A 72,089-nucleotide genomic window follows, 5' to 3' on the forward strand; every position below is an offset into this window, starting at 1 on the left:
ATAAAAAAAGATATTGCAAAAAAAGAGTATGAAAAGTTTGTGAATGATTTCAATCTCCACATTACAACTAGCTTTGAAGAAACTATCACGTTATCAGATGTCGAGTTTTGATATAGAGAGGAATATCCAGTTATCTGAATGGGCTCTTAATATATTCTTTCCATTACCAATTCGAATATCTATATCTATATCTATCTATATATATGGTAAACTGAAGGTAAACTGAAAAATATGCCAATGTTATTTATTAATTCACTTGAAAGTAATTCCATTGCATGTTGAAAACATCATAGAATTTTTATAGAGAGTAATGACAATTTTCAAATCAAAAATGTGCATCCTACAGGGTACATGTGAAACTTACTAAATGTAGAATATAAATGTCTTAACACAATAACTAAGAAAATTCCAGGAAGGCTATGTTAACCAGTGTAATAAAAATACCAGTGTGATAAAAATATGTCAAATGGTATATAAAACCAGTATGTGGTGCCCCATGTTCTCCTTAATGTACACAGCTATGATTTAATAAAAAAAAAAGAATTGTTGGCATTGCAGTGTTTTTACATTATTAAAAATCTCTTAATAGAACAGAGTTGTATTCTTAAGTTGGCTCCTGCATTATATGTTTATCAATATGCTTCTGAGTTAAAATATAAAAATATAGCATTCCATATACATATGTATGTGTGAATACATATATAAGAGTATGTATACATAAGATATTTTTTTAGTGTGCATGAATGGAATGTGTGTATATATCTATTTCTATATCTATCTATATCTATCTATGTATCTGTCTATATCTCTATATCTGTATATAGATACATCTGTATCTATCTATCTATATCTATATCTAGATATCTATATCTAGATGGATATACACACATATACACACACTAAAAATATATATCTTACATATATACTCTTACGTATGTATTCACACATACATTTGTATATGGAAAGCCATATTTTTATATTTTAACTCAGCATATTGATAAACATATAATGCAGGAGCCAATTTAAAAATACAACTCTGTTCCATTAAGAGAGATTTTTAATACTGTAAAAACACTGCAATGCCAACAGTTCTCATTTTTGATTTGAAAATCATTACTCTGTATAAAAATTTTATGATGTTTTCAACATTCAATGGAATTAGTTTCAAGTGAATTAATAAATAACATTAGCATATTTTTCAGTTTACCTTCTAATACTATAAATATCAATAGATAAAGTATATAAACAAGTTCTCTGAGATGTCCCAAATATTTTAAAAATCAGAACTGTTACTGAGACCAAAATGGTTAAGGACCATTCCTCTAAGTAATAGCCAGATTGATGCTTTGAAAGGACCATATGCCTTCTCATTCTTAGAGTAATATCTAAACACTTTTTCCTGATTTACAAAGCATTATCTACTTAGACTGCTACAAAACTTACAATAAACTCTACTGATTAATAATTTTTTTCCTTTAATTATTACACTTGCACTTTGAGTTATTCCATTTGAGGGACTTCATGCAGACTGTTTACTACTTGGAATCTTATCCAATAACCTCATTTGGTTAGCTCTTTCTTGGGATGAAAATCTCAGCTTAGTGTTACGGTAATACAAAATCTAGCTGGGTACAGTGGCTGACCCCTGTTACCCTAGCACTTTGGAAGATCAATGCAGGAAGATTGCTTGAGCTCAGGTGGAGATCAGCCTGGGTAATAATAACACCCATTGTTAAAAAAGAATTAGCTGGGTGTGGTAGTACATGCCTATAGGCCTACCTACTCTGGGGCTGAGGCAGGAGGATTGTTTACGCCCAGGAATTGGAGGCAGTAGTAAGCTATGATGATGCCACTATGAAACTGTACTCTAGCCTGGGAAAAAGAGCAAGACTCAGTACCCCTTTCAAAAAAAAAAAGTGAAGAAAAGAAAAAAAAAATCTTCCCCTGACTCCTAAATAGAATGCTGCACTCACATTACTCTATATTGATTTATCCTTGTTTTATCCTTGGTTATACCTGTGCATAGCTATTAATAATCTGACATTTTCTTTATACATTATTTTAAAATTGTATACTATCTGTCTCTACCCTCTGGATTGTAAGCTATATTAGAGCAAGAATCTTGTCTATGTTGTTTATCACTCGGTCCGTAGGGTTTAGAATAGTCTTAGCTAATAGCAGGTATTTGATGTATTTTTGATAAATGAGTGTATGATGACTTACAGTATTGGCTGCATTCAGTTGGAAAACAGGAACAAATTGAGAACAGCACACAGGAGAAAAGAAACCTAATGTTCGGCTCTGGTAGGTTTAAAAGTGAAAATGAAGAGCAAAGTGGAGAACATAAAGATGAGGGAGCACAAGAAAGAGAAGTTTTGAAACAGTCTTTCGTTTGCAACTTAGAACCCAAACCCTGAGATACAGGGTAGCTGGAGGGATGTAAATAGCTTTGGGGCATCTAAAATTAGTAGGCTGTGAACGATTTTCACTTCTTTCTACTCCCTTTCTTTATTCCCCCATTTTTCTCTCTCTTTCTTTCTAGGTTTCTTAGAAAATTCTAATGCTTGACATGGTACTGAGTTTAAAATGGCAAAGAATTAACAGTAGCAATTTCTGAGAAAGGAGATTGGACCGAAGGAATTTTGAATCGTATTAGAGAGTATAAAGAAGAAACAAATGAGAATTTTGGGAACTTCATATGATACCCACAAGTGCTGAGACAATTAACAGGATGGAAGAAATTAACAAGATGAAAGAAAATGGAGTTGGGACAAAGGACCAGCACATAAGACGTTTCAGCACCATGGACAGTTAGAAGGTTTGTGATTATCAGTGTCAGGATGGCAACAAAATATCTGGTCCTGGGGCAGCGCCTGTGGCTCAGTGAGTAGGGTGCTGGCCCCGTATACCGAGGGTGATGGGTTCGAAACTGGCCCTGGCCAAACTGCAACAAAAAATAACTGGGGGTTGTGGTGGGCACCTGTAGTCCCAGCTACTTGGGAGGCTGAAGCAAGAGAATCCCAGGAGTTGGAGGTTGCTGTGAGCTGTGATGCCATGGCCCTGACAGGGTGAGACCCTGTCTCTAAAAATAATAATAATAAGTCCCACCCTGGTAGCAACTAAGCAGATGCCATGCTAGAGAGAAAGCTGAATTTAATAATTTGCTTAACGCTATGTTCACATAGTTTTGGGCTCTAGTAATCATTTTACTTTTCAAATTGTACCTTTAAAAAACTGTTTATTTAGAGTTTATTTTTGTGGTTTTTTTCCTTATGATGCTGGTCCAGTATATAGTCACTATAATGATAAAAATGAAGCAGAAGATAACTTTTTCATAATGTTTTATTGTGAAGGGAAGGATATATGCAGGTGAATATCAGGCAATATCAGGCAAGAAACATGGTTAACAGACAGATACACTCAAACTCTTTAAGGGTAAAAAATTTTTCTTCATCTAGTGGTTTTGTTTGTGAACAAAGACTCTTGGGGCTTTTGAAAAAGAAAAGTTTCCCAATTATTTTAGAGATTATTGGTAGAGGATGAAATGACCAATACAGTGTGGTACAAGGAATGTTAATGGTGGCATTTACGATAGGAGAGAAAGGCTATCCAAACTGTAGCCTCTGACATTATTGACCATTAATTTACAAAATGTTCACAGAAGTTGTGTTACATAAGTTGACAAGAATATCAGACTCAAGATTCCTTAAGCATGATGGTATGTTACAAAGGGCTGGGAAACTGTAAAATATTTGTTGAACTTTAAGGGAATAAAATTACGAAGAAATTGTAAAATACTTTTTCTGATTTTTAAATTTATTGATTTATTTTTATTCTTTAGGATTCATTGAGGGTACAAAGACTTTGGTTACACTGATTGCATTTGTTAGATATAGTCCCTCTTATAATTGTGTCCTGCCCCCAAGCGGTGTGCCGAACACAGTGACCCACCATCCCACTCCCTCCTCCTCTTTCCCCACTTCTCTATTCCTATATCCCACCCTTGTATTAACTCATCTAGTGCCTTCATATTAGAATTGAGTACATTGGATTCTTGCTTTTCCATTTTTGTGATGCTTTACTAAGAAGAATGTATTTTACCTCCATCCTGGTTCACACAAAAATGTAAAGTCTCCATCTTTTTAAAGGCTGAGTAGTATTCCATGGTATATGTATACCACACTTTGTTAATCTATTCCTGGGTTTGTGGGCATTTTGGCTGTTTTCATGTTTTGGTGATTATAAATTGAGCTGCAGTAAATAGCCTAGTGCAAATGTCCTTATGATGAAAGGATTTTTTTTTTTCTTCTGGGTAGATGCCTAGTAATGAGATGGTAGGATCAAATGGGATGTCTAATTTGAGTTCTTTGAGAATTCTCCATACTTACTTCCAAAAATGCTGTATTAGTTTGTACTCCCACCAGCAGTGTAAAAGTGTTCCCTTCTCTCCACATACATGCCAGCATCTGCAATTTTGAGAATTTGTGATGTGGACAATTTTCACTTGGATTACATGGTATCTCAGTGTTGTTTTGAATTGCATTTCTCTGATGATTAGGGATGATGAACATTTTTTCATATGTTTGTTAGCCATTTGTCTGTCTTCTTTAGAAAAGGTTCTATTCATGTCTCTTGCTCAGTGATATATGGTATCACTGGGTCTTTTTTTGTTAATTAATTAGAGTTCTCTGTAGATCCTAGTTATCAAGCTTTTGTCTGATTCATAATATGCAAATAAATTTTCCCATTCTGAAGATAGTCTGTTTGCTTTAGTTGCTATTTCCTTAGCTGTACAGAAGCTCAGAAGCTTTTTAGTATAATTAAGTCCTATTTCTTTCTTTATTTATTTTTTTGTCATCACAATTGCCACAGAAGTATTCTTTATAAAATCTTTCCCCATGCCAATATTTTCAAGTGTTTTCCTCACACTTTCTTTGAGAATTTTTATTGTTTCATGCCTTAAATGTAAAAGTTTTATCCATCTAGAATCAATTTTTGTGAGTGGTGAGACTTGTGGGTCCAGTTTTAGTCTTTTACATGTGGTTATCCAGTTCTCTCAACACCATGTATTGAATAGGTCTTCTTTCACTCACTGTATGTTCTTGTTTGATTTATCAAAGATCAGGTGGCTGTAAGATGCTCGTTTCATCTCATGGTATTCTATTCAGTTCCAAATGTCAATATGTCTATCTTTGTGCCAATACCATGCTGCTTTGATCACTACAGCCTGGTAGTATCAAAAAGTCTGGTAGGGTAATACACTGGCTTTTTATTTATTACTAAGTATTGCCTTAGTTATACTAAGGGTTTCTTTTGCTTCTGTACCAAATGAAGAATTATTTTTCCAAGTGTTGAAAGTATGATGATGTTATTTTAATGGGAATTGCTTTGAATCTGTAGATTGCTTTGGGAAGAGTAGACATTTTAACAGTGTGGATTCTTCCCAGCCAAGAGCATGATATGTTCTTCCATTTATTAATATCTTCTGTTATTTCTTTTCTTAGAGTTTTGTAATTTTCTTTGTAGAGGTCCTTCATCTCTTTTGTTATGTATATTCCTAGGTATTCCATTTTTTAAAAAAGCTACTGTGAAGGGAATTGTGCCCTTGATTAGGTTCTCATCTTGGCTGTTATTGTCATATACAAAGGCTATGGATTTGCAGACATTGATTTTGTATTCTGAGAAGTTGCTGTATTTTTTAATCCCTTCCAGGAGTCTTGTGGTTGAATCTTTGAGGTTCTCTAAATATAAAATCATATTGTTGGAAAAAAGTAAGAGTTTGACCTCTTCTGTCCCAATTTGGATGCCCTTTATTTCCTTCTCTTGCCTGATTGTATTGGATAGAACTTCTAGCACTATGCTGAGTAGTAGTGGCAATAGAGGACAACCTTTTCTGGTTCTACTTCTAAGTAGAAAAGCTTTCAGTTTCACTTCATTCAGTATAGTATTAGCTGTGGGTTTGACGTGGATGGCCTTATCAGATTAAGAAATTTGCCACCAATGCCTATATTCTTAAGTGTTCTAATTAGAAAAGGATGCTGAATTTCATAAAATGCTTTTTTTTTGCATCTACTCAGAGGATCATATTGTCTTTGTTTTTGCTTCTATTGATATGGTAAATTACATTTATGGACTTGTGTATGTTAAACCACCCTGGCACCCCTGGGATAAAACCTACTTGATCATGATGAATTATTTTTTTAATGTGTAGCTATAATCTATTGGCTAGAATTTTATTGAGAATTTTTGCATCTACATTCAGTAGTGAAATTGGTCTGAAATTCTCCTTTTTAATCATGTCTTTTCCTGGTTTTGGTATCAGGGTGATGTTTGCTTTGTAGAATGTGTTAAGGAAGATTCCTTCTCAATTGTTCAGAACAATTTCTGCAGCATAAGTATAAACTCTTCTTTGAAGGTTTGATAGAATTATGGTGTGAAGCCATCTAGAGTGGTGCTTTTTTTTGTTGTTTCTTTAATCTCAGTTCTTGAAATCAGTCTGTTCGAGAGACCTGTTTCTTCTTGGTTAAGTCTAGGGAAAGTGTATGATTTCAGCTATTGATCCATTTCCTCCACATTGGTAAATTTCTGGGCATAGAGTTTCTTGTAGTACTCAGAGATGATCTCTTGTATCTCTGTGGCATCTGTTGCTATTTCCCTTTTATCATCTCTGATTGAGGTTACAAGATATTTTACTTTTCTGTTTCTAGTTAATTTGGGCAAAGTTTTACTGTTTTTATTTATTATTTTGTAAAACCAACTTTTTATTTTATTACTTTTCTGAATGATTTTTGTGTTTTCAATTTCATTAATCTCTGATTTAATTTTGGCTATTTCTTTTCTTCTCCTGGGTGTAGGATTATATTGTTCTTCTATTTCCAATTCCAAAAGATGGTTCATGAGTTTGTTGATGCACTCTCTGTTTTTCGAACGTAGGCATCTAAGGCAATAAATTTCCCTCTTAAAAATGCTTTTGCTATATCCCACAATTTTTTGTAACTTGTGTCTTCATTGTTGTTATGTTTGAGGACTTTAACAATTACTTCTTTTATCTCTTCCTCAACCCAACTATCATTCAGCATAAGATTGTTTAATTTCCAAGTTTTTGTGTAGGGATGAATATTTTTGTTGGAGTTGAATTCCACCTTTATTGCCTTGTGGTCTAAGAATATACAAGGTATAATTTCTATTCTTTTAATTTTGCTGAGGTTGATTTGTATCCTAGGATGTGGTCTATCTGGGGTACATACCATGGGCTGATGAGAAAAATGTATATTCTTTAGCTTTGGGATGGTGTGTTCTTTATATGTCTATTAAACCCAGTTGCTCCAGGGGCACATTTTAAGTCCTTTCTATCTTTATTTAATTTATGTTTAGAGGATTTGTCCAGTTCTGTGAGAGGCGTGTTAAAGTACTAGACCATTATGGTGTTATGAGATATCGTATTATCATATTTGTCAGACTCATCAAAGTCTGTTTCACAGACTGAGTGCGGAGGCGGAGCATGATGGCGGACAGGACAGATGTGTAGCCCACCTCTCCCAAGCCACCAGGTGAGAGGAAAGGCAGTCTGGACCTTCCCTGTGTGTGGATTATTGGAGTGGACAGACAGCTGGAGAAGCCCAGCGAACTGGCAGTTTGCTATATATGAGGGTTAATTTAAAATCACACACTCTGTTGTAGAGAATCTTCCCTGCTCGGCCGTGCCGGCCAGCAGGCCCCTCCCCCACGGAGGTCAGCAGCTTGTAAATGCTGACAAAATCCAATTGACAAGTAATTAATCCTGAACTGAGGGAGGCATCCGAAAGGAGAGCCACTCAAAACCACAGGGAGCTGGGCAAACTGTTGGACAATTGAAGGGAAGGGATCCTGCCCGGGAAACAGACATTTTGAACTACCCAAAAGGGCAGGCACCTTTCCCCCAGGTGTTGGAGGGGGCTGGCGGTTCAGACTGTGCAGCGAACTGGCGGCCGCCCATCCAAAACTCTGATCCATAAAACTCAGAATAAATCCCACAAGTGCTCCAACCACGGAACGGCTTGAAGCCCAGGACCGGCTTTGGCTTCTGGGGCTGCGGAGCAACCGAAGCCGCGGGAACTAGCTACAGGAGACACCGCGGGAACTCAGCACCACTCCCCTTATGGCCGATTGCAGTCGCCAGTTTGCGGGGGAACCTGGGAGCAGAGTGGAGGAACTTAGGAAGCGTGGACCCCTGCACTGAGTGGGAGGGTCGGTCGCAAGTGCTGTCCGGAGGAGAACAGCCGAGGTTACACAATTCTTAGGCGACAAACTTTTACAGAAACTCCAAAATGGTGATCGGCCATGGAAGGTGGTTACCATGGTAACGGTATAAACTATAAACCAGGTATAAGTCTCAAAACCACTCACAGCGCCACCTGGTGTCCAGAAAGTATATTGCAGTATGAATATATTCCTACGAAAGTTGATCCCTACAGCAGACATATAGACATTTATAGGTATATTTCTACCACAAGAATATTTTTGCAGTTGGTGCCTTTTTTTTTTTTTTTTTTTTTTTGGTTTTCATGGGTTTTTTTTTGCTGTTGTTTTCTTTTTGTCTGATTTTTCCTCACCATTTTCTTAGAGGAGATTTTGATAATTTTTTATTATTACATTTTATATAGATACATTTTTTATTTCTATGTCTTCTAATTTTAATTTCTTCTTTCTTCTCACTTAACATTCCTTCTAACACCACTTTTTTCTCTTTTTTTTTCCTTTCTTTCAATTATTTTATGATTATCACTGTTTTTATTGCAGTTGTTCTTATATTGCTGTTGTCGTGGCTATTGCTTATATGTTTATGTGTTTCCGTCTATCTCTGTATCTATGGGCCCATGTGCCTGGTAACCTTTGTATCTGTTTATTTGTTCATTTGGACTCAATGAGCTTCGTGTTATGACCTGTAACCCTGAGCTCCTAACACCCCCCCTCCACTCTCACTCCATGATCTGGAGACCTGCCCCCTCAGGAGTCCAGATTCTTGGCTGAACTCTCAAGAGGTATAGACAGGACCTGGACTGTAGCTGGCCAGTGCTGACACTGTAGCAAAGGAGCAAGAAGACAACGGTCGGCTGAGAGGGAATTAGACTGGAGTGGTGGTGCCCCGAGGTGCAGAGCAACAGCCACCTTCAGCAATAACAAGGCCCACCCCCAGATATCCCATAGCCTCTCCTCCTGTCTTCCTGGGCAACCAGATGAGGCCGAGCATCTTCTCAGATGGCAACCACCATGGAATGGACCTGGGACTGAAACACAGGCCCCATGAGTAAAGGGTTTTCCTGAGACGGTACCGACCTGGGTGGAACACGGGGACTAGAAAACACACCCGCAGAGCCGGGAAACTCCTAGGGTGGGGCTGATCCAGAGAACTGCTCTACTGAGCCTAAGACGCACCTGGCCCTTAGGGGATCACCAGCCCATAGACAAAGGAGGCCAAGAGGCTACAGCCAACAACTGATCATGCTGCGAATACAAGCCCGCAGGACTAAAGACAGGGCCTGAGACACAGGTTCTGGGAACTCAAATCAGCCTCTCCTCTGCAGAGGAATCTGGCAAGGTCAGAAACAAACTCCCACAGGGTTGTTCCCTTCACCCAGTAACATAAACTAAGGGTCGGGCTGGAACTGAGTGAACACCTCCAGCCTCCATCAAGTGCCCGAGGTTGACAGGCCACACCACTCCCTACTGGATAAAGACAGAGAATAGTGGCCTAGTCGAGCAGACACAGACTACCCTGTAACTCAGGCAGGTGCAAATCCCTGGAGTATCTGCTTACTGCAGACAACTGACTGGGTCACAGCCCTGTGCGGCTAGCAGAGACTGGGTGTGACAGAGCTGCAAGGTGGGGAAGGAGGCATCATTCTTCCCAGACTGATCTATTTACTGGTGGCTCTTCCTGACTCCACGCAACACTGGAGCAAGCCTTTTAGAGCAGGCACCAGACCCCTGTGACCCAGTTCCCAGGGATTTCTTGAACTCTCCCACCCGAGGCAGCTGCTGACTGAGACAATTGACTTGGACTTTTTGAACTGAGTCACTCACCTGGGGACTATCCAGGTGGTGCCCTGGGTGTGTGGTTGTAGGAAGGTTTGATTTTCCTTTTCCATTTGTTGCCTGTGGTGGGTGGGGTGACTTAATTGCTGGTATTTCTCCACAGCTGAGACTTCAACCCAGAGTAACTGTTTCAGGAGGGTCACATAGAAACCAGCTGAAAACAAGTCAGAACCACTTAGCCCCTCTACACCAAACAGGGCCCCAGTTTCTCAGGCCACAGCACTGTACGGGTCCTCGTCAAAACACTAGAGGAAAATCAAAGGGAGTAAAACAATCATGGGGTGGAATCAGCGAAAAAACTCTGGTAACATGAATAACCAGAATAGATCAACCCCCCCAAGGAAAGATACGGCAGATGTAATTGAAGATCCCATTCACAAACAACTGGCTGAGATGTCAGAAATCGAATTCAGAATTTGGATGGCAAACAAGATTAACAAAATGGAATTAGGAATTCGTGGAGAAATTCAAAAGCTGTCTCAAGCATTTAATGAATTTAAAGACAAAACCACAAAAGACTTAGACACACTGAAATAAGAATTTGAAGCCCTCAAAGATATGAAAAATACAGTGGAATCCCTTAGTAACAGAATGGACCAAGCAGAAGAAACGATCTCCGACATCGAAGATAAAGCATTTGAATGCTCCCAAACTCTCAAAGAGGAAGAGAAATGGAGAGCAAAAATGGATCACTCACTCAGAGAGCTCTGGGATAACTCAAAGAAGGCAAATATCCGTCTCATAGGAATTCCTGAAACAGATGAAGTGGCCTCACTGGGCGCAGAGGCCCTTCTACATGAAATTATGAAAGAGAATTTTCCAAACATGCCTAGAGAACCTGAAATTCAGATAGCAGATAGCTTCAGAACCCCAGCACGACTCAACCCCAATAAGACATCCCCCAGGCATATCATAATTAACTTCACTAAAGTTAATATGAAGGAGAAAATTCTCAAAGCTGCCAGGAGAAAGAAATCTATTACCTTCAAAGGGAAGAACATTGGAATGACTGCAGATCTCTCTGCTGAAACTTTTCAAGCCAGAAGAGGGTGGTCAACAACGTTTAATCTCCTCAAGCAAAATAACTTTCAACCCCGGATCTTGTATCCAGCTAAACTGAGTTTCATTTACGACGGAGAAATTAAATACTTTAATGACATACATATGCTAAAGAAATTTGCCATAACTAAACCAGCTCTTCAGGATATTCTCAGACCTATCCTCCATAATAACCAACCCAATCCTCTACTACAAAAGTAAACTCACTCAGAAACTTCCGATCAAACTCTAACTTCCACAATGGCAAAAGGATTAAAAATGCCCACTGGACTTTCAAAAAACTCAATACCCCAAATTTCACCAAACTTATCAATGCTCTCCATTAATGTGAATGGCTTAAACTGCCCTCTAAAGAGACATAGGTTAGCTGACTGGATACAAAAACTCAGGCCAGACATTTGTTGCATACAAGAGTCACATCTTAACTTAAAAGACAAATACAGACTCAGGGTGAAAGGATGGTCATCCATATTTCAGGCAAATGGTATCCAGAAAAAAGCAGGAGTTGCAATTTTATTTGCGGACACAATAGGCTTTAAACCAACAAAAGTAAGGAAGGACAAAAATGGTCACTTCATATTTGTTAAGGGTTAGACTCAATATGATGAGATTTCAATTATTAATATCTATGCACCCAACCAGAATGCACCTCAATTTATAAGAGAAACTCTAACAGACATGAGCAACTTGATTTCCTCCAACTCTATAGTAGTCGGAGATTTTAACACTCCTTTGGCAGTGCTGGATCGATCCTCCAACAAAAAGCTGAGTAAAGAAATTCTAGATTTAAATCTAACCATCCAGCATTTAGATTTAGCTGACATCTACAGAACATTTCATCCCAACAAAACTGAATACACATACTTCTCATCAGCCCATGGAACTTACTCCAAAATCGATCACATCTTAGGTCACAAGTCTAACCTCAGCAAATTTAAAGGAATAGAAATTATTCCATGCATCTTCTCGGACCATCATGGAATAAAACTTGAGATGAGTAACAACAGGAATCTGCATACACATACAAAAACATGGAAGTTAAATAACCTTATGCTGAATGATAGCTGGGTCAGAGATGAGATCAAGAAGGAAATTGCCAAATTTCTGGAACAAAACGACAATGAAGACACGAACTATCAGAACCTCTGGGACACAGCAAAGGCAGTTCTACGAGGGAAATTTATAGCACTGCAAGCCTTCCTCAGGAGAACGGAAAAAGAGGAAGTAAGCAACTTAATGGGACATCTCAAGAGACTGGAAATGGAAGAACAATCCAACCCCAAATCCAGTAAAAGAAAAGAAATAACCAAAATCAGAGCAGAACTAAATGAAATTGAAAACAAAAGAATAATACAACAGATCAATAAATCAAAAAGCTGGTTTTTTGAAAAGGTCAACAAAATAGATAAACCTTTGGCCAACCTAATCAGATAAAAAAGAGTAAAATCTCTAATCTCATCAATCAGAAATAACAAAGATAAAATAACAACGGACTCCTCAGAAATCCAAAAAATCCTTAATGAATATTACAAGAAACTATACTCTCAGAAATACGAAAATTTGAAGGAAATCGACCGTTACTTGGAAACACGTCACCTTCCAAGATTTAATCAAAAACAAGTGAAATGTTGAACAGGCCCATATCAAGTTCAGAAATATCATCAACCATAAAAAATCTCCCCAAAAAGAAAAGCCCGGAACCAGATGGTTTCACATCAGAATTCTACCAAACCTTTAAAGAGGAATTAGTACCTATACTACTCAACCTGTTCCAAAAGGTAGAAAAAGAAGGAAGACTACCCAACACATTCTATGAAGCAAACATCACCCTGATCCCCAAACCAGGAAAAGACCCAACAAGAAAAGAAAATTATAGACCAATATCACTAACGAATATAGATGCAAAAATATTCAACAAGATTCTAACAAACAGAATCCAGCAACATATCAAAAAATCATACATCATGACCAAGTCGGTTTTATCCCAGGGTCTCAAGGCTAGTTCAATATACGTAAATCTATAAATGTAATCCAGCACATAAACAAATTAAAAAACAAAGACCATATGATTCTGTCAATCGATGCAGAGAAAGCTTTTGATAACATCCAACATCCATTCATGATTAGAACACTTAAGAAAATTGGTATAGAAGGGACATTTCTTAAACTGATAGAGGCCATCTACAGCAAACCCACAGCCAATATCATATTGAATGGAGTTAAATTGGAATCATTTCCACTTAGATCTGGAACCAGACAAGGCTGCCCATTGTCTCCATTGCTCTTTAACATTGTAATGGAAGTTTTAGCCACCACAATTAGGGACGAAAAGCTGATCAAGGGTATCCACATAGGGTCAGAAGAGATCAAACTTTCACTCTTCGCAGATGATACGATTGTATATCTGGAAAATACTAGGGACTCTACTACAAAACTCTTAGAAGTGATTAAGGAATACAGCAGTGTCTCAGGTTACAAAATCAACATTCATAAATCGGTAGCCTTTATATATACCAACAATAGTCAAGTTGAAAAAACAATTAAGGACTCTATCCCATTCACAGTAGTGCCAAAGAAGGTGAAATACTTGGGAGTTTAATCCAACAAAGGACGTGAAAGATCTATATAAGGAGAACTATGAAACTCTAAGAAAAGAGATAGCTGAGAATGTTAACAAATGGAAAAATATACCATGCTCATGGTTGGGAAGAATCAACATTGTTAAAATGTCCATACTACCCAAAGCAATATATAATTTCAACGCAATCCCCATTAAAGCTCCACTGTCATACTTTAAAGATGAAAAAATAATTCTTCGTTTTATATGGAATCAGAAAAAACCTCGAATAGCCAAGACATTACTCAAAAATAAAAACAAAGCTGGAGGAATCACGCTACCAGACCTCAGACTACACTACAAATCGATAGTGATCAAAACAGCATGGTACTGGCACAAAAACAGAGAAGTAGATGTCTGGAACAGAATAGAGAACCAAGAGATGAATCCAGCTACTTACCGGTATTTAATCTTTGACAAGCCAATTAAAAACATTCAGTGGGGAAAAGATTCCCTATTTAACAAATGGTGCTGGGTGAACTGGCTGGCAACCTGTAGAAGACTGAAACTGGACCCACACCTCTCAACATTAACCAAGATAGACTCTCACTGGATTAAAGATTTAAACATAAGACATGAAACTATAAAAATACTAGAAGAGAGTGTAGGAAAAACCCTTGAAGAAATTGGGTTGGGCGAGTTATTTATGAGAAAGACCCCCCGGGCAATTGAAGCTGCTTCAAAAATACACTATTGGGACTTGATCAAACTAAAAAGCTTCTGCACAGCCAAGAACACAGTAAGTAAAGCAAGCAAACAGCCTTCAGAATGGGAGAAGATATTTGCAGGTTATGTCTCCGACAAGGGTTTAATAACCAGAATCCACAGAGAACTCAAACGCATTAGCAAGAAAAGAACAAGGGATCCCATTGCAGGCTGGGCAAGGGACTTGAAGAGAAACTTCTCTGAAGAAGAAAGGCGCATGGCCTTCAGACATATGAAAAAATGCTCATCATCTTTAATCATCAGAGAAATGCAAATCAAAACTACTTTGAGATATCATCTAACTCCAGTGAGACTAGCCTATATCACAAAATCCCAAGACCAGAGATGTTGGCGTGGATGTGGAGAAAAGGGAACACTTTTGCACTGCTGGTTGGAATGCAAATTAATACATTCCTTTTGGAAAGAGATATGGAGAACACTTAAAGATCTAAAAATAGATCTGCCATTCAATCCTGTAATCCCCCTACTGGGCATATACCCAGAAGACCAAAAATCACACCATAACAAAGATATTTGTATCAGAATATTTATCGCAGCCCTATTCATAATTGCTAAGTCATGGAAAAAGCCCAAGTGCCCATCGATCCACGAATGGATCAATAAATTGTGGTATATGTACACCATGGAATATTATGCAGCCTTAAAGAAAGATGGAGACTTTACCTCTTTCATGTTTACATGGATGGAGCTGGAATATATTCTTCTTAGTAAAGTGTCTCAAGAATGGAAGAAAAAGTACCCAATGTACTCACCCTTATTATGAAACTAATGTAGGACCTTCACATGAAAGCTATATCCCAGTTATAACCTAAGGATAGGGAGAAAGGGGAAAGGGAGGGGAGAGAGGGGGGAGGAAGGGGGAAGGAGGGGGATTAATGGGATTACACCTGTGGTGCATCTTACAAGGGTATATGTGAATCCTAGTAAATGTGGAATGTAAAGGTCTTAGCAAAATAACTAAGAAAATGCTACAAAAGCTATGTTAACTAATGTGATGAAAATGTGTCAAACGATATATGAACCAAATGTATGATGCCCCATGATCATACTAATGTACACAGCTATGGTTTAATAAAAAAAAAAATAATAAAAAAAAACAAAAAAAACAAAGTCTGTTTCACAAATCTGGGAGCATTTAAGTTTGGTGAATAAATATTTATTTATTTGTTTATTTATTTATTTATTTATTTTTATCGAGACAGTGTCTCACTTTTTTGCCCTCGGTAGAGTGCTGTGGCGTCCCAGCTCACAACAACCTCCAACTCTTGGGCTTAAGCAATTCTCTTGCCTCAACCTTCCAAGTAGCTGGGACTATAGGCACCTGCCACAACACCTGACTTTTTTTTTTTAAACAGGCCAGGGCTGGGTTTGAACCCACCAGCACTGGTGCATGTGGCCAGCACCCTACACATTGAGCTATGGGTGCTGCCTGGTTCATAAATATTTAAAAATTGAAATGTCTTTTTGTTGTATTATTCCTCTGACAAATATAAAGTTTACATATTTTTCTTTCTTAACTTTAATGGCTTTAAACCCACTTGTATCTGAAAATAACTTGCTGGCTGGGAGTGGTGGCTCATGCCTGTAATCCTAGTACTTGGGAGGCCGAGGTGGGTGGATTGCCTGAGCTCAAAGGTTCAAGACTACCCTGAGCCAGAATGAGACCTTGTCTCTAAAAATAGCCAGTCATTGTGATGGGCACCTGTAGTCCCATCTACCTGAGTGGCTGAAGCAAGAGAATGGTTTGAGCCCAAGAGTTTGAGGTTGCTGTGAGCTATGATACTAGAGAATTCTACAAAGGGTGACAAAGTTAAATAAAAAAAAAAAAAAGAAAAGAAAAGAGAGAGAGAGAAAGAAAGAAAGAAAAGATTGCAACCCTTTTTTCCTTCTGATTTCCATTTACTTGAAATACTGTTTTCCATCTCTTAACCTTGAGTCTTTATTTGTCCTTCAAGGCTAGGTGTGTCTACTAGAGACTGCATATGGATGGCTTGTGCACTTTTATCCAATCAGCCAGCCTGTGTCTCTTCAGTGGTGAATTCAGTCCATTGACCTTTATTGAGAGAATTGATAAGTGCGGTGGAGTTCTATTCATTATATTTTGTGAAAGTCCATTGTGTAGTTTTATCCTTTGCACCAGAGTGGAAGCTAAATTCTTTCCTTTACCTTATGGTTGTTTACTTTGTTTGTGGTCCATTGTGGTGGTCAATGTTGAAAACAGGTCTAAGTATTTCCTGTCTTGCTTGTCTTGTTGTGGTGTATTTCCTCAGTGCTTCTGTTTCCACAGAAGATTTGATGTTTCCATTAATTTTGAAGCATAGTTTAGCAGGATACAGAATTCTGGGCTTAAAATTATTTTAAGAATGTTGAGGATAGATGACCATGCACGTCTGGCTTGGAAATTTTTCATTGAAAAGTATTCTGTCACCCTCCTGGCTCTGCCTTTGTAGGTCAGTGGGTGCTTAATCCTGGATGATGCTTATAGAATTTTTTTTATCCTCACTTTGGACTGGTTCATTACAATGTGTCTTGGAGAAGTTCTGTTTGAGTTGAGATGACCTACGGTTCTATATCCATCTGAAAGGAGTGTGTTGGGATCTTTAGTAAAACTTGGGAAGTTTTCATTTGTGATAGTCTCTAGTAGGGCTTCCATTTCTTTGGGTTAATATTCTTCCCCTTTAGGAATCCCTATTACTTGTATGTTTGAATATATCCTGGAGTCTCATAGTTCTCTAAATGCCTGTTCTGCTCTCTCTCTCTCCTCTCTCTCTCTCTCTCTTTCTCTCTCTCCTTTTATGCCTCTTTAACTACCTGGGTTAGTTATCCTCTAGCTTTATCTTCTAGCTCTGAGGTTCCTATCCTCAGCCTGAGTAAAGTCAAACTGTTCCTCATGGCCAAAAAAAAACAGAAGTCCTTGCTCTTGATTACAACGTGTTGGAATATATTACCAGAACACCAGATAGTGCTGTGGGTTTTTAGCAGACAGAGAACACAGCCAGCAACCTCTATGGTCGTTATTCCTAACTTAGTTGCCTTTGGTGATCGCCTGATTGCTTCCTCAGCTCTCAGACCCTGTGGAGTTGGAATCTTAAAGATCTCCGGAATCATTCAGGGGCAGGTCTCATTGTGGTCTCTGACTCCAGTTCCCTTGAGGTTCGGGAGTCACTCACCCTGTCCCAAGACTGGAGTTCTGATCCTGGCAGATGGAATTAAGATGGCTGTGCTTTAGCCCCCTGCTAAGACCTCTTTATGACTTTCCCACAGTGATAGCCCCCTGGCCGTGGAGACCTTCATAGTATGGCTGCCTCATCAGCTACAAAACCTATGGCAAATCCATTCCAACCAACATTGGAGTGGATTTGCAAATTTGGTTGCTGCATACTCTCTGTGTCTGCCCACTCTTCCAGGCTTTCTACTCAATGCACAACTTCCCCCAACAACTGAGAACTCCAGAAGGCTTCCACCCTTTCCATACATCTGTGGGAGACCAGCCAATCCTGGTGGGTTGCAATCACTTGCCTAATTTGTCAGATTTACACTGCTCTGGATCATACATTATATCTAGCTCACCACCTCCTTGATGTGCTTCCTGTGGTATGACTCTGAGGAAGATCCCCACACTAGGTATAGATAGATACTCTCTTCTTCCTCAGTCATTTTAGGAGAGCTCAGTTGAATGATCCGTTTGGTCTACTATCTTGCTCCACCCCTTTATGCATGTCTTTTTCTTATTTTTATACAAAATATGTACTTTTGGTCAAGTAAGGCATGATTTTTTTTCTAATTATGCAAAAATAGGCTTTTCAGGGAGGACACTGTTGGAAAAAAGACAAATACGTTATGCTTAGAAGACTATTCACAGGTTTATAGATGGGACTGATTAAAGAACATAAAATAGTGAGATGGGTAAATATGGGCTGCCAGCATCATCCTTTACTCTACTGTATTTAAAAATGAAACCTCCTCTTAAAATAGGGGTACAGAAAAGTGGACCTGAAAACTGGGATTTGGTCTGAAGGCCAACATGTTCTTGGCTTTATGCAGGAAATAATTCAAGACTGAACCAATAGGGTAAAACAAAGCCAGTTTATTAAAGTAAGAAAAGAAAAAAGGCCAGGAGTAGGGAAGGGAGGCTGCCCACAGATAGGTCAGAAGCTATCAGGGCAAGAGAAAGTAGCACCTTGTAAGTTTCTGGGGTCTTCTTTTACACTTTATATGTAATTATATATTAAGCAAAGGAAGGATTATTCATGAGATGCCTGATAAAGGAATGGGAAGTTCCCAGAAGCAAGGGTCCCTCGCCTTTTTAAAGCCTAGAGGATAACTTCTAGGGGTTGGTATGGGATTTTTAAACTATCATGTCACTCTTGAGAGTTTCTTTTACTATGATTATATATTATGAGTATCAAGGGAAGAATGAACAGTGACAGTAAGTTGATGTCATTTTTTGTCATCATCTTGATTCTAGCTGTTTTGGGCTAGCTTCTATAATGTCTCCTGTTTTATCAGAGACCTTGGTTTGGGTTTTATGATTCCTTATTGAGCAGGGCCTGCCAGTTTTCCATCTCAGTGTCACTGTTTATGTGATATTAGCTGAAGATAAAAATAGATCATCAATGAGTTTCAGACAGATGTGAGCTGCTCTCATATATATATTTGTGTCAGAGAATCTAAACAGAGCACTAAAGAAAAGAACCTTTAACTGGATGGCTGGGTGTGGTGACTTACATCTGTAATCCTAGCAGTCTGTTAGACTAAGGCAAGTGGATCTCTTGAGCTCTGAAGTTCAAGAACAGCACGAACAAGAGCGAGACCTTGTGTCTAAAACTAGCTGGGCATTATAATAGGCACCTATAGTCGCAGCTACTTGGGAGTCTGAGGCAAGAGGATCTCTTGAGCCCAGGAGTTTGTGGTTGCTATCTATGAGCTATGGTGCCATCGTACTCTACCAAGGGCAACAGAGTGAGACTCTGTCAAAAACAAAATCAAGATTTAAGGACATTGAGAGAGTAAGCATAATGTTTTAAGTCATTAAATAAAAATCTTTTACACATATTTTGGCAAGTAATAATGTGTTCTTAGAAGTGGGAAATGAATGCTGAACTGCTAATACGCAAGATTGAGGTTGGAAGTTTTCACTAGAACCCTGGATGAGATAGTACACATTTACTGGTCCAAATTTTATTTTGCATTAATTGCAGGTTAGTTTCCACAGATCAATAATTTAGCCCTTTTGATTAGCCTATGGATTAAAAAATTATTGAAGTAACTCATGTTTCCTGTTTAAAAAAACCCCAAAACCTAACAGTAGATAACTAACAAAGACCTTTCCTCTCCCTGACAAAACTTTAATTAGGCTTACCTAAGCCCTCTTTTTGAGTAGGCATTGTCGTTGGACCTGTCTTCATCCAACCTATCCTAGTTTAAGGAAGAATTCTGCTAAGTCATTTTAGTGATAATCCCCCCAGACTTGATATCTTATCACTCTAGCCTGCCTTCAGCAAGAACCTTTTGTAAGTCTGTTTAGCAAAGACCCTTCTTACACTTGATAACCTCCCTTAATAATTTTCCATACACTGACAGCCTACATCTTCTTATAGTTTTAAATCTTCCCTTGTTCCTATTGTTTTTGTAGTTGAGTTCAATCTTCTGTTTCCCATTTGGAGAGTCTTGACACTATTGTAATAGTCCTAAATAATCTTCTTTATTGTTTTAAAAGGTGTCAGAATATTTTTTTCTTTAACATCATATAAAACTTTTATCATATAATGCTTTCTCTTTAAAATGAAGAAAATAATTAATAAGGAAAGTTGGTAAATTGACAGGAAATTTTCCACTAATACTGCCCACACAGAAAAAGTATGGGAAAAGGAGTATTTTACTGAAGAGAGATTTTCTATCATATAAAGAGATGACCTATGAAAAGGACATTTCAGACTAGAGGATAAAGGTCAAAAGCCTGGGAGTGATAACCTGGAAATATTATTAAACAAATGTCATCATTCTGTTGAAATAAATGAAGAGACGTTCAAGCCAATGAACAAGGATGCACAAAAAGAAGAACCATGACATTTCAAAGCTGTTGTGGAATGCTTCCTCTGAAAAACACCCAGTTAAATCTGAAAGTAAAAAACTGAACTTGGAAGCATTTTACTCATAGAACATAAAATGGTACCACAAATATTTTGAGTGAATAGATATAACATAGTTTGATGCATGCTTATCTGTATTATTGATAAATTGTTTAATTTATCTTGAAGAGTTACCCAATTTCATGTAATTCAGAAGCATCTTCATTAGCAAACAAAAGTAAACTTATGCACTTAAACTCTATCAAATAACTAAGTGGATGTCTATTAAATTTACTCGGATGATCAAAAAAAGTATTTGAATCTATCATTTGTCACATAGGATGATAGTGTCTTCCAAATAGATCCAAAGAGCATTTTCATTTTAAAAATTTAATAAAGCATTTATTCAAGAATTTTAAAATTTTTACTCAAATAATTATGTTTTAACTTGAACTTTTACACTGAAAATTTTGTGACACATTTTAGTATTGTATTATTTTTAATTTTTTCATCTTGCTTATAAAAATTTAATCATTTAACTCTAATTTCTCTAGTACACAGTTGCATAGTTGAATAATTTTATAATATTCATTGCCACCTATCACATGTATTTAGAGCACCTACATAATATATTTCATGAACTTGAAGCTGTTAAATTATTATAACAACAGTGAGTACCTGTGACTTCCACTGGGATGTATAACTACCAAGAGGTAGGTAATCTGAGAAATTGATTGTTTATGAAGGAACAAAAAAAAATGTACATTTAGAAAACAACAACAGTAGAGGAAAAACATGCAGAATAAACTTTTGATTGTCCAGCTTTGTGTCTCAAGTCCTTTGTGAAATACTCTCTTTTCTTTTCATCCTACCTCTGTCCCTAAAATGCTCTCAGACTAAATAATCTCAGGGTCTCTGTAAACTACCCTGTTTCCTCGAATATAAGACATCCTCCTAAAATAAGACCTACTTACAGGAAAGATAAGACATCCCCTGAAAATAAGACCTAGCGCATCTTTGGGAGCACACCTTAAAATAAGACACTGTCTTATTTTCAGGGAGACAGGGTAGTAGTAAGCCATCTCTCTCTGTGTTCATGGTCTTAAGACTGCTATTCTCAGCTTAGAACACAACTCTCACTGACTTCTAGTGCATATAAATTGGGAACATATGAGGGATTTTTCCCAGCAGAGATTAAATACGTAATTTCCTTTTCTTTTATATGAATAATTATCTACCCTATCACAGAAAATCATTTTACATTTAAGAAAGCTCACTTATTTTGAGAATTGTACTCTTTGGCATTGCAAGTGACAATCCCTAAGTATGGGGGAGTAGTGACAATTGTGTAGAAAAATATGTCTGTCTTATTCAAAAAAGGGCTAATGGATTTGTGAAGAGCAGACATGCTGTCTCAGTTTTCTCAAACTGTATAAATACCATGGACCATAATAAGTACTTTAGACTGTGTGGCCTAAACAACAGAACTTTATTTCTTACACTTCTAGAGACTGGGAAGTCCAAGATCAAGGTGCCAGATCATTTGGTTCCTAGTAAGAACCCTCTTGTTGGGCAGTGCCTGTGGCTCAAGGAGTAGGGCGCTGGTCCCATATGCCAGAGGTGGCAGGTTCAAACCCGACCCTGGCCAAAAACTGCAAAAAAAAAAAAAAAAGAACCCTCTTGCTGATTGTCAGACAGACCTCTTTTTCTACCTTTACATGGTAGAGGAAGAATACTCTGGTTTCTTATTCTCTTATAAGAACAATAAGCCTTTCATTTACTCTACCTGCATGACCTCATCCAAACTCAGTTATCTTCCAAAGGCTTCAACTTCGGGTAACATCACCTTGGGGATTAATGCCTCAATCTATAAAGTGTGGGGTTTGGAGGAACACATTCAGTCCATAGCCAAAATTAACCATGACTTGGGCTATTGAAGTCTTCTTGTGCTTCATATTGTGGTTGTATATGAATAATGAAATGAAAGAGATTTTTGTGCTCTAAACTAAGAAATGCTAGCTTTATTGAGGTCAACACTTGCAAATTATCTTTTCCTTAAAATTGCTGCAGAGTGTTCTTATTAGGAACATGTGGCATCAATGGAGTGGGAAGATTCAGTTACCATCTCTTGTTATGAATTAAATTGTGTAACCCCAACACATATATACTGAAGTCCTAATGTTCAGTACTTGAAAGTGTGATTTCATTTCTAAGGAGAGCATTTAAAGAGATAATTAAAGTTAAATGAGATCATATAGATGGATTCTGATCTAATATGATTGGGGTACTTATAAGAAAAGAAGATTAAGACACAGATATACACAGAAAGATCATGTGACAACAGAGAGAGATAATAACTATCTTCAGGCCAAAGAGAGGGGCCTCAGAAGAAATAATTGTCATTGACAAGTTGATCTTGAATTTTTAGCTTGTGAGACAAATTTCTATCATTCAAACCAACCATCTTTGGTACTTTGTTACGGTAGTCCTAAAAAACCAATGTACCTCTGCTTGCCACACCAAAAACTTCAGTAAGACTTCATTGAAGCAGGTAGTAATTGCCTGCCTTAGGAAGATGCCTGTGCCCTCTCTCCCATTTTTAAAGCATCTCACACTCAAGAAATAGTCCTTTGGAACTCAATGGCCCTAATTGCATGAAACCTGAGTTCTGCCAAACTCATGCCCATAAAACAACAGGAAATCAAAAGATCTACAACACAAAAAGTCCAATTAGATGTGAATCTTTCCATAATTGTTACACAGAGGATTGAACAAGTGAATAACTTTTTCCTAGGATTCTCTAACACCAGGGATGAAACTGCTTTAGTACTTACAGACTTTATGGGGGCCAGGTTTTCTCCTGGCAGAGTGTCACTAAGCATTCGGTTTCCTTTTCTTGTTTTCTTTTGTAGTCAAGTCAATTGTACAGAACTAATATGGAGAAGATTGACTTCCTTCCAAAGGCTTGAGACTCCAGAGGAAACCCAAAATCATTGAGAGAAATATTGTCACTGGGCTATTTTCCTTTATAAAATTATTAGTATGAGTAGCTCAACACATTCCCAGAATGAATTGGAGCTGCACTATTTTATCCCCTCAAGCTATATAGAAAGATAGTCTAGTTGTCATCTTTGGTCCTAGTTGACGCAACAATAGAAGCTTCTTGAGGGCAGAAGCTGTGGATTTATTTCATCAAGCCTTGTTCTTAAGGTCTGGCACATAGTATACTTAAGAAATGTTAAAGGTTATGATGTAAATATAAAAGCAAATATTACAGTCCTTGTTTTAGACAGACATGCTTACACTTACAATTTTGCATAAAATCAAGTATGAATTGGTTATGATGGTAAACATCTACAGCAATGCTTAAAACATTTTGAGGAAAACAAAAGAAGTTATGATGCTTTGAGCTGATATAAAATGGATTTGCTTTTGCTGGAAGAGAACTATGCTTGGGAGATTGAAGTAAGAAGAAATGAGGAGAAGGGCTTCACAAAGCATAAAGAAATTTATTCTTCAAAAGAGAGTCCACTGTTAAGGCTCAGATTTGCTTTGCAGATCCTACCTTCTGTTTTTCATTCTTGTCCTATATTTGGATAGACAGTCTTGGGATTCATGCTGTGTCTGTAACACTACTATGGTGTCCAGAGATGAAGTACAATGTTTCCAGTTTCCATCTGTTATCAAAATAAACCAAAGATGGCCTCCGTGCATTGGCCACTATGTTCTTTATTTCTTTGCTGCAAGCTGAGGGCTATTAGCTTAAAAGCCCACCAGCACCAAACTCAAATTTTTACACATCAAATTATTTAAAATATAGCTCAAACAAGCAGATTTTTAGTCATTTAGGGCTTGCCTGACATGTATACCCTGCCAAACCTCACCACTCACCCTCCCCCTTCACCGTCTGCCTGCCAGCAATGGATAAGGTAACCCCTGATGTGCTGCTGCTGCCTTTCTAGAGTTCTATGACCTGGAAACACCTACCTGCTATTGAGTGATATCACCTAGAGAAGTAAACCTCCTCTCTTATCCCCTTCTTCCAAGGAGTTGCCTTGCCCTCCTCCCACTCTGGATGGTGGCCTTCTCACTGTAGACCTCTCTGAGTCTCTTATTGACAGGAGCTTCCCCTGTTATGCAGTTACATCTAAGCGCCAACCCATAAGCACCTGTATTTCTGCTACATTTCACCTTTTTTATTTTTGTAATTTTAGCTAATTTTTTTCACCTTTTCTAGAAAGGCATCTGTTGTAATTGCATGGCAATATTAGATAGGGGTAGTTCACGTGATGTTGGAAAGCTATGTGCTTTGGAATTAAATTAGATGGTCTTGAATAGTGTTTTATAAATAGGCTACTCATGTTTCCAGGCCTCTGGTATTTCCCTCTCTTGATATACAGCTAGTTTGGGATTTCTCAGATGTGTTCTAAGTCAGTGGTTACAAGTAAAATACGACATGTGATTTTGTCTGAGTGAGACTGAGTAGCCAATCAAATGAGATTCTAAGACAGTCATCAGGGCAAAACCCAGAGTGAAATTTTCCATTGATCAAATTAAATCTAAGTTCTTCACTAATAGGACTTTTTTTGAGGGGATGGGTATTGGTAAGAAAAGAAAAAGGTTGACAGAAGAGGAAGATTGCTTGTTGTAACATATATGCTTCTTTACCTAGAGAAATAACAACTTTATTTCCAAAGATTTTTTTTTAATATACATGTGGAAAATAAAGTTTACAGTGTTTTTGTAGTTGTTTCCATCTTGATCCCTAACCTAAAATTCTTGACCTATTTCTGTGATATTAACCAGAGATTACATAATATTATTCTAAACGTGTCTCTCCTTCACAGATTTACTCCAACCTCAACTTTGGGAAATATATTCTGACCTGTTTTTTTATGATTCTCCTCTTTCAAGCAGTAGGTTTGTAGAACTCAGAGGTTGTTTTTTCTTTTTGTTTGTTTGTCTTTGGGAAAACATTTAGAATGAGGACCATCCTTTTCTCTAAATATAGCCCATGTACAATCAATTCATTTATTTGTCCATAAGAAGAAAATTAAAATTACAAATGTCATCTGTTAGAAACAAAATTATGATATACTATGGAAAATTAGCTGTATATAAAGGGATTATTTAAAAAGCACAGTGGTTGTTTCCAATAAGGGTACACTGTGGTAAGAGGTTTCTTCTTCTTCTATTCTCTTATTATCTCCTTTCTCTTATTATCTCTTATTATTTTCTTCTTCTTTCTCTTATTACTATTAGGGAATAGTATTTCAATATATGTGAGTAAAATTCCAACAGATATTTTTAAGAGTTGTAAGTAAATACAAGAAGAAAAGAATCAAAGAAGTAGATACATTAAAAATGGTGTTAGGAAAATTATAAGTATCTAGGATCCCTTAGAACAAATAGTGTATAGATGAGATTAGTTAGAGAAAACAAGTATAGCTTCAGTTGAGAACTTGGGGGTTATTGGTGTTAATCATACAATTGTAAAATACAAAAAAGAAAAGGAAGATAAACTAGATGAAGTTTGAAAGAATTTAATGCATTTCAGTAACATATGTGATTTAAAAGAATATAATTTTCACACAATTTATTTTAGTTTCTTTCCCAGTGCCCAGTAGAGTGCAAAATTAATGATATTGCATGACAGAAATGTTTCCCCAGTACTTCCAAATTTAAGGTCACTATGTATTAATTTCCCATTCACTTTGCACCCTAGGTCTTACAAAATGCACCCTGTGTGGAATATATGTTAATCTTGCTATATATGGAGACATAACCTGCTTGTTTCCCAATGGGGCTCTGAAAGGCAGCACTTCTAAACTGTGAGTGAAATTGCAGAGGCAGATTTTGCATAGAACTCTCTGCGGAATAAAGGTGGCCACAGTACAATTATGAGCGTAATACAACAATGAGCCTCTCACAGAGAAAGGCTAAAAGATGTTCTCTCTCTGCAATTTAAGGAAGCTGATGTAGAAGGGTTCCAGGGCTTTTCCAAATATGATTTCTTTTGAGCCTTTTGACTGTTTGAAACACAGAATGCTTGGAAATGGTACCTAATTCTATTGGTTTCTCTTTTATAGTTTCCCTGTTATACCTCGTTAAATTCAAAATCCGCTCTCTGCCCCTGAAGAGGAAATTCTTCCTTGAGATGACTGTTAACTTCTAGAGATAAGAAATAATCACCAAATACCTCAGTGTGCACATTATTCTTCATTGTAATTTTGGAGATTAAGTAGGAAAATGTCATATTTGAACAAAGTAATTTCTCATGCTATGACTTTTTCTTCTCCCAAGAAGTATTTTACTCTGTGCGGACTAAAGAATGTCCACTTCACCATAGAAATGTATCCATATTACATTGTTTGACGAACCTCTTTCAGGTGTAAAAGTGTAATCTAGTTGTACGGGAAGAAGGAAGGTACTCTAAGGGCAAGAGGAAGTTCTGGGCAGGGAGAGTAAGTAGAAGCAGCAGGACTGAATCTGAGATCAAAAACTTGCCCCCTGCTGTTTGAGTCTAATCTTGCAGGAACTCTAATTGCTGTTCCTTCATCAGGACTTCTAAGAAGCCGGGCCTCTGGAATAGACCTCCTGGGTTACTTCTCTCCCATGTTCACCCAGACACAAACATGGAAAGGCAAGCTCAGAAGGAACCACGGTAGAACTTGCTACTTGACCAGGAAGTCTGTATTCTCTAAACAGCTTGAGCAGGCAACAGCTAGTTTCCTAACATTTGCAACTTTTGTAAAAGAAATTTAAGATAAGGACATGATTCTGCATTCTTTTCTAAATTATGCTCATTTCCTGAATGCCAGTTATTTGTTTTATGTTTGTTTTATGTTTGATTAGTTTAGAATTACATGTCTTTTATTATGTGTTGGTTAATTTATCTTTAGGAAACTGATGTTTCCCCAAGGTCCTGGCAAATACATGCTGCTTTGTTTGCAAGGATGTGTTGCTGAGAGCAAAATGTTAACATCAGTCAGAGATCACCCCATCAGAGTTTATTCCTGAAGGTCTGAATCTCTGTTAGCTGCACTAATGGCAATAACAATATGTTATTTTCCTATATAACAACAATAAAATGCTACTTAGTACAACATTATACAAGGCTGCTTAGTTTTGAGGCTTTTCTGTAATATCCCCCATAGCATTGTCTATTTCCAAGCCTAAGTTTTGGTATATTGCAAATATTAATGGAGAATAATCACACACACGTCTCTGCCAGATAGAGCATTACTTTCAATTCCATTTGAATCATTTAAACAAATAGAATGGGATAAATAGGATCTTCCTTGATCATTTAATTATTGGGTATAATTACTTAAATTTTTGTAAGAGGTCTTCTTGTGGTCACTGAAGAATAGGTCATATATCAGAAACTGTATCTTTGATATTGACTGTTTTCCAAGATTAACATGGAGATCAGTAAAAAAAAAAAAAATCCAGTTGTAAGCAACATTATCCCGCAAATCCTTTACAAAAATTCATGAAGACAGGAACTTTTCTTTATTAACTGCTTCATCAGCATCTCCTGCATAACTTTTGAATGAACGAAAATCTAATATAATCAAATGCTTAAGCCTGCATTTAACGCAAAACAGACTTTTTAAAATGAAACACAGAAGTGGAGCTAGAACCATATTTGTTTATACTTTTCACATTTGATTTAACTGTAAAATGACAGAGGAAGGCATGTAATACCAGGACAATTTTTGAAACATTTTGCTAGTTTTGTTGTATATCTGAAGAGCTTCGTACAGCCAGGTTAAGATGGATGTCTCAGGACTCTCATTATATCATCACACCAACAAGGAGACAGTAGATATTTACTGTGTATTTATTTCTGAGAAAGGAAACCAAGAAATGTTATCCTTTCTCTACTCTCAAGAAGGCAATAGTCCAGTTGGAGGGAAGTGACCCATACATGAAGGACCACCAAACATTATAAATAAAGACAATGTAAAAAGCTAAATGATTTAAGAAATAAAAATTCTGAACAAAAAGTATAACACAAAATGTTTGTCTTCGTTCTCAAGAAGAATAGCAAGGACTTTTGTAAACTGGAAGTGGCAACTGTCTTCCCACAGCCAGGATAGCAGATTAGATTTGTTTTGCCTGCACAATTTTATTAAAAAGAAATGATATTTAAATATTAAAGATTTCAGATTAAGATATGTTTATATTGGCGGCGCCTGTGGCTCAGTGAGTAGGGCGCCGGCCCCATATGCCGAGGGTGGCGGGTTCAAACCCAGCCCCGGCCAAAGTGCAACCAAAAAATAGCCGGGCGTTGTGGCGGGCGCCTGTAGTCCCAGCTGCTCGGGAGGCTGAGGCAAGAGAATCGCTTTTAAGCCCAGGAGTTGGAGGTTGCTGTGAGCTGTGTGAGGCCACGGCACTCTACCCGAGGGCGGTACAGTGAGACTCTGTCTCTACAAAAAAAAAAAAAAAAAAAAAAAAGATATGTTTATATTGCTTCTCTTGGACAGCCTGTTTGAGGACCACCAGTGGCTGTCACCTTTAGAGATACCGATGCCTTCATACCAATTGAGACTAATTTATTCATTTTGGTTACTTTTCTTGAGAGCATCTGATATTATATTACAAAGTCTCCAGACTCTAATGTTTCATTTGAATTTTGTGAGAGAGGACAGGGACACCCAGGGTCTTTTATATGTCAGGATAACTAGAGTGACAAGATTTTTAGGAAGTATGTTGTAAAAAGCTAAGTGGGTCATATACACTTGCACTTTCTAAGTATGTACAAGAATGAGCCAGAACTAGAACCATCATTCTCTAGTGTTTTGGACTTTGTGACTTTTGTTTTTATTTCAGTTTTAACAGCTTTGCATATCATTAATATGCAAAAAACTTGCTCATGGGGAAAAGTGATTTCTTTTACACTGGATTTTTTTTTGTTGTTGATGTTAAAATTCTAAGTGGTTTATTATTTAAGCTGAAGGTATAAAGGAATAATTCTTTAATTTGGTCATACCACTTTCTTCTCCAAAGCCATTTAGAAATCACTAATATTCTAGATTTCATAACTGATTTATTCTACCCCTCATTTATATTGCTCCATTTTGTGAGTTTATTGTTGTTGTTATGGAAACCTTTGTTTAAACGAATCTGGTGGAAAGAAAGGCAGGGAGAATTGAACTTCTGTTTATTTTTTGTCAGCTCATCATCATTGTCTACTATATGCACCACCTAGATTTCAGTAATATGCCTACAGAGAGAAAAAGACTAAAATATTATTCTTTATGGAAGAGAGGTATGCTGCAATTAAGATTATTGATGCTTCATTTCTCAAAAAGCAAAACAAACAAAAAAAAAAAAACAAGGATAAAGTAGTACAATGTATTAGCACAGGGAGGTGAGGCAACTTATGTCAGTGATATTACTATTTGGGGAATTGTGACATTCAGTGGAAGCCATTCAAGTTCAGTCAATCGATGTAAAAGTGCTCTCTCTCTCTTCCTTTCTCTTTACAGTCATGGTGTCATTGAAAGTAACAAGTGCTTCCAAACATTCTAGTGGCTTTCAATTATCAACAAATGTAGTTAATCAAAGTTATAGTCACTGCTAGACATTGAACCATAAAATGTAGACTTTCTTTATTCTGAGAAGCTCACAACCCAGGGAATATACAGGCAACTAAACAGGGAATTTAAAAACCAGTACTTTCAGCAGTAGAATGGATATTAAGGGAACAGAGAGGATGTGCATATAACTTATGTAGACAAGGAAGGCTTGCTGGAATTGAGGGATATATGCACGATAGCTAAGTGTCACATGTGGCTGTATGTGCTGAGGAATACACCATGTGGTTGATAATGAAGAAAGCTCAAGCATGTTATGATACTTGAAATTTTATTTTTAAGGAAAAATTGATAACCAGTCTTGATGACTTAATGGATGTGGAATGAAATGGAAAGGGAAGTTTAGGATAATTCTGAAGTGTCTAGGTGACTTTTGTAAAATTATCTGTAAAGGAAATTGTGGCAGAGAAGGTGTTGCTAACAACAAAGATCAAACATTTGTCTTAAGTGAAATGTCTATGAACTATCAGGTGGAGATGCCTACTCCAACAGTGGAAATAGGAATGTGGCGCTCATGAGAGAAGTGACAGTGGATGGTGTAAATTCTAATATAAAAGAACAGAGGTGGTATCTGTAAGATCACTTGTAGACAGGTTCACAGAGGGGAAGAAAAAAGAAGAATGAGTACAGGTCTTGCAATCCACAAGAGTCAAATGTAATAGCTAGAGAATATGTCCTCATAGTCAAGAAAGATAAAAGAATCAATAAAGCTAGAGAAGGAAGCAATTTAAATAGAGTTCTGAGCATCATCTAAGGAATTTAAAACTAGAAGTCGCTCATGACCTTAAAGAAGGCAGTGTCAGTGAAGGTAGTTGACAAGTTAGATTGCTCTAGTTGAAAGAGTTGGAGTGAAATCAGAGAATAGATATAGCAAGTGCTTACTTCTTCAAAGGAACATGGTCCTGAAGTGTAGGAGAAATAGGGAAGTGTAAGGAATGAAACATTGGACTTAAAAAAAAAAAAAAAAAAAAAAAAAAGAAGCACTGGTTATAATTAGGCTATGTTTTTGGTGAGAAGGGAGCAGGACTATCCTTACTTTTACTAATCTTCCTAGAACTGCATCCTAGTTGTCTAGATCTGTTTTACAAAGCACCCCAAACTGAGCAGCTTGCAAAAGCAAAAATTCATTGTCTCACCATTTTAGAAGCTTCAAGTCTGAGAATGGGGTGTCAGCAGGGTTGGTTCCTTCTGAGAGCTGTGGAGATGAATCTATTCCATGTCTCCCTAGGTTTGCTGACAATCTTTGACATTCTTTGGCATGTAGAAAAATGAGACTTCTTTTGATTTTTGTATTTACATGGTGTTCTCCCTGTGTCCTTCTGTGTCTAAATTCCCCTTCCTTATACGAACACCTGTCATATTGGGTCAGGGGGCCTACCCTACTTCTGTATGACCTCATCTCAACTAATCACATCTATAATGACCTTATTTACAAATAAGGTCACATTCTGAGGTATTGTAGGTTAGGAATTCAATATAAAAATGTGGGGATGACATCATTCAAGGCATAACAAGTAGGATGGTTATATCCTGGGTGATTGTTAGGGTTAATAGCGACATCTGAAGCTTAAGACATAAAGGCTAAGGATATTAAATAAGACTTGCATTCATGAATTTCTCTTCATTCTGTGATATTACTGCCCTATATAATCCTAACTTGTTCCCCTCCTACTTCGTCCTCCCTATAGCATAGCAGTAAAGCAAGTTCTCTGTACTAATCATATGAAGAGCCTCACTGTGGGCTATTTAGTTCTCTTTCATTTTCTCCTTGATCTAGACACAGAGGGGGACTTTAGGGAGTTATCAGACCCATTTGGCTTCGACTGCAATGGCGTCACCTCTTTTATTAGGTATACAAGTAAATCAGCTTTTAATAATGGTTTTATTTTTCAACTTAACTTAAAATTTTCAAACATAAGGAGTACAGCAGGGTGTAGCTACATTGTGGTTTCCCGACTGCTATAAGCCTTGTCTCCCTTTCCTTTCTTCTCAGCATTCTACTAATGACTTTTGTTTTCTTTTTCAACTGTAGTCAGATACTCACTGTGGATATCTTTTTATTAAAAAAATGAAGTTTACTGTTGAGAATAGACTTCTTTTACTTCATTTATTTAAAGTGCTTATCTGGTGCAAAGTGACTGTGTTCACTCATTTATTCATTCATGGTCATTTATTCAACAGCTATTTGTTAAATCCTGTATGGTATACATTTACCATTCTTTTGGCTGTCTACTTTTGAGGAATTCCCCAATTTATTTGTCTAGGAGGAAAGTCAGCCATTGTCCTTCTCTATCCCCTGAGAGCTGAACCATGTACACACGGCTTACAGGTAACTGGTGGGATGTATCCTCTGAGACTTTGAATCTGAGGAAATGGATTCAAAATGAATAGTGCAGAGTTACTTCTGGCAGTAAGTAGAGTTGTGACACTGTGCATTTACATGCATGGCAGGGCCAGCATCTTGCTGGTGCCACCAGTGTAGACCAGCCTCAGATTCTAGTGTACATCATGATGGTGGCAGGCAGCAGTGCCATCCCAGAGTTGATCATTTTTGGCATGGTTTTGATTTTGCTTCCAACTGCATAGCTTTCCTTTGTTGGGGGGACTCTAATTTTCCAGCTTTCTCAGAAATTTATAAGCTTCTGAATATCCAATAGAAATTTTTTATTCTTGCTTAAATCAGCCAAGATTTGTCTTTGCTGCCTATAATTTAATATGATGAATATATGATACTATTGTTAGTAAGTGCCAAACATCACATTAAGTAAGTGTACAAAGCATGATCATATGGAGTTAAAAACATCTAAAGGTTCCCTCAAAGAGAGTTCGTAGCATAACATTCTCGGTCAATGTAAAGAAACTCTGTAATTAGTTGAGTGCATGTTTATCAGGCCTAGATAGATAAAACATTCTGCTTAATTAGATGTAGAGATTTTAGCAGAGGTTTTAGGATGAGAGTTTTCTGAATGGTCATAGAGGAGTCTCTACATATTGAAAGTGACTCCTAAGAGTCCATTTATTCCAAATGCCTAACTGCATTATGAAACTTAAAGAAATAGTTGTATGCTTAAATTGGTGTAGTTTGGTAATTATCAGGGTTGTGGTCCATCACTTTTTGTTTTTTGTTGTGTCTTTTTTTTCCCATCAGCATACACTGTCTTCAATATGTCACAATTATAAAAATAGTGAGGCCAGTCTGTCCATTAACCAGGACTGGTGGTGGATCCATGCTCCACTGAACAGGCATCTGAGTGGGGAACAGAGTGACTTCAATAGCTCAGCTGCACTTTTATGCTTTATTGCTACTTTTTGCATCACTATGGTTTTGATCACTGTAAATGTAATGTACATCTGTTCAGATCACAAGACAAGGGAGTTCAATTTAACCACCGTTCTTCATTTCACAGTTGACATTATAAACTGGATCAAGATTCTCTTGAATAGTCACAGTAATTATGTTAGTTAAAAGTTTGGAGGACAAAGATGAATTCAATTACATCCACATGTAAGAATTAAACTTTTTTGTTCATCTTCAAAATTTGTGCATTACCTATGGCTATTACAGTGACAGTACATGTAGTTTTGATCCATAAATGGGTTTTCTAGCAGTTACAGTGAAATTCTAACTATTTCAAGCATTACATACATGCTGCTGGAGAACATAGTGAATTCATCAATGATAATATTTTGTTTCATTTGCAAGAAGAAACTTGTTGAACAAGAAAGTTATCCTCAGGTGATAATTCACACCTCAGTAACTCTTGTGTCCTTTGAAATGCTCATTTCCTTAGAGACAGACCATTAGTTTCAGAATATTCTTTCATATTGTAATGGACACTGTAGGAATAACCTCAGTGGATGTGTTTTGAAACTAATAAAACTATAGTCACTTGAGTGGGAACTTATTTGGCAGATTCTCTGCTAGGTGATTTTCATATGTATTATCTCTTTTAAAGATTGTCAGCTGGGTCGGGCACTTATTTTTCAAATCTGTCATCTAGTGCAGGTCCAGTCAAACTCAAATTCCATTCCTTCATTATTTCCACCAACTCACCCATTCTTCTATGTCCATTGCCTTTATTGGACAATTTAAACACAAATTGTTGACAAGAATAAAAGACTTATTTGTGGTGTAAAGGACATTAAAGATTAAGAAAGGAGAATGGGGGGTGAGTAATAAAATTCTACCTATTGGGTACAATGTACATTATTCTGGTGATGGGTGAAATACAAGCTCTAAATTCAGCATTTATATAATTATATATAACATCTTAACAAAACCTGTTGTTCCCCTCAAATCTATTATTATTATTATTATCATTATTATTTTGAGACAGTCTCAAGCTGTTGCCCTGGGAAGAGTGCCATGACATCATCATAGCTCACAGCAACCTCCAACTCTTGGGCTCAAGCGATCGTCTTGCCTCAGTTTTTCTATTTTTAGTAGAGATGGGGGTCTTGCTCTTACTCAGGCTGGTCTTGAACTCATGAGCTCAAGAAATCCACCTGCCACAGCCTCCCAGAGTGCTAGGATTACAGGTGTGAGCCACCATGCCTAGCCAAATCTATTAAAATTTTAACAAAGAATACAAACCACTTTTAAAAAATTTCACAAATTAAAATCAACCTTGTTACTCATAGATCTGTACCTGAGCATGTGAGTTATAGTTTCTGGAATAGCATTACTCCACATAGAATGATAAGGCAGGAAAGCACAGCATCAATATCTCAGGATAGAAACACAATACAGTCTTGTGCCACCTAAGAGTGTTTTGGTCAATGACTGACCACATATATGACAATGGTCCCATAAGATAATAATGCCATACTTTTTACTATTTAGAGTAAAATAAATAAAATAAATAATAATGCCATACTTTTTACTATTTACTTTTTCTATGTTTAGACTTACAAATATTTGTGATTGCAATAAGATGCCTATGGTATTCAGTACAGTAACATGCTGTACAAGTTTATAATCCAGGAGCCAAAGGCTACATTATATAGCCTACACACATAGTAGGCTATGCCGTCTGGGTTTACATAAGTACACTTTACGTTCACACAGTGACAAAATTGCCAAAGGACATATTTCTCAGAATACATCTCTGTCATCAAACGACACATGACTATATGTTCACATCTGACACTCAGCTTACCTGAGATTGTCACCTGAACAAGTCTCTTTAAATCTCTATTTGGGGAGTTAGCTATTAAGAAATGATAGAATTAAAATAAATGAATTCTAATGTCCATCTCTGACATTTGTAATGCCATGTCCTGACCCCCACCAAAGATATATATTCAGCCCTGACATATCCACCTGAGACACTCAGAAGCACCTCAAGTTGCAATATCATAGCTGGAATTTCTCTCTGCCAAATCCTTGTACTCAGAGATTTAAGGAATGAATCCACAGACCATGTGAAAAAGTGAATGGGAAAATGTTATTGATAGATAGATAAGTGAGACGGGAAGAGACACTCTGGTAGCAGATGGGGGACCTGAGTGGGCTGCCCATTTGGGCCTCCTGTCTAGAGCAGTGTTTTTTAACCTTTCTTTATATCATGGCACACTTGAACCTGTAGTTAAACTTCTGTAGCACACTTAAATTATGTTGATCAAAAAAAAGGTAAAAGAATAAATATACTTATTGTGCTTTGAAGTCTTTTGAAACTAATTTAATTCATAATCTTTAAAAAATTTTGCATCACACCTAAGATCCTCTATCTGCACACAGGCATGCATGGCACATTGGTTGAAAATCACTGGGCTCGGGATTGATATGCCGCTTTTTCTATCCCGTGGGCAGGGGGTTTGGTGATAAGGAATGTATGTCTAGAATATGTCACAACTGCTTAGCATCCAGGGCTTGGGTAGAAGTTAATTTTTAAATTGCCACAGTGCAATTGGTCCCAGTATGGTCCCACCTAAAACATGCTTTTCTGCTCCCATAGAAGCAGCCCAGATTAGATACAAATCAGACTGCTTTTTTATGACTATGTTAATGTTTAGAGAATGTGGCTTGCAAAGGGCCTATTTTGGCCCAGAGATGTGGTCTGTCATACGAGTTATTTATGAGCATAGTTAAGCCTAAAAAATGGGCTTAGCTGGGGAACCTTGTATCATACAATCTAAACCAAATACAAAATTTTACAAAATATTTGCAAAATACTCTCCATGTGTTGTCCACCTCTTTGTAAAAGTTTGCAATTAGTATTTATGTAAATAAAGGTACATTTACTATAATTTCCAAATTTCTTTATGTATGGCAACTTTTGGGATGCCCTGTACAATATTTCTCAACAGTTCTGGAGGCAGAGAAGTCCAAGGTTAAGCTGCTAAGGGATTCAGTGTCTGGTGAGGGCTGGCTTTCTCTTTCGTAGATGGCCTCTCCTCTCTGTCCTCATAGACAACAAGTAGAAAGGCCAAGGCAGTTCTCTGGGGCCTTGTTTATAAGGGCAGTGACCTATTATTGATGGCTCTGTGTTCATGATCCAGTCACCTCCCAAAGATAGCACCTCGTAATATCATCACATTGACGATTATGTTTTAACACACAAATATTAATTAGCAGGCCACACATTTAGACCATAGCTGTGACCTTGCCCTTCAGAATATTTCTGAGCCTCATACTTGTGAATTGCTCTTTTCCAGAAGTTAACAAATTATAATCTTGTAGCACAACATGTGAGGTCAGAGGGTGGCAAAGGTTGTTATCTTTCTAGACATGTTTTAGTAGCTGCTCATTCTACACAGCTTTGTCTCTGATTCCAGCCAGATCTGGGTTGACTCTGTTGCTATTCCGACTCCAGTAATCACTTTGTGGACAATGACTCACTCAACCCATTATGGAAGTAAGAAAAGAGCAAATAAGCTTTTCTCCAACCTGAACCCTGCATACCTGTATTAATTTTATGCATCAAGTTAGCTGGGTTAGGACATGTCCAGACAGCTGGTAAATTATTTCTGCATGTGACTATGTGGGTATTTCTGGAAAAGATTGTTGTTTGAGTTACCCTTGCCATTGTGGGCTAACATCTTCATCCAGGGGTGTCCAAACTTTATCTTTTCTGCTATATGTTGGTCAGAGAAGAGTTGTTTTGGGCCAAACATTAAATACACGAACACTAATAAGAGCTGAGGAGCAGGAAAAAAAAAAACATTCCTTGAATAATTTTTGCAATATCTGACACCAGAGATAAGCAAAACAGTCTGGAAATAATCCACGTGCGTCCTTTGGGGCACAGGTTGGACATCTGTGGGGGTGCCAGTGAAATAGAAAAGAGGGGGAAGGTAAATTATCTTTCACTTCTAGGACTGGGACAACCTTCCCTTGGACATCTGAGTTCCTGGCACTATGCTCTTTAGACCCTGGGACTCACAAAAGTACCTGCCCTTGGACCATCCCGATCCAGCCTTCTAAGGTCTTTAGCCTCAGCTTGAATTACACCCCAGCTTTCCTGGTTGTCCAGCATGCAGATGGTATTTTATGGGCCTTCTTGGCCTCCATAATTCTGTGAGCCAATTCTCATAATAAATATCCTTTCATATTTATGCATATATTTCTGGGCCCTGTTTCTTTGGAAAACCTTAACTAAAACACGAATTTATCTGTTTCCTTAGTAGTTTCTCATTTTTATAGTAGTTTCACAGATACACAGACTATCCGATTTTCATAACCAAAAGAGGAAACTCATTGATCCATTTGTCTTTTCAAGAATCATTCTCAAGTCACAAAGACAGATTTTATACAGAACATATTATTAATTTCAAAAACCACGTTTTTGTGAAGGCCAAGGTTTCTTGCTTAGGAGTTTTAGTGATAGATTTATTAAATATTATAACTGAGAAGAATGAAATTCTTCAACATATGCAATAAAATTTATAGCAGTATAAATAAGATAGTTTGCATAATTATTTAATTAATATCACCTTGTTTTATGTTTGGCTTGAAGGTGGATAATATAATTTAGGTAAAATTGTGACTTCAGGTACAAAGCAAACTGTGAGAGATTGCTCAGTAAACTTTTCAATTCAGTGGTTCAATGACAATAGTGACAGGTTTTGCAATTAGTTTAGGCTCTTTGTTTCTTGAGGCAACTGTAAAACCTACAGTCATATATTCACTTTCCAATGAAATTGGTACACATCATAAAAACCGTTGAGTTAATTGGTGCATTGGCTGACAGATTCAGCAGACAGGCCAAGCCCTGAGCCATCCAGTTATTGCTTAACCTGCTCTGTTGTAACTATGTTGGCTGGGATCATTGAGAAGACTGTGCTTCCCCAAAGCTTATATAAGGTACGAGTTGAGAACTTTGTTATTTGGGGATGTCAATCTGACACTTTTCATAAGCATCAAACACTCCCAAATTAAAAAAAAAAAAAAGAAAAGACATGAGAATATTTTACAAATATCAAATAATGATGTAATTTTGCTCACAAGTGAGTGGTAAGGACTGTAACTCGGTGGTAACAGAGGCATGGATGATATACAGTTCATCTATTTTTAAATTTAAATATTCTTTCATGAAATTTGTTATGGCCTAATATCTTAGTATTTGGCTTTTCTTCATTGAAATCCAAAGTCCTTCTCATCTACTCAGTGGAAATAAACTTTGAACTCATTTCAAAAAGTTGCCTATTTTAAGTATTCTTGCAAAACAAGGATTCCTGGGGTATCTATTTAAAAAGCACTTTTCAAAGACAGCAAATGTCTTAATATAATTATTCTGAAACCTGGATATTTCCCCTTTAGGAGAGTATAAATAAAGCCAATGAACAGTGACTTCATGTATTTTCAAAATCATGTAAAACAGTGTACTCAGGACATTAAAAATTGGTTTTAAAATTAAAAATACCTTAACATAAAGTAGATCATTCTATATATGTACATACAAGTCCTCAAATTTTTCAAACAACAGTTCATAAAAAACAATATATTTTTTAATTTCTAGGCATTGATTTTGGTCACAGAATAACATTTAAAACATTATCCTATTGTCTGCACCCTAATGAAGTATGATAAGCCATTAAATACAGCATTGAATTAATTCTAACGTGACATCCAAGGTCTTATAGAATAACTTTTTTTCTCTTCATGTTATATTAGATTGATTCAAACAAATTTATAGTTCTGTGGGAGCACTTGGAACCTTCTGTTTTCCTGGGAGATTTGGATCTGTCATTTTTGGTAAATGGAGATGGATTTCTTGTGAAACTAATGAAGCTTAAATTTCAGTATCTTTTACTTCTCAGTGCCTTTAGAAGAGATTCCAGTGATGTGTTCACATGGTCAGATGTAATTTAAACTTTGCAAAAGTAAGTTGTTTTTGCCGCATTTAGTCAGGAGCACTGTGCTACACTTTCTCTCATTCTGGGTAACAATGGAGGGACTTAGGTATGTGCAATATCCATTTAAGAAGAAGTTGACTTGGAGATATATTTAATTTCACTGTTATCTCTTTTCTGATCTAAATAAATTTGTGCATGTATTTCTAATTTCATTTCTATAATGTTGAATTTTTATTAAAGAAGATTCATAAATTGCCAGGGCTGTGGACTCCCAAATCCTGGTCCTACCTCTGACAGAAACCATAATAGTAACCCTAGGGAAAATTTAAATTAATTAATTTTTAAACTTTCCCTGTGATCAGTTTGTATTTCCAGCTTCTATGAATTATTTATCTTCAGATACTGGAGAATTGTATCTCCTTTGGCCACATAAGTCTCTCTACACTAAATATTGATTCATTCAAATATTTTCTCCATTGGACATACAGGGTGCCCTTTCTAAAGAAGAAAATCTTGTCATATAATTTATAAAACTCTATTGTTCATATTGTCAGCATAAAGTATAGAGTCCTTCCCATAAGTTGCGAAGTAAAGGGTCTTTTATCTATCTCCTGCTCAACCCCACTCTCTTGTCTACCCCAACCATCATACTCTATGCTTAAGGAGCAGAGGGGCTGACCCTTCATTAGCAATTTCTTCCTACAGCTGGAATTGGCCACGATGTTCAAACAATACTGCTTTTCTAACCTAGGTAGAGGAGTGTTGCATGGGGATGGCCAACTGATCCCACAGGAGTTTTCACTTACAATAACCTGAATTTGGGTGACAGGGCCACTTGTCACATTCTGCTGGGTATATGAAATAAATGATGTAGAAGTGGAAAAGGTAGGTTGGAAAAACAATGTTTCCACCATATATACAAAATATAGTGCCAAATAAAAACTGCAGGGAAGACTGAAAATAGGTGCTGAATGAAACAGAGATTAAGACCATCTTGGCCCAGAGAAACATAGAGAGAATCAGCTATGACAAACCAATTCCTCACGAGACCTGGCTTCCTTCCCTACTCCTGAATTATGTTAACTCCTCTGGATCCTTATCATATATCCCCCTTTCTTGGTTAGACATAGTTTAGTTTCTTTTACTCATAATTATAAAATGACCTCCACAAAACTGAAATACACTGGGTTCCCATTGCTGTGATTGTTGTGTCCACACCTGCACATTCCTCTCTCCACAACTTCTGATTGGAACATTCCCTTTCCCTTTCAGCCACCATCTCCACATCGTAGCAAAATAACCCTTTCCTAATCATGTTTCTGGACTTGTCTTTGAGAACATCTATCCTGTAAAGCCTACCTCAAACATTCTAGATTTAGATAAATATGACATCCTCTTTTTTTCTTGTTTATTATTCTGACTAGATAGTAAGCAGTGTGAGCAAACAAGATTATGTTGTTCACAGTCATATGTGTAACACCTGCACAGTGCTTGCTCCATAGTGGATAGAACATAATTAATACTTGTTAGGAAGGGGTGACAAGAAACGGTATACAGAAAGGGTATAAAGGAAGTAAACAAGAAAATAAGAAGATAAATATATCAATTCAATAACTTGCAAAAGTTAGTTATATACGTGAATGGCTAACCTCAGGACTGAACTCAGCTCTGTCTGAATCCTCAGATGGGCTCTTTGTTACATACTAACTTGTCACACCCAACACCGTAGGACACAGCACATAGAAGTTAATACATAAGTGTTAATTGGCCTTAGCCTATGCTATTTACATTTTCTGTATAAGTATGCTAGCTGTGTGTAAGAATCATCTAACTTTATTCATTAGCTTATTTTCTTATTGTAAATATACCCTGCGGTATGCACTGAAGAAGTGTAGAAGGATATGAAGTATCTGGTCCATTTATAGTTAAAGTAATAGAAACTACATAATAAAGATACCGTGTGCATCTTTAACACATTTTATAATCATATTTGTATTTGATTATTAAAAGACAAATATGCATCACTTCCTGAGAGGCATTCTAGGCTCACCATAAATATATTCAGTTATATATACATTCTGTATATACTAAAAAAAGGACTATTATGCAAGGCCTTGTCATGGTGTTACTTACATGAATTATCAAGGCAGAAAAATAAGCTCTGAAGCATGTGGGATTGGCTGCCCATTCCCTATTGTAGAAGCAACAAGGATGCAAAAGAATATATTCTTTTTTTTTTTTTTTGTGGTTTTCGGCCAGGGCTGGGCTTGAAACCATCACCTCCAGCATATGGGACTGGCATCCTACCCCTTTGAGCCACAGGTACCACCCAGAATATATTCATTTTTATAGAAAATCTTTTATAAAACATTCAAGCAGTTATTTGAGATATATAACCATTAATAATGAATAAATAAATGCTGAAAACCTGCTTGTTTTTACTCCTTTGCTTATTGCTTATTTTGTTAAATAGCTTATCCCTTGTCCACAAAACACCTTTTAGGTAATTATTTAGAATTCCCTGGAAACAAACCCTGAAACAGAGATTTGAGTGCAAGAGGGTTAGTAGGGATAACTTTGGGAAAAAGGGTCTGTAGGGGCTTGAGGGAAGCAAGATTCAGTAGTGGGACAAGTTAATTGCAATTTATTTTAACAGATACATCAATTTAGTCCACAGAGAGCACTGAACCTAGAATGGTCACACAATCAATAGTATGTACCATAGCCTGTGTGTGTGATATTGATTGACAGAACAAAAAGGACTAGGCCTTTGTATATCCTGAATCATTGAAAGCAAGTTGCCCCAGTGAGCACACATAACCTGGAGCCAGGCAACAGTCTTCCACAGCAGGCAAATCCGAGAGGACAGAGTCAACACTTCGAGCTAGCTAGCTGAGAAATGAGGTCCTCAGTCCAGAAGAGGAATCTGGGCAGCAGAAAAGAGCAACCACTGTAGCAAGTCATGTGGTGGTTGATTTATTGCATTAGAGCAAACTTACGAATTGACTTACAAATAATGTTTGTGTACTTTCACCGTTAGGAAAGAACTGATGGTATAGAGACATACTTTCTAACACAAAGGGAAATGAACTGGTAATTAGAGTAGAGAAATCTCTAAATAATTGGAAGCACAATTATTTGGATAATTATATGAGCTTTTTATTTCAGTCAGGTAATGTGATTCATTAAGGTATTAGCAAATGCTAGTTTAAAGATATCTGTGTAGGTATTTTTTAAATGCTGTAAAATGTTTCTGCATGTTCAAGTTTTAGGCAGCCAGAAGTTCTAGCTTTTTACTACAGCCTTTTTTGTGTATTTTCTTTTCTCTGTGTGTGATTTAGGTTTATTTTTTTGCCTTTCAACCGATAGACAGCAATTCCTATAAACTAATCAATACAATAACTCATTGTCCTAGTTTAAAAACTCTGATTTTTAGTTCATTTAAATTAGATAAATTTGTCCAATAAATAGTTTGATTTTCAATGCGCTTGCCAGGAATGTGTAACAACAGTATCTAAGCCACATTAAATGAGAGGATATTTTTCCTGCAAAAGGTCTTTTGGCTGTGTTATTCTCAATTAAGAGTCTCTATCTTCAGAACTCATGAGGCACCAGTGGCAGCTAAGACAGCAGATCTCAGTGTGATAATAATGTTGATCACTTTCTTCTCAAATTGCATTCAATAGTTACATTTCTCTGCCAAGCCCCAAAATGTACATGTTAAGTTAAAATATAAAAAGAAAGAATGAAGGTCATGAATTATGAAAATACATACATAGTAACGAGTGAAAGCTACTTTAAGCAATTCAAAATGTTGATAATTACATCATGTCTCTTAATTATGTGGATTATATCTTGTCTATAAAAATGTAAAAGTTACTAATTTTCCATTATGCACAAGCGTGCAAAATATACTGCACAGATGGATTTGAGATTCTTATTTGGCAAAAGAGCTTCAATAAGAATCAAAGACAAAGGAAGCTGCATACTTAAACACGAATTCATTCTTCAGATTTGCTTCTTGGCAAAAATCAAAAACTAACATTTTATTTTTGTAGAAAGTCTCCTTAGTTAACATTTGTTTGTTCTAAAATTTTTGTCAAACTTTATAATATCTTAAGGTCAAGCTCATGCTTAGAAATCTATACTTGCGGGATAACATCATCCTTTTGTTATCTTTTGATTTCTAAAGATAGGTTTCTCTGTAGCTATTTATTGAAGGTGAAAGAAATTAGCTAAGTGATAACAGAGGAAAACTAATTGGGTTTCTATGTACCAAGTTAATTATGGTTTATAGCTATGAACACTTATAAGGTGATACTCACCCTTGAACAACCATATGAAGAATAACTTATTAACTATGTGTATATAAAATAAGACTTTTTTTTTTTTTTGCAGTTTTTGGCCGGAGCTGGGTTTGAACCCGCCACCTCTGGTATATGGGCCAGTGCCGTACTCCTTTGAGCCACAGGTGCCACCCAAAATAATACTTGTTTTTATATTTTTTTTGTATATAGCCTGATATTTAATTGCATAGACAGCATTAAATGTGCAGGAACCTGCATATTATTAAAACATTCTAGAGGAAATAAATTACCTTACAAGCAAATTTTTAGGTATATTACTTGGCATATGTTTCTGGCATCTTTAAAAACACACTGATGATTAGCATGGCTGCTTGAAGGTTGGAACTGAGTTCTAAAAATAGTTGACATTCTGCTGTTTCTATAGTAACAAAGAAAATGGCTTCATACTCTAGCATTGCTTCCACAGAGCTTAATGCTTTCTCTAGATTGCCTATACTCTATACTGCTATGTTATTGTAGTAAAAACTACCATTACATGTTTCATCATGTTTTTGATGTGTCTTATAACAATCCGATCACTTGTGTAACAATTTGAGCATTTACCTGACTTTTAACTAGAATGTTTAAAGCATTCTAGTTATTTTTCAAGAATTGCTAAGACCAGGCCATGCTTTTACTTGGTGTGATGTGAATCACACAGGAAATTTTCCAATACTGCATCCGCCTCGATAATATTTTATCAGTGGGAAATTATTATTTTGGATTAAATAATTATTTTCCTTTTTAAATGAACTTTTCACCACTGATTATATTAGACCACGTAATTATTAACTTCCTCTAAATGGGGATGATAAAGTCCTAAGAAATTATCAACGTTGTGGATGGAGCAAGTACCTAACAAATATTTTGCTGAGTGAGTGGTTGCTTGAATAAATTTTTATTTGTTGGTTCTGGAAGTAGGAAATTAATTTAAAGATGTCATTTAGATCTCTTAAGATTAATTTAATTCTAATATTTTTATCTTCATCTCCTGTCTGCTCATTGGTAGTAGTATACCCGTTAGTGATTGTGCTCAGCAGAATAATGGCTCCTCAAAAATGTCTGTCCCCAAATTCTCAGAACATGTGAATATATTAGGTTGCCTGGGAAAGGGGAATTATGATGGCATTAAGGGTAGCAGGTGTGGCTCAAGTTCTAGGGTGCTGGCCCCATAGATTGTGGGCGGTGGGTTCAAGCCTGGCCCCAGCCAAAATGGCCAAAAAAAAAAAAAAAAGGAAAATCAACTGGGATTATCTCATTGGCCCTCATGTCATCACAAAGATCCTTAAAAATGAAAGAGGACAAAGAGCCACATGGGAAAGTCTTGGCAGGACAGTGCTGGCTTTGAAGGTGGAAGAAGAGGGTCGGAAGACAAGAAAAGCAAATGGCCTCTTGAAGCTAGAAAGGCAAGGAAATCGACTGTCTCTTATAGTTCCCAAAAATAATGTGGTCCCTGTTAGCCTAGCAAAACTTTTTTGAACTTCTGACCTATACAACTGTGAGATAAGAAATCTGTGTTGTGCTAAGCTACTAAGTTGGTGTAATTTGTTATAGCAGCGATTAGAAACCAACACAGTGGGGCACAAAAAAGAAACATTTTAAACAATAGAGAATAGACCTAAATTAAGAGGATTAGGAAAGTTTTTTATTGGCACATTGATTGATGCAGTGATAACCTGTGATAATTTGAGAAAGGAAAACATACGGCCTCTACAGAGGCCAATCTCTTGTCTAAAAAAATATTTTAAATATTTTTATTGCATTTTTGATATTCTATTTACTTATTGCATATATTTATTGGATAAAATCCATATATAATAATTTCATTAGTATATTTGAGTGGGAATTAAAAATATTAGTTTTCATAATATAGAAAGAATAAAGAAGAAGCTAATTCACAAGTTTCATTTGTTGTTAGCAGATGTTTCAAAGTATTTTTTCCTATTGTTAAAACCATTATTTGGGGGAATTTTTTTATATAATAATGTACTACAATTCACCAACTTTACTTTCCTAATTCAAAAAATACATGATTTTACCACTGACATCATAAACATTATTCCAGAAGTATATATGACATAAGGAATTTTTAATATTTTAAAATTCATCTCTATTATAATTCTACTTTCTCCTTTATAAATACTAGAATGATCATTCTATTTACACAATAGGACAAATTTCACATTTATTAAAAAACAGGCATTATTATATTTAATTTTTTTGGAGCCAATTTTTAATACTGTTATAATTTTTGAGATCCTTAAGTAGTTTCTCATTCTTGGAAATATAATGTTGATACATTTATTCAACACCATCTATTGATTATTTACCATGTGTAACTAAGATGGATAGAAATTTTAGAGAGGTAATATTCAATTTCTATGACTCGTATTTCCTAAAAGAAGCAGTTGTGTGACATCAAATATCATTCTGCCCAAATATTACCCAATCCCAAACCTGCTATGCTTCAGTTATTCTGTGTTAAAATCTACTTGTCCATATTTTTGTTCATTTGAAAAATGTCTACTTTTAAACAGAGGAAAAGCATGTTCTTATTTATTCTTAAAATTTGTATTTTGATATGTGGAAAATGGTTTGTAAGGGGAAAGGAAGTAATAGAAAATGAGGCTACATAAAGTGAGTCCTTACATAGTTTTGCTAATGACATGATTCAGAATGGGGGCTGGTCACACCAGAAAGGCCCACCCTGTGGTTGGAGAATTAGAGTTTTGAGATTCATGGTATCTGCCTGACCTTTGGGGAGGGGAGGAGACCTAGAGCTTGAATTCAATGCATGGCCAATGATTTACTTAATCAAGTTTTTAAATGAAACCTCAAAAAAACAATAAACAAACAAACAAACAAAACTCTCCACATCAAAGCTTGGGTGAGTGTCCCTAGCTTTTCTAGTTGACAACACTCTGATGTGTGACAGAAGATTGACATATGCTGACTCTGGTCACCTCAGCATTTGGGAACTTCCTGAATGTCACCCTAGGTACCTCTTTTTCACCTAATCTTGATTTGCTACAGTAAAGCTATAATCATAAGAATAGCACTTTGCTAAGTCATTTCATTAAATGATTGAAACTGAGGCAGTAGGGGGAATGCTCAAATTTGTTGCCAGTTTGTCAGACGTGCAGGTCCCCTGAGAACTCCTAGGCTTGAGGGTGGGATCTAAAGCATGGACAGTTTACAGAAGACTATGCCCTTAACTTGTGAAGTTTAGGCCAACTCTGCATAGTGTTAGAATTGCATTCCAGGGAACCAAGGGGATGTAGAAGTAAACTTAGATATTTCATGTATAAAAAGAAGCTAAACTTAGTGATTCATGAAGTCAAAACAAAATTATTATTATACGCTTGCTAAATATCAGTTGGATTTTATGTAAATTGAAGTTAGATGCCCACCTCAGAATATTCAACCATGTTTACTACCATGATTGTCTGGGGAAACTTTTGAGTGTTGCCCATGCTGTGGACCATTTTCTGTTACTTAAGACTATTCCATAGCTGGGGGGCATCCAGTATTAATGGACCTTACCCACTGAATCTGCTCCTAAACTCATGCAATACTAAAAATGCCCCCAAATATTTCTAAAATGTACCATATTTACTGAGAACCTCTGGCTGACATAGAATGAGAAATCAAAACCTTGTAGGTAGATAGATAAGGGTAAAATGCTGAGTAGTAACAGATTTAAGCTAGCAGAGAACAGGCAGCCCAGGCAGAAAACTGAGAACTAACAGTAAAAGTAGTAGAAAAATAAAGAGAATATGGTATTATTCAGCCAAGGGACTTCATTTAATAAATAGTAAACAAATTAAAAATTCATAATGATTTTGGAAGAGTAAGATAAAGGATTAGTGGTGTCTTTTATGTAGTCAAGCAGTTTTTACTGAAAAACAGAAGGAAAATTTTCTGTCTTTGTAGAGTACCTTGCAATCTGTTTTTCAGGACTAAGAAATTTTGCCCAACTAACATCTAAATATGTGGATAAAAGTGAGAAATTTTATCTGGACACCTATAAATCCAGATATCTAAAATTAAATGTTTGATTCAGATGGAACAAAATACCTAGAAAGTTCTTAAGTCTTCTCTGTGAGTACAGGAACAACAAATTCAATTTTTCCTGTACCACTTTTACTGAGGAATCAACATGGAAGAATTCTGTGATAGAATGCATGAGGCTGTTCCCCACACACAGAGCAAGTGATCAATTTTGCAACAGACACTAGCTTGGTATCCTCCAATTCAGTTACGAAATTTTGTATCTGGAGATAGAGTCAGATCCCACAGGTTGAAGACTCAGTCCCACAAGACTGTCTCCCACCTCCAATGCAAATAGGTTGTTTTACCTGTGTTTCTGACTGACCAGCTATAAATCGGGATTCACATGACCCCCTCTTTGGAATCAATTAATTTGCTAGCAGCTCAGGACAATTCAGGGAAATACTTATATATTTACCAGTTTATTATAAAAGGTATCACATAGACTCCCAAGTGAACAGCAGATGGAAGAGATGCAATGATGTAGGATAGGTGGCAACAAGACCTGCCACCTTAGCCCTGGTGGTGCTGGTGCAGCTGTAGCTGGCAGTGGAACCAGGAGTTGAAGGGTAGGCAGGGGGGTCCTGGGAGGCTCCAGTAGCAGGAAGGACAGGACACCTGTTGGGGAGACACTGGCACCTTGCTGTCTCCTGCCCCTTGCACTTCTGACTGGTGAATTTCATGTGAGTTTCCAAGGCCTGAGAGTTCTTTGACAGCTAACTGTAATTGACAAGACCCATGCCCTAAAAGTAAACATTGAGTTCTGGCAAAACAACCCCCTGCCACTATATATATATATATATACCCCTGAGCAGAGAGCCAGAAGATAGACTTCGGGGAGAGAGCAAGAGAGCTTATTCCCCACCTGGGTTCTCTCTGCCAAGAGCTTTAGTTTTGTAGTTTTTGTATTCTTTGTTTCTGTGAATAAATCCCATCTTACCTCTAATCTGTGGTCCTTCAGTTCATTCTTCGAATCCCCGGGACCAAGAACTTGAAACTCTGGTATCAGCACAGAGCAAGGGATGTGGGTAAGGTTTGGGAGTTTCTAAAACCTGTCTGAGAGTGCCATCTTCAGAAACCTCCCTGAGCGCAGCTACCAGAAAACTCCCTGAACTGAAAAAAAACTCCCTGAACTGAATATTTTGGGATTTTTATGTAGGCTTTATTATGTAGGCATTATTGATTACATCATTGGCTCGGCGATCAACTGAACCTGTAGCCTCTCTCTTCTTCTCCAATATCTCAGAGTAGGGTTGAAAATTCTAATCTGATCCTACCTTGTTCTTCCCAGTGACCAATGCTCATCCTGAACCTACCAGGGGCTGCTAGTCACTCGTCAGCACCTGAGCATATAAGACACCACTGCAGAGATTCCAAGGATTTTAGGAGTTATACACCAGGAAACTTAAGGAAGACCAGATATACATTTCACAATATCACATGTACCTTTTTTTACTGTGTCTGAACATCACATGGATTTATGTGATGAGAATAAGTGTTGAATTGCTCATATTTTTCACTCTAAATCCAGATGTTTGCTCTATAGAGAGTATAAAAGTACATTTCAAATTTACTACAAATAAGGGTAAGAATTTCATATTTCCAAGTAAATATTTTATTTAAAAATGTCTATGCATCTCTTGTTGCTACTGAGATAAAGTGATGTCTTAGCAACTATGTGTGTCTTTTATAACTTTATCTGTACATTTTATTTTAATGTTAATTAGGTGAAGAATAATAAGGCATCTTTGAACTTTCTTTTAGTAATTAAAACTAAAGAAGATATGGCATAGACATTAATTTGAGAAGATCCTAGAAAGTGATTTATGATTTATTTTAGATTACGAGGCAGTGGTCATTTAGAAAACTAGAGTGAAATGGAAAAAAATTCAATGGTATGTTTAAAAGAATGGTATTAAATAGTGCTACATATGTTCACAGATGGCAGAAGAATGATACATTTCTTATAATAATTATTGACTATCTATTCTTGGGTTTTGATTCTGCTGTATATTATTTGCAGGATAAATTGCTGTGTAGCTATCACTTGCTGTTGTCATTACATAGAATTACCAGATAAATCCTTTTACCCAAACTAAGAATAAAAAATAATAATTAAATGAATTTTTGAAATTAGCAGATATAGCAATTAAATTGACTAACTTGAACTATAATTTCAATTGAATTACTACATTTTTGCTCTGTAAAATGTGCTCTTGTTTATAAAGCACCCCACGTTTTAAGCCGGAATGTTCGGGATAATGCCCCTGGAGAAAGTGGTTGGCTCTAGGCTGAGAGAGACACATCTGGGGAGGGCTAAGGCTTCCAGGGTAAACTTGCAGATCGCACAGCCCTCCCACAGCTGCCCACTCTGTGGGGGCTGCCCCTTCCCTCTCTCCTGGGAGCCATTCTCTTCCGGCCATTTCAGGGGCCATGGCCAGGATGACCACACACATGGACAATGGGGCAGGAGCTTCTGAGGCTGCTGAGCCTGCAGGCAGCCAGGCCAATCCCTGGGCACTGCATGAACCTCCACGTCCCCCTCTTGCAGCAGGGCTTTGGGCCTGGCCCCTTGCCCCACTAAACAGCAGAGCAGCTTCCAGTCCCACCACTGCCCCTCCCCCAATAAGGGCACTTAGCAGAGGCCACTCTGGCCTCGCCCATCAAATCCCAGATCCTCCAGACTAGGACCACATGCCCTCAGTGGGCCCAGGTGGGAAGGCATGGCAGCCAGGCAATCCCACTGGGCTCCCCTGCCCCCAAGGGGTATTACCCATCTGTAATGTCCATCTGTACTTTTCCCTCAAAAATTTGGGCAAAAGTGTTCCTTATACATGGTGAAGTACAGTAGTTAATTGTAGGCAAATTGATATATTTGTCTTGGAGACTTTATAGTGAATTTGATATTCATTTTGTTGTTTATCAGTATTCTTCATGTTTGGTTTCAATGTAACTTTAATCATTTTCAATTCAAATTACTAATATGTCTTTCATTTTAACTTTTCATGTAGTTATAAGATAGTATCTATGCGTATAACACTCTTCCATGTATAATACATATGCATATATTTCAGGAGGATTTTTCTTTGCTTTTATAGACGTTAATTTTTCAGTGCGTACATTGGTTTAAATTTTGCAAAGTGTATTTTTTATCTTCAAAATACTAGACCAGAAAATACACAATTGGGTACTTCTACATCATGAAGATTTTTTTATTAGTTATCTCTCATTTTCCACCTGATATATCTGTCAATGATTCTAGCAAAAGAAAAAAATATTTTCAATCAATGAACTTTAATATTAGTATAATTTATTTGTAGATTATTTAAAAAATAAAGCTCCAAGCAATAATATAAATTCTTCTAAACAGATACATTAGTTTTTCCACATAAATTATTACAATTTGCTTTATCTTCTCACCCTACTCTCTGCACAACTTAAAAAAACAAACAAACAAACAAAAAGCCTACTTGTACACAGACACCAACTCAGAAGAAGGAGAGGGAGAGACAAAGTTAGGAGTTGGGGAACACACCTTGAAGAGCTATGATTGCTTTCAATGTTTCCCTGTCAATCTGTTGTATATTTTCTATTCAGGTCTTGCCTCGTCTTTACCAAACAATTACATGGCATACATAATTTTGCTTTTCTGGAAAGGTAATGATTTCTTCTACCCCTTGATAAATGTGTTTTTGCGTGATTAAGAAATATCAGGTTTCTAAGAATGAAACAGATTCTACTCCATTGAAACCAAAATTCTGTGTCAGGAGCAATCTTTTGAAAATCAAAATGGATTTTAATGCCAGAATGAGTCCAACAATGAAAGCCATTTGTTTCTTTGGTTCAAACAAGGAGGAAGGGCAAAGGCTCCACCTGTGTAACTTTCCCTTATGATGATAATTCCTTTTACTTCATTTATTCACAGGCATATTTGCATAGAGGACATAAAGATGAAGCAGGACTGGGCCCCGCTCTCATAGAGTGGATTTTCTGAATCGGTGGGACCCTGTATCAGTGTTTCTTATCACGCACAGCGAATGTTTTTTAGGCCTATTAATTTTTGCCCACAACAAGATTGCCATGTTCACTCTAGGTACTACTTTTGTCTGAGGGATTTCTCAGATAGTCCCCTCACTACTTCCGTCTGGGTGCCTGGTGATCTAACTGAATCTCAGCCTAGCTCTCTCCTCTGATCATTTGGCATCAACGCTTTCATCACTGACAAAGTCTCAAGTCGGAATCCTTTCCTGATATGAGGACTAATCGCCTTCTGTGCTGGGCAGATTAAACGATGATGGATTTATCTTTTATTTATTTTTTAAAACTAGGTTTGGATAAGTATTTTTATGAGTATAATAGAACAAAATCCTATTTATTCAGTTTGTGTCTGTGTACAAGTATGCTTGCTTTTTTTTTTTTTTAAGTTGTACAGAGGGTGGGGTGAGAAGATAAACCAAAATGTATTAATTTATGTGGAAAAACTAATGTATCTGTTCAGAAGAATTTATATTATTGCTTGGAGCTTTATTTTTTTTAAATAATCCACAAATAAGTGATACGAATATTAAAGTTCATTGATTGAAATATATTATCTTTTGCTAGAATCATTGAAGGATTACATACTTCAAGAATAGATACAGACTTTGTTGATTCAGCCTTTAAGTAAAACTAAAAGACAGCATGTCTATACTACCATTTCACTTGACTTTCTTATAATTGACAGTTTTCTCCCATTTTCTACTTTTCAGAAGAATAAGGGTTCTATCACCTTCCAGATAATTTTTAGAGTGTCACAGAAAAGCTAGAAGAATAGTTGGGCTGAAGTGCCTCACTTGCCAAGTGACTGGGTGAAAATCACACATTATTTGTGAGCTGAAGGCCATGGTCTCAAGTGCCCCATGTGAATATCTTCCTCATAATAGCTGCCAGGTTTAGTGACCACATAAACCATATCCACATAGCCTTCAAAATATGCCCACTACATTTCCTGAAATTCCCTTTTCACATCAAACTTAAAACTAAATATCATCTGTATTCTATATCTCAAAATATTAACTTCACAAAATTAAATGATATTGAAGAATTTGAAAGATAGTTCATCTAAAATCTCTGGTTTAAATAGTGAATTACAATACTTAAGAGAATATACTGCATATATTTCAGAATAATTGACCCAGGAATTTCCATTTTTTTTCCAAGTGTTTATATGTACTACAACAAAATATTCTATTCTGGGTAGATTCCTCAATTAGGTGAAAGATTATATATCATTAATAGTAAATCACATGAAATAAATTAATATTGGTGCATATAAAATATTTAATGGAGTAGCCTAAAATCTATAGATTGTTTTTTTATGAACATTTTTAGAAATTATTCCAAATTTTAGGGTTACATAGTGTACAGAAAATACAGGATAGCCCTTTGAATTAGAGGTAAATTACAATTTGAGTTCTTTTGCAGGAATCAGATAATTTAACCAGAAATACATTCATGGACGAGTACAACACAGAGGAATTTGTCATGTATGTGATGACAGTAAAAGGAGTAAGGAGAAATGAACTTTGTTTTTAGTATTAACAGCTAAGTTTAGGTTTTATCACCAGGATTTATTATTTTTTTTCTTAGTGGGATATTAGTTTTGCTAAAGATTTCAATTCGATAATTTTAGAACACTTTATCTCTGTTTCACCTGACCTGGTACTCTGTTGATCTTGAGATTTTTATCCAGTCATTACCATATCCAAAGTTAAAAAGCTAATTACTTTTGCTCAAATATTATACAAGCAGTACTAATTCTAGGACCTTTCTGAAATCTGTGAAGCCATAGATGTTCTGTTCTAGTATCAGATCTTACTTTCCTAATACCTCTGAAATCATCCCAGTGGAAATTGGGTGGAAGATGTTATTATTTTAGCAGGAAGATAGTTTAATGAGTGCTCAGGGTAAGGGCTATGCCTTGGTGCTATCTTCCAGTAACTCCTAGTCAGGTGTTGGAAAATATAATAAAAGGTATATAAAGTAATAATAAGAATAATAATAATTACTCTATTCGTGAGAAAGATCACTGCTATAAACAAATAAACATAGCATGTGAATGGCTCACATAATAAGACTTTATTCACCATTCCATAGCAGTCCATTGTCTGGTTAGTTGAGTCTCCTTCGGATGTGGAGGTGACCTGCCATCCCCCATTCTTTCCTCCATGTCTGACAAGCAGCATCGTAAGTATTTTCTACCATTTGGGATTTTTCATAGTCCTAGAAACTTTTGCTTTCAGATCATAACAGGAAAAGAGAAAATGGAAAGTTGCACTGATTTTGTTTGTTTTCAGAGTTATCTCTAGAAGGGTGTATGTCACTTCCACCTTTATTCCATTGCTCAGAACTCAATCTCATGGCTCCAGCTAACTACAAACAAAACTGACAGATACAATCTGAGTACCCAGGAGAAACAGATAAAACATTTAATATCCACCCAGTGCCTGCCACTATAAAGCAAGCTTGTCATCAAATATCCATTTTATTCTTCTGTACAGGAGACATGTCACTTCCTTCCTTAGTGAGTAACTCAGTCCCATTGAACAAGCTCACTCAATGGCTGTCCATTATGTCTGACTGATGAGCATTTCTTTCTCACTGATTGGATGTTGCTTGTGGTATGACCTGAGAAGCCATGATATTTACAATAGCATTCACCTGGGCACAAAGTATAACATTGAAGTAAAAATATAGTAACTGCAATAAAATTGGCTCATAAAGAGGAGAATGGAAGATCCAGAGCAACTCTCTGCTGCGAAGCAGTTAAGAAAGTCTTCCCAGCATGTCATGTTATTCATTTATTATATTATAAAAGCCTCTTAGCCTGAGGTTAGGAAACGATGTTGTATACCCTGAGTTTGTTCTCTGATGAAACTCCCTCGAATAATATTTTTCATGGTTCTTTCCTCCACCCTTCAGAAAGTATATCCTTGTCTGTTCTTCTCCATGGCTGTATCTGAAGTGGATTATGGGGACTGTGTCCTCTTTGGGGAAACATAGCTGTGGCAGCTGCTTAGTGTCAGAGGCTCGTCAAATACCCTTGGGTTATTTTGGTAGAGAGTTTTAAGACTCAGCAAACTGTCAGAGACTATGTTTAGAGCAGGCTTGCAGCTTCTTTGGCAATACAATTTCCTCAAAAACTTAGGAACTTTTTATCTATTTGCTTCCAGACAGTTCCATGTGCCAGTAAATACAAATTTGTACCTAAAATTGTTTCCCAGGCTTAGCTCTCCTTTATTATCTCTGATCACCTTCTTTCTGATTAATAGAAGCACCTTAAGCTACCTAGAACAAGGGTCTTTCTTGGGAAGTGTTCTTAAATGAGATTTTTCCTACTAATCTGAGTCACTTGGTTTAAAAACTTTCTTAGACTTTTACTGCTTGAGGCTTTTGTTTTCTTTTATTCTCTTGTTCTCTTTTTAGGTCTTACCTCTTACTATTTATGGCTCAAAGAAGTTATCTATATCATATCTCTAATGCCATTGATTGGTGGACTTTCTCCTTTCCTATCCATCTCTCCCTGAAAGTCAGCTATTTCCTTTGTGAACATTTCCCTATTTCATAATAACTTCTAAAAATCAGCTATTAACCAATGGATATTGTCACTCTGACTCTTTCTAGACATAGTTTTAATATTATAAGCCCAGTAAGTTTGTGGTCTTCTTTTAAGCTATCACAGGTAAAGTTTTACTAAATGTTTAACATATAATAGTAAAACTTTAAAGCATTTGAGTTTGCTTTTGTTTGCAATTTTTTCACCTTCTGCTGGCCAACTACTAAACTAGCAGCAAATAATCAATTTAGTTTCAATTTTGTTTTTATTGACAACTCCATCTTTCTAGGTAGGAAGTTCAATATTTATTTTTTTATTTTTTTTTTTTTTTTCTCCCATTTTTTTTTTTTATTGTTGGGGATTCATTGAGGGTACAATAAGCCAGTTACACTGATTACAATTGTTAGGTAAAGTCCCTCTTGCAATCATGTCTTGCCCCCATAAAGTGTGACACACACCAAGGCCCCACCCCCCTCCCTCCATCCCTCTTTCTGCTTCCCCCCCATGACCTTAATTGTCATTAATTGTCCTCATATCAAGATTGAGTACATAGGATTCATGCTTCTCCATTCTTGTGATGCTTTACTAAGAATAATGTCTTCCACTTCCATCCAGGTTAATACGAAGGATGTAAAGTCTCCATTTTTTTTAATGGCTGAATAGTATTCCATGGTATACATATACCACAGCTTGTTAATCCATTCCTGGGTTGGTGGGCATTTAGGCTGTTTCCACATTTTGGCGATTGTAAATTGAGCTGCAATAAACAGTCTAGTACAAGTGTCCTTATGATAAAAGGATTTCTTTCCTTCTGGGTAGATGCCCAGTAATGGGATTGCAGGATCGAATGGGAGGTCTAGGTTGAGTGCTTTGAGGTTTCTCCATACTTCCTTCCAGAAAGGTTGTACTAGTTTGCAGTCCCACCAGCAATGTAAAAGTGTTCCCTTCTCTCCACATCCACGCCAGCATCTGCAGTTTTGAGATTTTGTGATATGGGCCATTCTCACTGGGGTTAGATGATATCTCAGGGATGTTTTGATTTGCATTTCTCTAATATATAGAGATGATGAACATTTTTTCATGTGTTTGTTAGCCATTCGTCTGTTGTCTTTAGAGAAAGTTCTATTCATGTCTCTTGCCCGTTGATATAAGGGATTGTTGGCTTTTTTCATGTGGATTAATTTGAGTTCTCTATAGATCCTGGTTATCAAGCTTTTGTCTGATTGAAAATATGCAAATATCCTTTCCCATTGTGTGGGTTGTCTCTTTGCTTTGGTTATTGTCTCCTTAGCTGTACAGAAGCTTTTCAGTTTAATGAAGTCCCATTTGTTTATTTTTGTTGTTGTTGCAATTGCCATGGCAGTCCTCTTCATGAAGTCTTCCCCAGGCCAATATCTTCCAGTGTTTTGCCTATGCTTTCTTTGAGGATTTTTATTGTTTCGTGCCTTAAATTTAAGTCCTTTATCCATCTTGAATCAATTTTTGTGAGTGGGGAAAGGTGTGGGTCCAGTTTCAGTCTTTTACATGTAGACATCCAGTTCTCCCAACACCATTTATTGAATAGGGAGTCTTTCCCCCAAGGTAAGTTCTTCTTTGGTTTATCAAAGATTAGGTGGTTGTAAGATGTTAGTTTCATTTCTTGGTGTTCAATTCGATTCCAAGTGTCTATGTCTCTGTTTTTGTGCCAGTACCATGCTGTCTTGACCACTATGGCTTTGTAGTACAGACTAAAATCTGGTATGCTGATGCCCCCAGCTTTATTTTTGTTACTAAGAACTGCCTTAGCTATACGGGGTTTTTTCTGGTTCCATACAAAACGCAGAATCATTTTTTCCAAATCTTGAAAGTACGATGTAGGTACTTTGATAGGAATGGCATTGCATAGGTAGATTGCTTTGGGAAGTATAGACATTTTAACAATGTTGATTCTTCCCATCCATGAGCATGGTATGTTCTTCCATTTGTTAATATCCTCTGCTATTTCCTTTCTGAGGAGTTCATAGTTTTCTTTATAGAGGTCCTTCACCTCTTTCGTTAGGTATATTCCTAGGTATTTCATTTTCTTTGAAACTATGGTGAAGGGAGTTGTGTCCTTAATTAGCTTCTCATCTTGACTGTTATTGGTGTACAAAAAGGCTACTGACTTGTGGACATTGATTTTATATCCTGAAACATTACTGTATTTTTTGATGACTTCTAGGAGTCTTGTGGTTGAGTCTTTGGGGTTCTCTAAGTATAAGATCATGTCGTCAGCAAAGAGGGAGAGTTTGACCTCCTCTGCTCCCATTTGGATTCCCTTTATTTCCTTGTCTTGCCTCATTGTATTGGCTAGAACTTCCAGCACTATGTTGAATAGTAAAGGTGACAGAGGACAACCTTGTCTGGTTCCAGTTCTAAGAGGAAAAGCTTTCAGTTTAACTCCATTCAGTAAAATATTGGCTGTGGGTTTGTCATAGATAGCTTCAATCAGTTTTAGAAATGTGCCACCTATGCCTATACTCTTCAGTGTTCTAATTAGAAAAGGATGCTGGATTTTATCAAATGCTTTTTCTGCATCTATTGAGAGGATCATGTGATCTTTATTTTTGCCTCTGTTGATATGGTGGATAACGTTTATGGACTTGCGTATGTTAAACCAGCCTTGCATCCCTGGGATGAAGCCTACTTGATCATGATGAATGACTTTTTTGATGATAAGCTGTAATCTATTGGCTAGGATTTTGTTGAGAATTTTTCCATCTATATTCATGAGTGAGATTGGTCTGAAATTCTCCTTTTTGTTCGGGTCTTTTCCTGGTTTTGGTATCAGGGTGATGTTTGCTTCATAGAATGTGTTGGGGAAGATTCCTTCTTCCTCAATTTTTTGGAATAATTTCTGCAGTACAGGAATAATCTCTTCCTTGAAGGTTTGATAGAATTCTGCAGTGAAGCCATCTGGACCAGGGCATTTTTTAGTTGGAAGCTTTTTTATTGTTTCTTTGATCTCAGTGCTTGAAATTGGTCTGTTCAGGAGCTCTATTTCTTCCTGGCTAAGTCTAGGGAGAGGGTGTGATTCCAAATATTGATCCATTTCCTTCACATTGTCAAATTTCTGGGCATAGAGTTTCTGGTAGTATTCAGAGATGATCTCTTGTATCTCTGTGGGATCAGTTGTTATTTCCCCTTTATCGTTTCTGATTGAGGTTACTAGAGATTTTACTTTTCTATTTCTAGTAAGTCTGGCCAATGGTTTATCTATTTTATTTATTTTTTCAAAAAACCAACTCCTTGTTTCATTAATTTTCTGAATGATTCTTTTGTTTTCAATTTCATTGATCTCTGATTTGATTTTGGATATTTCTTTTCTTCTACTGAGTTTAGGCTTAGATTGTTCTTCTTTTTCCAATTCCATAAGATCTCTTGTGAGACTGTTGATGTGCTCTCTTTCTGTTTTTCGAATGTAGGCATCTAAAGCGATGAATTTTCCTCTCAAAACTGCTTTTGCAGTATCCCACAGGTTTTGGTAGCTTGTGTCTTCATTGTTGTTATGCTCGAGGAAGTTAATGATTTCCTGTTTTATTTCTTCCTGCACCCATCTGTTATTCAACAGAAGATTGTTTAATTTCCATGCCTTTGGGTGGGGTCGAGCATTTTTGTTAGAGTTGAGTTCCACCTTTAGTGCCTTATGGTCTGAAAAGATACAAGGTAAAATTTCAATTCTTTTGATTCTGTTGATATTTGTTTTGTGTCCCAGGATATGATCAATTTTGGAGAATGTTCCATGGGGTGATGAGAAGAATGTATATTCTTTATCTTTGGGATGGAGTGTTCTATATGCGTCTATCAAGCATAGTTGTTCTAGGGTCTCATTTAAATCTCTTATATCTTTGTTTAATTTCTGTTTAGAGGATCTGTCCAACTCTGTAAGAGGTGTGTTAAAGTCCCCTGTTATGATGGTATTATCAGATATCATATTGCTCAGACTGAGTAAGGTCTGCTTCAAGAATCTGGGAGCATTTAAATTGGGTGCATAAATATTTAGAATTGAAATGTCTTCTTGTTGTATTTTTCCCTTGACCAATATAAAGTGACCATCTTTGTCTTTTTTGACTTTAGTTGCTTTAAATCCACATGTATCTGAAAATAAGATTGCAACTCCTCTTTTCTTCTGAATTCCATTTGCCTGAAAAATTGTCTTCCATCCCTTGACTCGGAGCTTTAATTTGTCTTTTGAAGCCAGGTGTGTTTCTTGCAGACAGCAAATGGATGGCTTGTGTTTTTTAATCCAGTCAGCCAATCTATGTCTCTTCAGTGGGGAATTCAAGCCATTAACATTTATTGAGATAATTGATAAGTGTGGTAGTATTCTATTCGTCTTATTTGGTGAGAGTCCATTGCTTAGTTTTATCTTTTGCATCAGTGTGGAGGTTAGGCTCTGTCCTTTGATTTCTGAGTTCTTACTTTGCTGCTGATCCATTGTGGTGGTCAGTGTGCAGAACAGGTTGAAGTATTTCCCGTAGAGCTGGTCTTGTTGTGGCGAATTTCCTCAATGTTTGTATATCCATAAATGATTTGATTTCTCCATCAATTTTGAAGCTTAGCTTAGCAGGGTACAGAATTCTGGGCTGAAAATTGTTCTGTTTAAGTAGATTAAAGGTAGATGACCATTGTCTTCTTGCTTGGAAAGTTTCATTAGAGAAGTCTGCGGTCACTCTGATGGATTTGCCCCTGTAGGTCAACTGGCGCTTACTCCTGGCAGCTTGCAGAATCTTTTCTTTTGTCTTGACTTTGGACAGGTTCATCACAATGTGTCTTGGAGAAGCTCGGTTAGAGTTGAGGCGACCTGGGGTCCGATATCCCTCTGAAAGCAGTGTGTCAGAATCTTTGGTGATGTTTGGGAAATTTTCTTTTATAATATTCTCTAGTATGGCTTCCATTCCTCTGGGGCATTCTTCTTCCCCTTCTGGAATTCCTATAACTCGTATGTTGGAACGCTTCATAAAGTCCCATAATTCTGACAGTGAACGTTCTGCTTTCTCTCTCTTCTTTTCTGCCTCTTTTACTATCTGAGTTATCTCAAGAACTTTGTCTTCTACCTCTGAAATTCTTTCTTCTGCATGGTCTAACCTGTTGCTGATACTTTCCATTGCATCTTTAAGTTCCCTGATTGACTGTTTCATTTCCTTCAGCTCTGCTATATCCTTTTTATATTCTTCATATCGTTCATCTCTGATTTGATTCTGTTTTTGGATTTCCTTTTGGTTATTTTCCACTTTATTAGCAGTTTCCTTCATTGTTTCCATCATTTCTTTCATTGTTTTCAACATGTGTATTCTAAATTCCCTTTCTGTCATTCCTAACATTTCTGTATAGGTGGAATCCTCTGCAGTAGCTACCTCATGGTCCCTTGGCGGGGTTGTTCTGGACTGGTTCTTCATGTTGCCTGGAGTTTTCTGCTGATTCTTCCTCATGAGTGATTTCTTTTATCTGTTTCCTTGCCCTAATTTTCCTTTCACTTCCTCTTGCTCTTTAAGATCTTGTGCCTGTGGACTAAGGGTTACAGGACCAGAAGGGTGAGAAGATTGAAGAGCAAAAAAGGGATGAAAGAAAGAGGACCGAGTGATAAGAAAAAAAAAAGAAAGATAGAGAAAGGCGAGGGGGTGGGGATAAGGAATATTGACAAAAAGAAGAGAGGCACAGAAAGAGGGAGACAGGGCAATATAGGTGTACAGTAGGGTACTTTGACACAACCTTAAAAAACCCCACCTTCTGGGGGTGCCCCAGTTGGGTGGTTCCCTTGAGGTCAGCAGCTCTTTGCTAACCTGATCAGATACAGGACCCCACCTCCACCAAGTAGAGAGGAAAGACAAAAATGCTATAAATCAAACCAAAACAAGCAAACAGAAAACTTTACGGGGATACAATGGGGTGAAAAACCAAATGATAGCGGTAGAAACACTAGCAAAAATGAAGTTGTAGTTATTAAAAAAGGCAGCAATGGGAAATTATAATTAAACTAGAAAAATTGAGAAAGAAAAAGGGATCTGTATGGAAAAGATTGAAATTAAAAAACAAAAGAACATCAACAACGTCAAAATAAACAAACAAACAAAAAAAAAAAAGAAAAAAATACACAACCAAAAACAAAGCAGTTTGTATATGTTATTGAATATTGTCTGGGCAACACGTGGTCTTATGGGGTATGAGATGTTAGTCACAGTTCTGATACGACTGGAGGCAGCTGATTTCTCAAACCCCAGCAGGTAGACACCCTAAATCTCTCTTCAGCCCACTTAAAAGGCACTTTGAACTTGTAAACTTGCTGAGCAGAAGCTTTCCCAGCTTTCTTGCTGGAATCACTGCTGAAGTGGCTATCCACTTACCCAGGGTGCCAAAACCAGTCTCACTCTGCCCCTGAGGGTTAGGGCTGCAAGGCGGCTCAGACCCCACCCTTAGGCTACTTGGTTGCTGGGTTACCAGCTCCCACCCGTTTCTAGCTCTGCGACCCTGAGGGCAGAGCTTGCCGGGGCAGATCACTGACAATGGATCCGTGTGACCCACCGCCAAACACTATTAGCTCCGTCTGGCTCAGCGGCTCAGACTGGGGCCCTAGACAACGGCCAAAGTTCTCCGCACTCCCGCTCAGGCCTTCCCCAAGGCAGTTCAACTCAGTGCCAAGTCCAAGGACATCAAAACAGTTCACAGGTAAGGCCTTTCTGGTTTGCAGTCTCGCTGCTACTGAACTTACAGTTGTGGGCGGGTTTAGACGGATTGAACACACGCGACCACTTGCCGGTTTTCCACTGTTTTAGTCCTCCTCTTGGGGTCCAGAAGTCTCTCGCTGACTCCCTGTAGCCTCATAGGAGTGATGATAAGCAGTTCCCACCAGCCAGAGATGCCTGGAGTCCTATCTCCCCCGACTCACGGTGCCCAGATGCAAGGAAGCTGTTACTCGGCTGCCATCTTGCTCCGCCTCCGGCTGCAGGAGGTCACAGGGTGACAGAGGCTGCTACAGAGACACTTGGGATCTCCAGGAGATGGAACCGCTAAAGAGGAGCCCCCAGCTCAGTAGGAAGTTCAATATTTATGATGACAGTCCTCTGTAACAACAACTCCAAACTTTGTAGTAAACACACAAATGTCCATTTCTCATCCACACATTTGTTATATATTTGATGACCCCTTGAAAGGTTTTCCTCCAAGTTAGTAATTCAGGGACCCATATTTCCCAAATATTGTCTTGTTACACTCTAAGGCCTCATTATCGATTGCCCGAAGCTTGGAAAATAGGAAAATAAAAAAAGAGAGAGTGGAATAGCCTGCTGATTTTTTCAACAATCCAAGTCTGTAGGTGATGTTCATAGCCTCTACTTAAATACATTTCATTTGGTTGTGAGAGAAAAGAGCAGTCAAATATAACACAAAAATTCTTGGTCTGAATGACTGGGGGAATTGTAGCACCATTTAATCAAATGAGAAACACTAGCTTAGATGGAAAGGGTGTAGAGAGAAGACTCAAGTATATGATTTGCACATGGTAAGTGTGAGATTTTGAAAAACATCCAAGTGGAAATGTTAAGTAGATGTTTGTATGTACAAGTCTGGATTTTAGGGGTGATTTCAGTGTTGAGGATAGAAATGTAGCAGATAGCTGGAAATTGAGGGCCTATAAAGCTATAGGACCACATGAGTTTCCTCAAGCAGCATTTGCAGCAAGGAAGAAAATAGGGGCCAAAGACAGAAATTTGAGGCCCTTCAATGTTTAAAAAGCTGTAGGGAGAATCCAACAAGAAAATCTAAGTAGGAATTTTCAGTGAATTAGAAGGAAACTGGAAGATTGGCAAGACCTGGATTCCAAGTGGAGAAAATGTTTCAAGAAAGAAGAAAATCAGAGAGTGAGAGCAAGATGGCAGCTGAGCAACAGCTTCCTTGCAACTAGGCACCATGAGTCTGGAGAGATAAGACTCCAGGCATCTCTGGCAGGTGGGATCTGCCTATAATATTCCCTTTGAGGACACAGAAAGTCAGCAAGAGACTTCTGGACCCCAAGAGGAGGACTAAAACAGTGGAAAACTGGCAAGTAGTTGCATGTGTTCAATTGGTCTAATCCTGCTGGCAGCTGTAAGTACAGCAGCAGTGAGACTGCATACTGGAAAGACCTTACCTGTGAACGGTTTTGATGTCTTTGGACTTGGCACTCAGTTGAACTGCCTTGTGGAGAGCTTGGGCAGGAATGCAGAGAACTTTGGGCATTGTCTAGGGCCCCAGACTGAGCCACTGAGCCGGAGGGAGCAAATAGTGTTCGGCTGTGGGCTGCAGGGAGCCATTGTGAGAGAACAGCCCTGCCAAGCTCCGCCCTCAGGGTTGCAGAGCAAGGATCTGGTGGGAGCTAGTAACCTAGTGACTGAGCAGCCTAAAGGTGGGGACTGAGCAGCTTTATAGCCTTAACCCTCAGGGGCAGAGTGAGACTCGTTTTGCATACTGGGTAAGTGGATAGCCACTTCAGCAGTGATCCCAGCGATAAGCACTTTCCTGGGAAAGCTTCTGCTTAGCCAAGTTTCGAGTTTAAAGTGCTAAAGAGAGATTTAGAGTGTCCACCCTGTGGGGTTTGAGAACTCAGTGGAGGTCTCCAGTCATATCAGCATTGTGATTAACATCTCATACCCCAGAAGACCACCTGTTGCCAAGACAATATTCAACAAGATATATATACTGCTTTGCTTTTGTTTGTTTGCTTTTTGTTTATTTTGTTGTTGTTTTATTTTGTTTTTTAATTTCAAACTTTTCCATACAGATTTTTTCTTTTCTTTTTTTCTTTCTCCATTTTTCTAGTTTAAATACGATTTCCCATTACTGCCTTTTTCAATAATTAGAAATTCATTTTTGCTAGAGTTTATACCCCTATTATTTGGTTTTTCACCCAATTTTATCACGTAAAGTTTTCTGCTTGTTTTGGTTTGATTTATAGCATTTTTGCTTTCCATTCTACTTGGTGGAGGTGGGGTACTGTGTCCGATCAGGTTAGCAAAGAGCTGCTGACCTCAAGGGAACCACCCAACCAGGCACCCCCAGAGGTTGGGGTTTTCTAAAGGGTGTCAAAGTACCCTACTGTACACCTACCTATATTGCTCTGTCTCCCTCTTTCTATGCCTCTCTTCTTTCTGTCAATATTCACTTTTACCCACTTCCTCTCCTTTCTCTATTTTCCTTCCTTCCTTTCTTTCTTTTTCTTTCTTTTATCCCTTTTTGTTCTTCAACCTTCTCATCCTCCTGTTCCTGTACTAAAAGGATTCATCCAAACCTTAGTCCACAGGCATGGGAACTTAAAGAGCAAGAGGAAGTGAAAGGAAAATTAGGGCAAGGGAACAGATAAAAGAAATCACTCATAAGGAAGAATCAGCAGAAAACTCCTGGCAACATTAAGAACCAATCCAAAGCGACCCCTCCAAGGGACCCTGAGGTACCTACTGCAGAGGATTCCATCTATAAAGAAATGTTAGGAATGACAGAAAGGGAATTTAGAATACACATGATGAAAACAATGAAGGAAATGATGGAAACAATGAAGGAAACTGCTAATAAAGTGGAAAATAACCAAAAGGAAAACCAAAAACACAATCAAATAAGAGATGAATGATATGAAGAATATAGAAAGGATATAGCGGAGCTGAAGGAACTGAAGTAGTCAATTAGGGAACTTAAAGATCGAATGGAAAATATCAGCAACAGGTTAGACCATGCAGAAGAAAGAATTTCAGAGGTAGAAGACAAAGTTCTTGAGATAACTCAGATAGTAAAAGAGGCAGAAAAGAAGAGAGAGAAAGCAGAACATCCGCTGTCAGAATTATGGGACTTTATGAAATGTTCTAACATATGAGTTATAAGAATTCCAGAAGGGGAAGAAGAATGCCCTAGAAGAATGAAAGCCATACTAGAGAATATCATAAATGAAAATTTCCAAAATATCACCAAAGATTCTGACACACTGCTTTCAGAGAGATATCGAACACCAAGTTGCCTCAACTCTAACCGAGCTTCTCCAAGACACATTGTGATGAACCTGTGCAAAATCAAGACAAAAGAAAAGATTCTTCAAGCTGCCAGGAGTAAGCGCCACTTGACTTACATGGGCAAATCCATCAGAGTGACTGCAGACTTCTCTAATGAAACTTTCCAAGCAAGAAGACAATGGTCATCTACCATTAATCTACTTAAACAGAACAATTTCCAGCCCAGAATTCTATATCCTGCTAAGCTAAGCTTTAAAATTGATGGAGAAATCAAACCATTTATGGGCATACAAACATTAAGGTAATTTAATACAATAAGACCAGCTCTACAGGAAATACTTCAACTTTTTCTACACACTGACCATCACAATGGATCAGCAGCAAAGTAAGAACTCAGAAATTAAAGGACAGAACCTAACTTGCACACTGATGCAAAAGGTAAAAATAAGCAATGGACCCTCACAAAATAAGATGAATAGAATACTACCATACTTAACAATTATTTCAATAAATGTTAATGGCTTAAATTCCCCATGGAAGAGACATAGATTGGCTGACTGGATTAAAAAACACAAGCCATCCATTAGCTGTCTGCAAGAAACACACCTGACTTCAAAAGACAAATTAAAACCCCAAGTCAAGGGTTGGAAGACAATTTCTCAGGCAAATGGAATTCAGAAGAAAAGAGGAGTTGCAATCTTATTATCAGATACATGTGGATTTAAAGCAACTAAAGTCAAAAAAGAAAAAGATCTTTATATTGGTCAAGGGAAAATACGACAAGAAGATGTTTCAATTCTAAATATTTATGCACCCAATTTAAATGCTCCCAGATTCTTGAAACAGACCTTACTCAGTCTGAGCAACATGATATTCAATAATACCATAATAACAGGGGACTTTAACACTCCTCTTACAGAGCTGGACAGGTCCTCTAAACAGAAATGAAACAAAAATATAAGAGACTTAAATGAGACCCTATAACAACTGTGCTTGATAGATGCATATAGAACAATCCATTCCAAAGATAAAGAATATACATTCTTCTCATCATCCCATGGAACATTCTCCAAAATTAATCATATCCTGGGACACAAAACAAACATCAACAGAATAAAAAGAACTGAAATTTTACCTTGTATCTTCTCAGACCATAAGGCACTAAAGATGCAACTCAACACTAACAAAAACGTTCAACCCCACACAAAGGCATGGAAATTAAACAACCTACTATTCAATGACAGATGGGTGTCGGAAGAAATAAAACAGGAAATCATTAACTTCCTTGAGCATAACAAAAATGAAGACACAAACTACCAAAACCTGTGGGATACTGCAAAAGCAGTTTTGAGAGAAAAATTTATCGCTTTAGATGCCTACATTTGAAAAACAGAGAGCGCATCAACAAACTCACAAGCCATCTTATGGAATTGGAAAAAGAAGAACAATCTAAGCCTAAACTCAGTAGAAGAAAAGAAATATCCAAAATCAAATCAGAGGTCAATGAAATTGAAAACCAAAGAATCATTCAGAAAATTAATGAAACAAGGAGTTGGTTTTTTGAAAAAATAAATAAAATAGATAAACCATTGACCAGAATAGCTAGAAATAGAAAAGTAAAATCTCTAGTAACCTCAATCAGAAATGATAAAGGGGAAATAACAACTGATCCCACAGCGATATAAGGGATCATCTCTGAATATTACCAGAAACACTACACCAAGAAATTTGACAATGTGAGGGAAATGAATCAATGTTTGGAATCACACCCTCTCCCTAGACTTAGCCAGGAAGACATAGAGCTCCTGAACAGAACAATTTCAAGCACTGAGATTAAAGAAACAATAAAAAAGCTTCCAACCAAAAGATGTTCTGGTCCAGATGGCTTCACACCAGAATTCTACCAAACCTTCAAGGAAGAGCTTATTCCTGTACTGCAGAAATTATTTCAAAAAGTTGAGGAAGAAGGAATCTTCCCCAACACTTTTTATGAAGCAAACATCACCCTGATACCAAAACCAGAAAAAAACCCAACCCAAAAGGAGAATTTGAGACCAATTTCACTCATGAATATAGATGCAAAAATTCTCAAAAAAAATCCTACCCAATATATTACAGCTTATCATCAAAAAAGTCATAAATCATAATCAAGTAGGTTTCATCCCAGGGATGCAAGGCTGGTTTAACATATGCAAGTCCATAAACGTTATCCACCATATTAACAGAGGCAAAAATAAAGATCCTCTCAATAGATGCAGAAATGTTATCCACCGTATTAACAGAGGCAAAAATATGATCCTCTCAATAGATGCAGAAAAACCATTTGATGAAATCCAGCATCCTTTTCTAATTAGAATACTGAAGAGTATAGGCATAGGTGGCACATTTCTGAAACTGATTGAAGCTATCTATGACAAACCCACAGCTAATATTTTACTGAATGGAGTAAAACTGAAAGCTTTTCCTCTTAGAACTGGAACCAGACAAGGTTGTCCTGTCACCTTTACTATTAAACATAGTGCTGGAATTTCTAGCCAATACAATTAGGCAAGATAAGGAAATAAAGGGAATCCAAATGGGAGCAGAGGAGGTCAAACTCTCCCTCTTTGCTGAAGACATGATTTTATACTTAGAGAATCCGAAAGACTCAACCACAAGACTCTTGGAAGTCATCAAAAAATACAGTTATGTCTCAGGATATAAAGTCAATGTCCACAAGTCAGTAGCCTTTGTATATGCCAGTAACAGTCAAGATGAGAAGCTAATTAAGGACACAACTCCCTTCACCATAGTTTCAAAGAAAATGAAATACCTAGAAATATACCTAATGAAGGAGGTGAAGGACCTCTATAAAGAAAATTATGAAATCCTCAGAAAGGAAATAGCAGAGGAATTAACAAATGGAAGAACATACCATGCTCATGGCTGGGAAGAACCAACATTGTTAAAAAGTCTATACTTCCTAAAGCAATCTACCTATTCAATGCCATTCCTATTAAAATACCAACCTCGTACTTTCAAGATTTGGAAAAAATGATTCTGCATTTTGTATGGAACCAGAAAAAGCCCTGTATAGTTAAGGCAGTTATTAGTAATAAAAATAAAGCTGGGGGCATCACCATACCAGATTTTAAGCTGTACTACAAAGCCATAGTGGTCAAGACAGTATGGTACTGGCACAAAAATAGAGACATACACACTTGGAATCAAATAGAAAACCAAGAAATGAAACTAACATCTTTTAACCACCTAATCTTTGATAAATCAAACAAGAACATCCCTTGTTCTTGAAAGACTCCCTATTCAATAAATGGTATTGGAAGAACTGGATATCCACATGTAAAAGACTGAAACTGGACCCACACCTTTCTCCAGTCACAAAAATTAATTCAAAATGGATAAAGGACTTAAATTTAAGGCATGAAACAATAAAAATCCTCAAAGAAAGCATAGGAAAAACCCTGGAAGATATCAGCCTGGGGAAAGACTTCATGAAGAAGACTGCCATAGCAATTGCAACAACAACAAAAATAAACAAATGGGACTTCATTAAACTGGAAAGCTTCTGTACAGCCAAGGAGACAACAACCAAAGCAAAGAGACAGCCTCCACAATGGGAAAGAATATTTGCATATTTTGAATCAGACAAAAGCTTGATTAGTAGGATCTATAGAGAACTGAATTAAATCCACATGAAAAAAAGCCAAAAATCCCATATATCAATGGGTAAGAGACATGAAGAAGAAAATCAATGATCTTTTATGTCAGAAAGGTGAAGACTAGGAGCAGACAACTGAATTTGGGTAAATGAAGGGCATTGGTCACTTTAACAGGAACAGTGACTTTGGACCAGTGGAGGGAAAAGCTGGATCTAAGTTAGTTTTAGAGAACATGGTATAGGGAAAGAGACATTTGCTGGAAGAGGAGCAGCATATTTGTAAATGATCCAGCAGAGCGACAAAAAAATAAAACACAAGGAAAAAGGAATTATTACAGAATAAAATATGATTGAGAGGAAGAGATTCGATGGCATTTTTGCACACTTAAGGAGGATTGGCTTTAGTAAGAGGTATATAAATTTTTCAAAGGAAAAAGTTTGGTTTGTGGTGGAAAAATACAGATATTTTTTCTGATTTTCTCTATTTTTCACCCAAGAAAAAGAAAGACAGGTAAACAATATAGCACAAGGGGTGGGCATTTGAGATGAGAGGAAGAAGAAAAAACTATCAGTTTCCAAAAAGGTCACACAGCTCTCAGAAGTGACCCAGGGATTTGTAGGCTTCTGCAGAAGTATGAAGGTCCATGGAGCATCAGGAAAGGTGCCGGCATTGATTGGGGGTGGCTCTTACTTCGATAGTCACCACAAGGGCTAGGAGTGCTTAACCTAGTGTGCTGGTTTAAACAAAAGTTTAGGGGGCTTTTCGGTCATAAAATTTATAAGTATCATAGTCAAGCTTGGGCAGCTTCAGGGTACAATCTCTGTAGCTAGATCTTGAACTTTACAGACACATTCGAAGTAAAGACTGAACAATAGAGAAAGGAATCTTTCTTTGTACCAGACTTTAAGAAATAAAGCTGCTTTTTAACTTCAAAATCGTTGATTTCCACATGCCCTAGAGAGCAGTGCTTCTCAAACCAGCTTTGATGAAAAAGTATTACTTTTAAAAACTTCCCATTCATCTTGCACTGATACTTTTGTAAAATATAATACAAATTAATTATTTTGAATTGAATAAAAATTTATACAATACACAAACCTCAATGTTTTTATCATTAGGTTCAGCAGACATACTAAATATATTCCAAACAATCTTATCAGCACAATAGAAATAACTGCAATTTTAAGCACATTATTCACTGAAATAATTTCATACATGATTATTGTAAAAATTAACTCCTATAGTCATAGCTACATTATTTCTCTATTGTGAATTAACAAAAATTACATAAGAAACAGGGATTCCTCATGTAACAGAACTATTGGAACAGATGTATGTATATTAATATTTAAAAATTTTACACTGACAAATGAACTTTATTTTTGCTTGTTGACTTTTCTAATATTTGTTAGATGGATGCTATTTACAGGGTGATAATGATTCCTAACTTGTTTTATGTGGTTTTTTTTCTTTTCCTTCTTCCTTTCAACTCTCATAGTGCAAAGACCACTCTCACCTGAATCTGTTCACAGGAATGGAAGAAGAGATTTTAAAGCAATTTTAGCAAACTTGGGATATTCGTTTTAAACTTTTGTTCAAAAAGAAGAAAGTGCTACTATACTTTTAACATTCATCTCCAATCTTTTGCTAGTAGTCAGTTCCAACAATTTAACCTATAAAGTTACAGTTATGTTTAAATTATCTTCTGGTGGAAGAAATGGATTCTAGATCCATTAATTTACTATTCATGTATTTTCCTCAGATAGAAAATCAAGTTCAAAATACGCTATCAATGTTAAAGGTGTTCAGTGATAGCTTTCCACATATTTGCAATATCAAAATTATCACCTACTTCATGGATAATTGTTGTTTATGGGACATGGCATTAATAATAAGTAGAAACTCTTTTCATTCAAGTTGCTAACTTGCGTTTACCCTTTGTAATAGATGCTTTGGGTATCATGCCCATTTCTCCTCACTCTGATTGCCTTGCTGCTGACAGTGTCTGCTATAACATCTCACAGTTGTATCCTGTGTGCCATTACACTCCAGCACATTAGGTTAAGCTAACCTAGACGTTAGCACACCCTGCCTAGCTTCCTCCCCTGATATATTTCTGCTTTCCTCACTGCCTTACAGTTTTGACCAGAGAGCATACCCTCAATAGATATCTAGAGCAAAATCCCACACCTCAGGACATGCTTATAGGGAACCTGACCTAACTGATGACAAGGGCTGTCATTATTCTATGTCTTTAAACTTAACAACATATAAGCATTGTTCAATCACTTAGACAGAAGATATGCAAAATTTAGATTTTTTTTTCCTCCAAGAAATGGTTTTTGCATGTTGAAAAAACACAAATTCTGCTAGGAGGATTCTCCCAGTTAAATTTAAGTTTGTAAGTATCATAGTCTGAGAATATCCTGGAGAGAAATGATCTGATATTTTATTCTCTCAAGCCTCTATCTTTCGGAAACTACTGAATCTCTGCTGTGATCTTTGGAAATGATAAGTATTAGATTAAAGGAACATAGTTTTGCCTAAGGAACTGCTTTTAGAAAAAGGGTTGGCTTGATTTTAAGTTTGGCAAGTGTGAGACTGATTCTGTATTAATTTCATATATGTCACCCTCTTTAACCATTAACATATTTATTGACAAATAATAATTGTATATATTTACGGTTAGAAATATATATCTTGGAGAATGAGCAAATGTGACTAATTAGCATATCTATAACCTTATTTATTATAACATCAGTGTATAAAATACATTATTATAAAGTATAGTCTCGTGCAATAGATCAGCATAACTTATTAGTCTTATTTATTTGTGATGAGAACATTAAAAGTCCACTCTTTTAGCAACTTTGAAAGGTATTATTTTGTAGCCTGGGATGCTGCTATATTCCTTAATCACTTCTAAGAGTTTTGTGGTTGAATCCCTGGGGTTTTCCATGTATATGATCATGTCATCTGCAAAGAGTGAAAGTTTGCTCTCC

The sequence above is a fragment of the Nycticebus coucang genome, chromosome 10, assembly GCF_027406575.1.
Source record: "Nycticebus coucang isolate mNycCou1 chromosome 10, mNycCou1.pri, whole genome shotgun sequence".
Lineage (NCBI taxonomy): Eukaryota > Metazoa > Chordata > Mammalia > Primates > Lorisidae > Nycticebus > Nycticebus coucang.